Here is a 72,089-nt window from a genome sequence, read left to right on the forward strand (position 1 = left end):
TTGACATGCAAGCTCTCGTGGCTTAGGCAGGAGAGGAGGGTGATTGGGGGAGGGGAAGGGATTTATGAGTGAGTGAGTTCTTATTGTACTTTCCCCTTTTCTTTTCACATCTCCTGTGCTTGCTGATTTTAGTTTATTTTTTATATAATTCTTTTCCATATGAGCAGTTTTGTGCAAAACAGCTGTTTATGTGTGTGTGTTTTAAAAAAAACATGAATGTGCCTTCAGCAAGAACTGGTTGAAACAGCCATGCTACATCCTTTCCTTTGGGCTTCTGGAAACCAAAGGCCTAAGTCATGCTCAGGCAAGGAGCAAATGGAAGTAGGGAGCATGGTGGTAGATGGCACCCAGTGAAACCACCCATGTAAAAAAAACCGACACCCGCACAATGTCCTTCAGTGTATCCACAGCTGAGTAACATTTGATTTTATTGTGGATTTACTTCCCTTATCAGATTATCTGTGGATCAGAAAAATCTGAATTAATTGGTGGGGGGAGAATGGGCTATCCCTTGAATGAGGAGGATGTTGTGCAGCTTCAAATCCATATTAAACTCCCATGTGGACAAGCCCAGAAATCCAAGATGCAATGAACTGAAGGACGCCCTTACTTTTTACTTAGCTGTGTGGAGCTTGACAGCTAAAACTGACAGAGATATATTTTGCAACACCGAATCATCTCCTGGTTGAAATGGTTTTTGCACTTCCAAATTCTCTCTCTACTGCTCTCTTCCCAGAGCATGCTGGGTAAAAAATCCTGTAAACAGCTCTAAGGCTACAATCACAGATGGTATAACAGCTGAAACCACACAATCCCACTGAGCTTGGTGGGACTTTCATTTCTGTGCAAATGCATTCAAGCTTGGTTGCATTGCTGCACATTGCGCAGTTTATGACTCTTCTGAATGGTTGCGTGTTACTGTGTGAGCAGCATCAACACTGTGGGTTTTTTCAGGAAGTAACCAAGATCATTTGCACTCATTTCTGTACCATGACCAAATGGTTTCCTATGTCAGTCTGAACACAGAAAAAAAGAAAGGGAGGAGTCAAAAATGAGTACAGTCCTTTTGGGTTGCTCCCTACATTTTACTTACTAGTGGGGTGAAGTCATTTTAATTCTGAAGAAACAGAAGGGAAAGAGGAATTGACACAGCTTGTACTACCATTAGGAGGACTGTCTTCTTGGCAAGGCTTCAGGATGGATGCATGTCCCACCAGTAAGTCTTCTCATTAAGCAATAGGGACCATGTCTTTATGCTGCCTTCTAGGTATATAAGCTGTGAGGACCCAGAAGGATATTTCTCATAGAAGCATCACCAGCCTGGACAAAGTATTGGAGAGAAACAAGACAGCGGGGTTCTCTTGGGTAGGATGTTAAGGTTTGCCAATCTCATTTGAAGCATTTCTTTCTTTTACATCCTAATCATCCTCACAAAGGAATCTGTGATGTAAAAGGGAACAAGTCTGGCTCCTATGTCACTTGATTATGTTACGGCATTTTATTATTGATTGTTACTGCGACATCACTTACGGGTGAATGGAGGGATACCAGGGCCGGCTCTACCATTAGATAGCATGAGACATCTATCTTAGATAGCAGATGCTGTGAGACAGGGAATGGTAGCAAAGGTGTTGGGAGGACAGACCTACATGTGGCCTGCCTGCTGTGGCTCCTCTCTCTATATAAAATGCATTACTACAATTTGTAATCCCCTCTCTCTTTCTATCAGGTATACATATGCATTTAGATAGGCTTCTCTTTTGGATTCCCACTGCTTGCGGGTAGACCAGGCAGGGAATAAACAGATGCAGGGTAGGAAGCCGTCCTTTAGCCAGCATTGAAGCAAGATTCAAGTGCCAGTCCGTTTGATTTCTTTAGGTGGAATGGGAGGGAGGCATTTTATCCTTCATCTCAGGCAGCAAGATTTTGCTGGGCCAGCCATGGGGGAGAGAGACAGATACATAAATAAATTCAAATATTATCTATAAGAAATATTTCATATTCTTTGAGACACACTCCTGGACTGGCTCAGGCTGCACAGGAGCTTTGCTAGTTTGTTGAGCTGCCAGTGTAACTTTCTGAAAGTGGTGAACAGACACAGCGCCTGGGGGTGAAGGGGAAAGGATTTGTGTCAATGACTTAGAGAAGGAAATTAGAAAAAGGAGAAATATCCAGAAGACACAGACTATGCAAGTTTGGGCGTCTGTAGGATTTGGGGGGGGGAGGCAAAGTAAAACAATGAAAGAGGGCATCAGAGTAGTTTCTCGAGGGGTGGAAAGTGAAGATTAGTGACTGTCCATTTTGCCTCATCATATCTCAGGTTCTACAAATGCCAGAAACATGCTCTTCTTAAAAAAATAAAATAAAACTGGGAATCTAAGGATTGTGGTTCATTGGGGGAAGGGGCTGCTCCTTTTGTCCCCCACATCCCAGTCGAACACAGCAATGGTGTCTGTGTGGGAGTCTTGATGCTCAAAGACACAAATCTGTGCCATCAATTCAGGAGAGATGGAGGCTAAGAAACAGCCTCCTGAAAACTTTTTATTTTTAGGCACGCATACCCAGACATCAATTAATTCTGTTAGGAATGGAAGAATCTGTCGATTTTGGTTCTCACCGTTTCTCATTTTTCCAATCTTACATGCAGTTCTGCAGCAATTTGTGATTTTTAAAAAAATCCTCATGAAAATTCTTTTTTTACCTTATAACTCTCCCCTGTCTTGTTGGGTAAGACGGGGTGCTGCTGTGCCACCCTCCCAGCTACGGCAGCACTGCTGCTTGCCAGGACAGGGAGGAGGTGGGGCGGGGCAGTGCAGAGTGGAGGTGAGGGTGAAGGAACCACTGGGTTGGGTTCATCCCACCTCACTTACGGCAACTGCACTCTCTCCAGAGGGTTCAGAGCCTTTCCATAGCGATTCCAGCTCTCTGGACAGCCCACCTCAGCTCTGCCTTATAACTGTTTCAAAAACATAATTTATTTAATTATTATTACTTATTTATTAAATGTATATCCCGCCCTTCCTCCCAGAAGGAGCCTGGGTGGCAAGAAGGAGCATGGATGGTGTTCTAGGCGTGCTTTTACTTCAGTCCAGAAGAATAAATTATTAGAGTGTGTTGTTATTTAGATCTTTGTGATACTTGTCTATTTTTATTGACTGTTGATTTATTTAAATGGTTTTTCTTACAGACTGGTTTTATGAGTCCTGCTTGAGTTATGCTTGAGTTTGTATAATATAGGGAGGGGAAAAATCCCTTGTGGGGCATAGATAAGGGAAATAAACCCATGTAGGTTTTCACACTGTGGCAACTCTCTCTCACTACCGGGGTGCAGAGGGTGCGGCCCACACCCGGGTGTCACCATAAGGGGGGGTGACACCCAGAGCCGCCCCGCCTCGCGCCGTTGCCCGGCAAGGCAGCTCCAACTCCTCCTCGGAGGTGGGCGGGAAAGACCGGGAGCAGCGTCGGCAGGGCGAGGGAGGCGCGCCGGCGTTTCCAGGCCTTCTCCGGCTGGGTGCCCCTCCGGCATGCGCCCTCCCAGGGGCATGGACAGGGTGGCTGGCTTAGAGCATGTGTGCATGCATGCGCGCACGCAAACCCAGCCACCTCGTCCATGCCCCTGGGAGGGTGCGCACCGGAGGTCCACACCCCCCTGCACTCCTGCTAGTGACGCCGCTGTCTTAGACACAGTGGTGCCTGGTGCCCATTCAGATTAGTAGGGCAGAAAGCAGGGAGTAGTAAGTGGAGGTAGAGCCAATGGCATGCAGAGCCAACTAATTCTAGTTTTGTCCCTCATCTTCCTCCCTGCTGAGTACTACAACAGGCAACAACACTGAGACTAAGGAGGAGGAAGCTGACAGACAGTCTCATTCCCTGGCCTGGGTGGAAGTAAGCAGGCAGACAGGTAGGGGGGCTGGCTGAGGGCCGAGTAAGATGGATGGGGCAGTGCCCCATTCACCTAAATGCACCAGACTGCACTGGTCAGATACCTGTCAGAGGAAAGACACTTGGTAAGAGTTTAGGAAAGGCGCTCTCTCTCTCTAAATATATTACTACAATTTGTAACACTCTGTCTCTTTTTATCAGGTATACATATGCATTTAGATAGGCTTCTCTTTTGAAATCCCACTGCTTGCGGGTAAACCAGGCAGGGAATAGACATATGCTAATTTAATCACCTATCACAAATAAATCGCACCTTAATGTGCTGACAGCTCTTCACGTTGAAAGTGGAGGGAATTCACCAAGACAAGGCAAGGGCCTCTGCCAAGGACTGAGATCCTCTGGGCCTGCCAAAGAATAAATAGGGAAAGTCTACCTACTCTTCCTCTTCCCTACCATCCATAGCTAACCATGGTTGGATGGATAGCGGGAAGATATGGCTGGTCATGGAGGTAGGCCACCCATGACCTTTCCCCTCCCAAGCTTCCAAATTCTCTTCAGCTGTCACAGAATTGTCACGGTGAGTCCCAAGCAGACTGCTGTCTTAGGCCTGGGGAATGGGAAGGCTGCCACTCACATCTCTCCACATCTAAGAAGACCTTTGGCTCCTCCATCTTAAAAGAGGAAAACAGAAACTGGCCATAACTGGTTCCTCACTAAAACCATGGGCTAGCAGCCAAGTCTTGTTTTCCAGGGAAGATGAATTCAAGAAAGATAGATTTTGTTCCACTGATGTAGATGGATCATTCTTGGAGATGCAGGTCTTCCTCCTCCGCCTTCCTCTTTTCTCTCTCTCTCGATTTTGTTCTAAGAAATCGAAGCTAGCAATTTTGCTTTAAAAAAAGTCAGTTTATCTACTCTGTACCCACAATACAGATCCATGTCTTCCAAAGTACCATAATTAAATGAAAAAACAGAGAACTTAATTATACTTGGTTTATGTGCCTGTATCTTTTCATTTCCATGTTTTAAGTACTCCTAGCATTCTGCTTCTTCTGCCCATTTCATCCTCCGTCCCTCAGGATGGAAAGACCTGTCAATTTTGGTTCTCAGTTTCTCATTTTTCCAACCTGAAATTCAATTCTCCACATTTCTGCAGCAATTTGTGTGTGTTTTTTAATTAACATGGCAGTTCTTCAGCATTTTAGTGCAAATTTCTGCTAGTAAACACATTTTATGCAGTTTTGCCTAGTGCACACATTTATGCAAGCAGTTTCTCCTAATAAAATGCATTTTTGTATTTTATTTTCACTAATGTATTCATTTCTATAAGCATTGTTTTGTTGGAGAATTGCTTTGCCAAATTCAGCTAAGTGCGAATTTCAAAGGATGCTGTGGTTTGGCTCTCATATTGTTTCAGGAAGTGTGAATTTGATAGATTTGGATTTAAATGTGAACTGAATCAAATTTCACCCCATCCCTATTCTCTCCCCCTCCCATTAGTTAGCCAGATAAATCATTGCATTTATCTTCTTATCATTTGATCATTAGCAACTAGATAGGTTACAAAAGAGCAACCAAAATGATCAAGGACCAGAGTTGGAGTTAGAGTGGTCAATGTAAAAAAAGCAGGGACTGTAAGCGTGGTGATGGGCCCTTCTGAGTTCCAGGGCTTTTGGCAGGTGCCATTTTCTGTTTGTATAGAAAATGGTACAATTACTTAAAGCAGGGGTGTGGAACCTAAGGCTCAGGGGTCAAATGTGGCCCTCTAGACATCTCTATCTGGCCCTCAGAACTCTCCCTAAAACACACTCCTCACTGTCCCTGCTTTGCACCCCAAGTATTTTTGCTTGATTGGCATGTGCCCTTGAACTCTGATCATGCCTCTTGCTTGCCAGGATGGAGGACAGAGAGGGGTGTGTGAATGTATGTGTATAAACTAGTCTAAATGTAAATGTACTGCCTTCAAGTCAATTCTGACTTATGGTGACCCTATGAATAGGGTTTTCATGAGGCTGAGAGGCATTGACTGGCCCAAGGTCACCCAGTGAGCTTCATGGCTATGTGGGGATTCAAACCCTGGTCTCCCAGGTTGTAATCCAGCACCTTAACCCAGCCTTTCCCAACCTTTGGGTCCCCACATGTTGCTGGACTACAACTCCCATCAGTCCCAGCGAGCATAGCCAATGGTCAGGAATTATGGGAACTGTAGTCCAGCAACATCTGGGGACCCAAAGGTTGGAAAAGGCTGCCTTAACCACTACACCACATTAAATTTGTTGCTCCACCCACTTTTCTTCTGGTCCCGCTTGGTATTTATCCCTCAGACAGTTGCCCAAAAGGGAATGCAGCCCTCAGGTTGAAAAAGCTTCCCCATCTTTGATCTACAGCTTCATCTTAAGGCATGTTTACAGGGCTAATGTCCAAGGATCAGATACGCTTTTCAGGCCGTACATCCTCTGCAATACACATGGAAGCTCCAGTCCAGATCAGTCTCCTCACTCCACTTAGAAGCCAGGAACCAGCACAGACTTGCAATATGGATGGCTAGCTTCCACCTTTGCCTGTGCTGGTGCCCGAGAAAGAAAGGTATGTGCATTTTCCAAGAGCCCTTCCTATGCTCCTAGCTTTGATCTACAGCATCAAAGTGGAAACAAAAGATGTTTTAATGTGGGTGTGCCCATACTGATCAGTCCATCAAAAGAACATATTAATTGCCTTGCTGGATGACACCAAATGTCCATCCAGCTACCTTACACCAGATCAGTCTGCTTGCCCATTTTACTCCAGTATTTCCTACTCCAGAGGCTACCAACGTGGTGTCCTGCTGGACTACGACTCCTATCACCCTTGACTATTGGCCATGCTGGCTGGGTCTGATAAGAGCTGGATTCAGACAACATCTGAAGGGCACTTCATTGATGATCCTGGTCTGTTTTGACTGGCAGAGGTCTTCCACATCGTCACTATTGCCACCATTATTGCCAGCATTGGCCATTGGCCATCCATTATAAAAACATGAACCAGCTATATCTGGACACATTAACACTCACAGGCCTTCAGTTGTTACCATATTACTGCATGTATGGTGCCTGTTTAAATTAATCCTTTTTCATTTAAACACCTTTTGAAATGACTCCTTTTTATTAAACCTTTCTCATTAAAAAGGCAGAGATTTCAAACAAGACAATAAAACAAGGAAGCCCTGATGATTCTTTCAGTCTTATATTCTTAGAGCCACTGAGTACAGGAGCCACTCTAGGTAGCTCTTTTTGTTTCTCAGATTCAGTACTAAAGTGTTACATCTTGGGTCTGCTGGACATCTGTATCTAGCAATACACTTACAGTGCAATCCTATCCATGTGTGCAAAGGTCAAACAGACTTACAATAAGTGTGTATAACACAACAGGCGCGAGGAAGCTGTGGTCCTCCAGATGTTGTTGGACTTCATCTCCCACAAGCCCCAGCCATCATGGCCAAAGGTCAGGGATGATGGGAGATGTAACATGGCTACAACTGGAGAGCTACAGGTTCTCCATCCCTGCTATATAGATTTGCAGCCTCAGCATTACAACCTTGAGCTGCCACATTTGGAATTAATTTCCTTAGGATATTTACTAGTCTAAAGAATTCTGGAACTTCTTCACCAGCTGGAGCAATCCCCAAGCCTGGTTATTTTGGTCCTTTAACTGCTGTTTCTTGGGCTCCAATTTGATAACTATTTAATTTCAGTCCCTTTACTCTGAGTATCTCCAGAGCTTCCTGCATTCTCTTTTGCTCTCCTCAGATCAAAATAAGGAACTGTTAAATTCTTGGTGCTCTGGATGTCTTCAGAAACATGTTGCTTTCACTCACTAAGCTACATACTCTGGAGAATGTTGCTCAGAGGGGAATTTGCAAAAACAGTCTCTCCGAAGTAGGAAGTTGAAAGTACTCATCTGGGCTTGTTCTGTGTCCAAGGGCATTTTTGACAAAACACAATGGAAATGTCAAAATATGGAAAAGTACTCAGCCCCAGCTAGCTTTCTAAATATGGCTTCCCACACTAGCAATAGAAAAATCCACCATCACCACCTTTGCCTTGTTTATTTTAGGTCAAGGTATCAACAAAGTTTTCCATCTTTTATTCATCCAATTTTGACCAAGGCAGTTGTTTACCTTGCTGCCTTTTCTGCTTTTTTCTACTAGCTGGTGCTTTAGTCATCTGTCAAATTCTTCTTGTCTGAAACCTGGAGAGATGCTGCCAACCGGTGTAGACAATGCTAAGCTAGATGGATCATTGGTTTGATTTGGCAGCTTCCTATGCTGCTCTGTTCTTTACATTTCTATTGCATAGTAGAAGCATATTCTAGAGGCAGGTATAATTGGGCTTTGCCAGTGCTGTGGCTAGCTCCCCATATGCCTGAAAACAGAAGTGGGGAATGTGTGGTCCTCTATATGTTCTTGGGCTCCAGCTCCCATCAGCCCCGGCCAAAATTGCCAATGGTCAGGGATGACGGAAGTTGTAGTCTGACAATGACAGGACAGCAGGTCCCCCACCCTCACCCTAGAAAAATGTTTGGGACTACAATTCTATACCCACTCACCACTAGGGATAGGATCCATTGGCTGGTACGAGTTTGAAAGCATTCCGTCGACCTAACAGGCCTGGGCTCATTCGAGCACATTCTTTGTCCACTAGACACTGCTTTTACCGATACGTTTTTCCCCAAGTAAAAAAATATTAATATTGATATTTTGAAAGGAAATATCAATATTTTGAAAGAAAAGGGAATATAAATAAAATTGTCATGGTTGATATTGATATTTTAGAGAAGGATTTTTTAAAAAAAACATTTTTGATAATTTGAGCCACAATGATAGAGATTAGGCAAATTAATGGAAAATTTGAATTGGGCAGAATTCTAGCACATCCCTACTGATCACTGGGATTAAACCCCACTGAACCCTATAGGACTTACTTCTACTTACTTCTGAGTAGACATATATAGGATTGCACTGTGGGGATATGTGCACACAAATCCCAAATAAACTCAAGTGTACTTACAGTAAGTCCTATTGCGATTAATAGGACTTCAGCATCCATTTAAGCACTGAAGTCCTGTTGATTGCATTGGGACTTGTGCACATTTAACCTTTTCTGGATTGTAGCCTGTGAATGAATCATCCTTTCTGTCTAGCAAGTGTAGGGTGTGTGATCCAGCCAAAGTGTGCAATCATATGCCCTCTTTTCAGGAACTGCCATTGAGCATGTGGAATTAATAGCTGAGTAAGCAAGCATAGGATCAGGCTGTTCAAATTATTTAATGTATGCTGGATCATGGCTGTATTTTTAAAGAAGCTCAGAGCTCCAGGGTCTGTCAAGTTTTAACTCTTGCCTCTCATGCTCAGGCTTCATTACAGATGCAGTTCAAAAGCTACTGCTGACTTTTGCAGAAATGGCCTTTTGCAGGTAGAGAAACTTCCATGATTTGCTGCCTTTTTATCCTGTACTTCAAGGAGTTCAGGGTGACATACATGGTCCCCTGCCCTCCAGATATGTTGGACTCCAATTACCATAAGTCCCAGCATGCATGGCCAATGGTCAGAGATGATGGGAGTTGGACTATTTTTGCAGGGCATCAGGTTGGGGAACACTGTTCTAACCACTGCTCTAGCTCTCATTATCTACTTTATTCATCTGAGCATGAGCATCTAACTTTGCAAAACTCCAGGTGATGGGTCAGTCATGCAGGGCTGTTGCATCGATTGTTGTCTCTATGAAGAAATCTTGCTTGCATCTTTCCTACTCATTCCAGTGGAGAAAAGGTTGTGCAATTGCCTCACCCACTGATCACAATCTGAAACTCAGCTTACTGCACTACTACTAGGGATGGGGAGAAATTCAATTCAGTTCTCATTTAAAGATGAATCTCCCCGATTTGCACTTTTTGAAACAATATCAGCCAGCCTTCAAAATTCGCGCTTCTCTGAATTTGGCAATGCAGGTCTCTAATCAAGCAATGTGCACAGAGATGCACATACTGGAGTAAAGTGTGCATGAAAATGCACTATATTCAGGGAAACTGTTCTACAAAAATGTGTATATTAGGCAAAGCTACATACAAACCTGTATGTGGGAAAAGTTGCATTTAAATGCTGACTTTATTTTTTAAAATTTGCAAACTGATATGGAAATGTGGATAACTGAACTTAAGACTGGAAAAATGTGAAACTGAGAGAACCTAAAATTACTGATTTGACCATCCCTAACTGCTACAAAGTGATGGGATATTGGCTGACCAATTACATGGGTTGAAGTGTAAGCTGTGCTTGTAGTTATGTGAATTGCCCCTGAATACAGTTGAATGGTGGTGGTAATGCCAGAAAAAATATGGCACTGTCTTTCTTTAGAGGGTGAAACCCATATACTAAGGGACATGTGTGAATGAACCCCTTGTTCCTCCCCCTAACCCCCCCCATCCCAAATCTAGGACATTGCTTCCCTTTTCAAAAAAAGCATATATTTAGCAATGGTCTTGTATGTGAAATGTAGAATAGAGAAAAAGTTTCCAGGACAAATGGACTGGACTTCCCTTTTCTGTCCAGACACAGGAAGAAAAGATAAAAAAAATAAAATAATGGTTTAGCACTGAAGAATAATATAGCAGTGACTATGCTTGAAAAGAAAACACAATGTGTGAAAAGTATAAAGAGGCCAAGAGTTTATTCCTAAGAAGAAAAAACCCTCCAAAATGCACAATTGGGCAACACCTTTACAGACAAACCAAAAAGTCACAAAACTGAGGCAGGCTTTTGCATTCTCCAGAATTCTTCATCAGGCAGGATGTTACATAAACAGCAGATGGAGGACTGAGGAAGAACAAAAAGGCAAAAGAAAAGTACAAAAATTAGGCTGCATGTTATAGCTATGAGGTTAGCTTGAAGACTCAGTTCCGAGATGGAGTTTGCAGCCTGAATATGTCCCTGCCAGGTACTAAGGATATTAGGATGCACATCTAGGATGCTGGAATAAAGAAGCAAAGGCTGTGTAACCTTGATCTGTCCTAGATCTTAAACAAAACACATCCATTCCTGAGTAGATACAATGTGTGAAGTATGTTTTCAGCTTCATTGAACCTGGCATGGCTGGAAAAATAAAATACACAGTGGACTCCAATGTGGTTGAAAATATATTACAATATAGGGTGCCTCCAGACTGTCAGTATTTTTGCAAGAGGGATTCAAGCGCATCCTGGAAGATTTTGGTTTGTACAATTAAAGTGGATTAAAGAGCTCTGTCGCCCTTGTAAAACAAGTCCACTTTTTTTAAAAAAATGGATTTTTTGCAGTTTGAAAAGTGATGGGCAAATGCCTCAAAAATGAATAAATAGGATGAATAAATAACTAATGGGAAGGAATCTAAACACTCTGCAAGCAGATCGGGATGAATGCTCATTGTCATATAACAACCCTGCACATAAACCAGAAGGAATGCTCAATAAAGAATGGATACCCTCTAACCTCCATGTAAGCTTTGTGCAAGCAAATCAGGATGAATGCTCCATAAATAGGTTGCCTGGAGGGTGGGATAAAAATAGCCCATTGATCTTATTTTTACCATCATCATCATTATCTAAAGATGTTACAGATTGCTATTTAATAGTACCCCAAAATCTGTCAGGTGGGAAGGGGGTTGCCTCACTCTGTCTAATGGTAGAGCTCGTGCTGATTTTCACCGGGGGGGGGGGAACCTTTGCTTTGGGAAATCTGTTGAACTGAAAGTCCAGTCTGAATATCCAATTTAGTTCTAACAAACACTGCAGCCTTCAGAGAGAGATCAGCATCTTGATGCTGCTGACATTTATTTTCAGCTACTGCAACAGCTTCCCATTTATTCTCGGAATCTTGCTGACTACTCTGAACAATCTTTATTTAGCTGTGGAGCCACTGGCCCCCAGACCTCTACTTCTGCTTCGTTTTGGTCTGTAGTGAATCATTTTGTGGTCTTCTCATCTCTGACATCACCCACCCAATTTCCTAAGAATAAAAGAGGAACTGAGCACAACCTAGAGTAACATCTATGGGTAACCACTGATTGACAGAAAAACCTCCATTGCCTCAGTAAAAATCACTAAACACCTTAGCTCCACTTAAAATTGGGGGTTGGGTCAGTAGGGCTACCCAAAGGGTGTTTTCACCCAAGAATGAAAGATCATTTTAGGATGAGTACTGTTTTGGCATTGAGTGTGAAAGTTTGCACTGGGTATGTTTATGAATGATATTTCAACAAAATAGTTATCAGATTTGGATCTTTTCCACTCAAAACATGCTTTAGAATGAAACTGTGGGGTAACTAGAATTCTGGGAGTGATACCTCTGGGACTTTGAAGTTTGGAGCAATTCAGTTCTCCAGGCTATTGCCCAAATAGATATTGCCCCCGTTGCTATCTTGGGTGATGGCAAACATGTGCACACAGCACACTAATGTGCTGATGCAGCTGGGCCTATTTAAGCCCCTACCAGCAGCAGTGTGATACAGGAGGTGGCATGGCCAGCCTGTGCCAATGGCAGGAGGTTTGTTGCCTAGGAGGGTGGCTCCCAGTCCGCAATCTGTGCCAGCATTGGGTCATGGGGCACACACTCCACAACCCAATGCTAGCTCGGATCTTAGAGCAGGAGCTACACCAGCCCAGCTACAGCAGCAGGGGCCCCTCACAGCTGCAGAAGTCCTTAGCCAGTGCCTAACCTGGCCACCTGCTAGTGCTGGGCCTGCATACTCAACAGGGTAGTATAGTCATCGGAATGTGTATCAGACTAAGACTGATGAGACCTCAGTTTAAATGCCTGCTAATCTATGAAGCCCACTCAGTGATGTTAGGCAATTGATGTCTCTCAGCCTACCCTGCAGGGAACTTGTAAGGATAAATGTGTTTGTGTTTTTTTTGGGGGGGGGGAGATGATCTTGCATACTGTTCTGAGATCTTTGGAGGAAGGGCAGGTAAAAATGTAATATGTTCTGTTCTGGATCATATCATTCAAGGCATTCTAGGATGGGAGTAAAAAGACTGCTTTCTTTCAGACACATCAGATTTAAATGAGACTGAGGAGGCTGAGCTGCAGACCATCAAGAAGCACAAGAAAGAGCTGCTGGATGACATTCAGGTACCACCCCATTGGTAGTTAGTTAGTCTAAGTCTTCCCCAACCTAGTGCCCTCTAAATCTTATTAGACTACAACTCCCATCAGCCCCTGACAGCATGGCAAATGGTGTGGAATGATGTAAACTGTAGTCAAACATCATCTGGAGGCCTCCAGGTTGCTGTGGCATTGCCAGAATTATGACTGTCACTGTGAATGACCTAAACATAGGAAGCTGCCTTATACCAAGTCAGACAGTCTAGCTCATTATTGTCAAGACTGACCAGCAGCAACTCTTCAGGGTTTTAGACAGGAGTCTTTTCCAGCCCTACTTGGAGATGCCAGGGATTGAACCTGGGACATTTTGCACATAAAGGATCTGTTCTGCCATTGAGCCACAGTCCTTTCCCAAAAGCTAAAGCCAAACCTCCCACCATCACCACCACCAAATGCATTCATCATGATCTCTTGACGTGGCCTTAGGGAAAGAGTCCTAGACTTGTTGCTAGGAGACCTGTGACCAACAACCTGTATTCAGTCTTTGGCACACTTAGAGAAATGCTTCCCTCTATGCAGATGCTCTGCATCTGTAAAATGGGAATCATGGCAGAAACCTTCCTCATATGGTTGCAACAAGGATAAAGATTGTACAGCACTTAGTAGGGTTGAATCCACACCACCCAATTTCTGGCAATATTGTTAGCTAAATGCTAACACCTGACTTAAAAACAACAACCATATTTGTTCCCTTCAATGGGAGTGAAGTGACTGAAGCAAGTCCTGCATCTATTTTAGTAAAGCATAGCTGGTCTTTCTTTCCTTTCCACATGTGAGATGTCAGCAATGAATCACAGGTAACTATCCAATGTGCTGTTCATAGAACCATAGAATAGTAGAGTTGGAAGGGGCCTACAAGGCCATTGAGTCCAACACCCTGCTCAGCACATGAATCCAAATCAAAGCATTCCCGACAGATGGCTGTCCAGCTGCCTCCTGAATGCCTCCAGTGTCAGAGAGCCCACTACCTCTCTAGGTAATTGGTTCCATTGTCGTATGGCTCTAACAGTTAGGAATTTTTTCTGGATTTCCAGTCGAAATCTGGCTTCCTGCAACTTGAGCCCATTATTCCGTGTCCTGCACTCCAGGACGATCGAGAAGAGATCCGGGCCCTCCTCTGTGTGACAACCTTTCATGTACTTGAAGAGTGCTATCATATCTCCCCTCAGCCTTCTCTTCTCCAGGCTAAACATGCCCAGTTCTTTCATGTTCTCTCTTCTCTTGCTCCTCCTCTAATTCTCTCTCTCATTCTCTCATTTATAGAGGCTAAAAGATGAGATAGCAGAAGTATTTGAAGAGATAGATCGTTTCCAGCAAGGACAAACAAGGTGAGGAGTCAGTCGCCTAAGAAGAGAACTGGCAGAGTAGGGATGTTCCACATGGAGCAGGGTTGGGGAACCTATGGCTCTCTAAATGTTGTTGGACCCCAGTTTCCACTACCTCCAGATAGCATGGCCGATGGCCAGGGATAGGGATGAAATGATCTGACAATTTTGGTTCTCTCAGTTTCTCTTTTTTTCTAATCTTAAATACAGTTCTCCACATTTCTGCAACAATCTGCAATTTTTTTTAAAAAAATCCTCATGAAAATTTGTCAGCATTTTAGTGTGAATTTCTCCTAATAAATACATTTTTGTATGCAGTTTTGACTAATGTACATAATTTTGCAAGCATTTTTTCCTAATATAATGCAATGTTTTATGTTATTTTCACCAGTATATTCTTTTCATGCACACATTCCCCTAATATATGCATTTTTTAGTAAACTTTGCTTGGTTGGAGAACTGCGTCGTAAAATTCAGCCAAGTGCATATTTCAAAGGACATCTGCATTTCGGTTCTAATATTGTTTCGGAAAATGTGAATTTGATCATTCAGCTTTAAATGTGAATAGAATCCAATTTCTCCCCTTCTCAATCAGGGATGATGGAAGTTGTAGTCCTAAGTTATGTGTTTATACCAGGGAAGGGGAACCTGTGGTCTGCCAGATGTTGTTGGACTCCATCATCCCCAGACAGCATGGTCAATGGTCAGGGAGGATGGGAGTTGTGGTCCAGTCACAGGTTTCCCATCCCAATATAAAAGTTCTCTCTTTCTCTGGATACAGACAGGATCAACCTTTTTTTTAGAAGGGCATGAATATCAGAACATCCGTGAATATCAGTGTTTTTAAGACACCTCCCAGAAGAAGCGAGACTCCCTGTGTCTTGCTCCAATTGGTCTGAGAGCCCTCAATATACATCTGAGGGGAAACTGACCCAAAGAAGTGAGCAGCCAGTTGCAGGATGCAGCAGCAAGCAATAGGTCTCTTCGATAACAGAGAGTTATGTGAGGACATAAGAACTAGCCTGCTAGATCAAACTGCTTCCCACTGTGGTCAGCCACGTATCTCTGAGAAGCCCACAAGTAGGACATGAGAGCAATAACTCTCTTTCCCACTATTGTACTCCAGCCACTGGTATTCAGAAGCATCCTTCCTATCATTCTGGAGGTGGTAGATAGCCATCACAACCAGTAGCTACTGATAACTTATTCTCAATTAATTTGTCTACTCTAATCCTTTTTATAAAGTTGTAAATCACTACATCATGTGGTAGCAAATCCCATATTTTAACTATGTGAAGAAGTACCTCCTTTTGTCTGGTTTGAATTTCCCACTGTGTGACCCCAAGTTCTAGTATTATGAGAGGGAGAGGAAAAATTTTTCCGCATCCACTTTCTCCACACCATGCATATACCGTATACATCATCCCCCACACACACACTCTCCCATTACCTGCCTTTTCTCTAAACTGATTAGCCCAGTCACAGGCACCTGGTCAGTTTTGGGTCCTACCTGGGGCAGCTCCATGGGACAGCAGATGTTGATCCAACAAAGGCCAGCTTGGTCCTCCTCCTGTCACCAATGGAGGCCGATGGAATTTTAGTGCCACACCTCTCAGATGAAGCTGCAAGGAATTTAAATCAGCCTTTCCCAGTCTTTGGGTCCTCATATGTTGCTGGACTACAGCTCCCATCAGCCCCAGCCAGTACAGCCAAGGGAATTATGGGAACTGTAGTCCAGCAATATTGGGAATTGGGAAAGGCTGATTTAAAGGAATTGTGCACTGGTTTGGACCCATGCATTGTGGCACCATTGGAGGCCCTCAAACTGTGCCTTTTGTTATCTCCAAAGGTAACATGGAGGATAGTGAATAGCTTTGGGCAGATGGATTGATTCAGACTCCATATCTGAAAGGTGTGTCTTGTCTCTCTCACCTTTGGAGTCTAGTAATTGCCCATCATCCTCAAGAGACAGGTCTACTCTAGGTAGTTTTCCTTCATACTCTGGCACATTCAGGGTCTTAGCGGAAGGTGAGAATGCCATTTTCTTGAAAAAGGGGTAGTATGCTAACCTCCACATTGCTTGTGTCAATGTTAAAGGAGTAGGGCTTGGTATTTCTCGGAAAGAGGAATATCCCAGAAATAGAACAGGCAGCGTCATTTGAGTTAAATGTCTTATGTTTCTCTCTCTCTGTGTTAGAGAGCATCATACCCCCAGTATTTAGGGAACACAGCTGAAGTTATCAGCTAAAATGAAAATATAGGATCTCCCATGAAGTGTGCCTGTCTGAGTTTCAGCATGGATTCTGAAAGGATCTACAGCAACAAAAATATGTAAAGAGTTGAGAAAAACCCTTTCTAGAAACTAATATTCTTTTTTTAAAAAATCAAACAATATTATGAGAGCATAAGAACATATATGCACAAACCCCCCAGAATTTGTAGGAAGCAAAACACATTTCAAAGGCTTAGTTAAGTATCTAGAAACAGCTTTCCTTTTCCATAAAGAGTCTTCATCAAAGTGATCTTCCCGAGTTGTCCCAGTGGTGAAGAAAAGATGCCATTCTTCAGTAATAAGACACACTCCCTGACCCAAAAGCCAGGGAGGTTCTGGTGGAAGAGAACCTAGTCTACTGTACCAGTTTCTCTGTATCTGTGAAGATTTCAGAACGGCTCATGTGCCACAGTTAACAAAGAAAAAAAACTAAGTTTAGGATTCTTTAACAATGGACTATTAATTTTACAGCAACATTACCCCCCCCACCGCCCATGATTTGAGAATAATATTTATTTCCCAGCATCTTTCCCTTAAGTTCCAAAACAAAATACTTGACTTTTAGGTCATGGTTGAGTACCCTTCTTTTACCACCACCCCCAAATTGCATTTGGGCTACTAGCCTGAACTGCTTTGAACTGTTCAACTCTCTGAATAAGTATTCCATCTCATCCATTTACGTCATAAACAGAAAATATGAAGAACACTATCTTTAGCAGCTAATCAGCTAAGTCTCCTCTGAATTTGTGATCAGCACCATATGCTACTGAGTTTAAGAATGTGCAAGAAGTGTGTGTAGGCAAAAGTTGTGACGCTGACAGAAAAACTGCCTAGCTAAAAAGAAAGCAAAAAGGGCACAGAATAATAATAATCATGAGACTGAATCAAGTTTAAAAATGAGAATAAATCTGCTCCATCTTTTAAACATATACTATTACAAGATATAGGTAAACAATAATATATACAATAATATTGTTGCGCGCCCCCCCAGTCTCCGAATGGTGAGAGATCTCCAGGGGTCCATATGCTTACCCAGGGTTTGGTTTTCTTGGAAAGAAGGTCAGTGGAGACTGTGGTGTCTTTATGAAATATGATTTATTATTTACACATATTGCAACCTGAGCTTAAGATGGAGGGGTTCAAAGCATCAGGAGTCCAATAGATCTTGCTTGCCCATCAGGCTTAGAGGAGGCATCCTAAAGCCATGGTGCAGGGAGTCAGCCTCTCTGCTTGTCTCTAGTTCCCAGCCTTTCCTCCAATTCAACTAAATACTCTCTTTTCCCTGGGGGGGGCTCTCCTGAAGCCTTCAGAACCCCAGCACTAACATACTCATTTTAGACACATTTCCCCTTAATTTTATATGAATTTTTAAAAACATGTTTGATTGGAGAACCATATCACAAAATTCTGATAAGTGTGAAGTTTGAAGGATAGCTGTGTTTCAGTTCACATACTGTTTCGGAAAGTGCAGATATGATAGATTTGCCTTTGAATTTGAACTGAATCAAATTTCTCCCCCATCCCTAGTCCTGAATGAGCCAAAACTGGGGAGATTTGGGATATTTTGCTGGAAACCAGCAATCGCTCAGGAGGAAAAGTCAGAAGGCTGCTCTTCTTCATCCTGTTAGTATTCAATCAAATTTCATCTTTGTATTTGCAGCATGATGATCCAGAGGGACAAAGACCTATCCATTGGACGGAAGAAATTTAACATGGACCCTACTAAGGTAAAGTCAGGTCTATGTCTATTTGTACTGAACATGTGGAGATTGCTTATTAGGTGTAAAATTCAGGATCTGGAGTTTTCATATAAAAAGAAGTACATTTCTAGCCCTTAAGATGGCAACACTTTTTTTTCTCTTTTTTTAAGAACACAGGCCTGCAACTCCTAAATCCTACTCAGGTGTTCACTCATGTGATTTAGAATCACCTGGAGGGGAGAATGGGACTGCACCCGCTGGCCCCACCTCTGCCATTTCATCCTCAACCTCTACTGCCCACAATTTTGTTTTGTTTTTTGCTCCTCTTCTGTACAGAGGAATCTGCTATATGCACAGGGGGAGCTCATGTACAGCAGACTCCCTGCAACAGATGTTCTTTCAAAGACATAGAAAATGGGGGGCATGGGCTGTGAGGACACAACAGTGCAGTTGAGACGTAAATGTTCAAATAGTGCTCTGTGGCCTCATACAGAATTTTTTATAAGAGAGATTAGATTAAAGCTAACTGCTCCAAAGAAGCACAGCGGTTAGGCTAAGACAGTGGTACCCAAACTTTTTTTCCTCCAAGGGCCACTTGAACATTGCTGAGGGTCTTGATAGACCACTTAATGATTCTTCTCCCTCTTGTAGCCATTCAAACTGTAAAACAATATAAGAAATAAAAGCAACAATAAAAACACACAGAAAAATATGAATACTCAGCGCATTGGATGTGCCATCTCCCATCTTCAACAACAAATCCACAGGCACACCATGGACCACCTAAACAAAGTTCATGGACCACTGGTGGTCCACAGATCACAGTTTGGGAACTACCAGGCACAGAAGTACAACATTTGAGAAATTGGTAATGAAGACAATACAGTCAGTTTTCAATAGGAAATGGCACTAACAGAGAAGGCATCTCACAATAATGGTTCCTAGGTGTTGTGGCTACTTGGCTTGTGACCCAATCTTGACAGCAAGAAAGATGGAGGCCAAGAACATAGGAAGTTGCCATATACTGAGTCAGGCAATTGGTCCAACTAGCTCAGTGGTGTCAGGCAGCGAGTTTCTTCCAGCCCTACCTGAAGATGTCAGGAATTGAACCTGGAACCTTTTGCATGCAAAGCAGATGGTCAGCCACTGGGCTGCAGCCCTTCCCCAACCACCTAGTCACTAGTGCATTCCTCCTCACCAGCCTTAACTCTCTCTTTTGGCCAAGTTGAAGGACTTCCAGGGGTGGCCCAAGACATTTTGCTGCCTGGGGCAAAGGACAAGATGGTGCCTCCCCATCAAGGGTTGGATGGTTGGGCATCTGCCGAGGGCCCACACCCCAGTACGGAACCCATGGACAAGAGTCTTCTGGACCTGCTGCAATTATTTTTAATTTATTTTAACAAATAATTTATTTATAGATATATACTGCTGGATTGTACAAAAACCTCCAGGAAACATTAAAATTATCAGTAAAAACAGTTAAAAACAAGCAATGACAACATATAAAAGACAATTAAAACAGCAGCAAACTCAAAAGAGGTTAAAAGACATCAACCTTCGTGTGTCAGGACAGGCTTGCCTAAACAGAAATGTTTTAAGCAGGTGCTGAAAAGAACATAGCAAAGGCACCTGCCTGATGTCAATGAAGAGGCAGATTCACTGAGAAAGGGCGGCCGTGGATGTTGTCTTGCCCACAAGCCCTCCAAAAGCTGGAGATGGCAGCTCCCCCTCCCCAATTGCATGTAAAGATAACTGGACTGGCAATTAAATCTTACTTCAACACAGGCAATGGAATAGTGCACCTGAGGGCAGCAAGCCCACCCAGAGGATGCAGGGCAGATTGTGTGGTATACCCAGCCCTGTCTTCAACATCTCACTGCTGTTCCCCACCACCACCAAGCATCTGCTGCCTAAGGCAGCTGCCTCCATCTGCCTGATAAAAAGGCCATCCCTATGTGTGCGTATTTAAAACCTGAACATGTGCGGACGACATTTCAAAACAACACAGCACCACCCAGTCATATCCTTTGTAGGCATGCACAGGGGGATCTTTCAGGTTGTCACTGTTTTCAAGTGGGATTCAATCACATGCCAGCAAACTCAGGTTGCACAATTAAGTTGTTTTGGAGCTTTTGTGCAACAAACCCGCTTCCAAGTAATTAGACATTTTTGATAAGGAAAGTGACAGGAAAATGCACAGGAAAGTGTGGAATAACATTGGTTTGTCACAACATCGTCTAACCTCAATGCTAACAAATCAGAATGAATGCTCAGTAAACTGGATACAACCAGGAGATGTAGAACTGAGTGGAATAATTAAAAACAATCTTAATTTAAGAAAAATTAGGGGGGGGGAAGCAACAAGAGGCATAGCAAGAGGCACTGTAACAATTCTTCCCCAAAAGGCATATAGTACAGTTACATACATACTCTAATTCCTCTCTCTGGGATGGAATGAAAATGCTCTAAAAACACCCAAAGTACCATCACCACCATCCTTATGGCCCAGACCCAACTCTTGTTTCAGTTAGGGATGGAAGGATCTGTCAATTTCAGTTCTCTCACTTTCTCATTTTTCCAGTCTTAAATTCAGTTCTTCACATTTATGCAGGAATTTGTGATTTTTTTAAAAAAAAAATACTCATGAAAATTCTTCAGCATTTTAATGCAAATTTCTCCTAGCAAAACTCATTTTTGTACACAGTTTTGACTAATGTACAGATTGCTGCAAGCATTTTCTCCAAATATAATGCATTTTGTATGTTATTTTCACACACATATTCATTTTTATGCACACACTCTGAATATATTAACTTTTGTAAACACTGTTTGGTCAGAATTGCACTGAAAAATTTGGATAAGTGAGAATTTGAAGGATGGCTGTTTCAGTTCTCAAATTGTTTCAGAAAGTGTGAATTTGATAACTTAGGCTTTAAATGTGAATTGAATCAAATTTCTCCTGCATCCCAAGTTGCAACTATCAAAACTGTATGTCATTTTTTAAAGATGATGATAAAAAGAGGCTTGGAATGTCCGCCCCCACCCCTCCTCTCCCTCCTCTGCACGGTTGACACAGCATCTGCTTTAGAAGGAAAACCACAAGCAACAATACACATATTAGCAACCCTCTGAACCACAGCACCTTTCAACCCAGGGGGGCCTTTACTCTTCCCCAGGTCTTGGTCTTGCACTGCATTTCCACACATCCTTCGTTACCCTGTAGAGAAACACCTGCAAGGACAGTTGATGAGGCTCAAACACCCTGGACTAAAAGAGAAATGAAGTTGTGTTTAACCTTATCTCTCTTTCCTAGGCCTAATTATATCTGTGCGGTATATCAAGTGAACCCAGCCTTCACTGCACTTCCTGCTAAACTGTTTCTTTCTAATACTCCCAATTTAATTACTGTCTCTTGCTGTCAGCACTACCGTCAGGACCAAAAGCTCAACAACTAAGTGGTAGCTAAAACCTCAATAGAGAAGTAGATTCCACTGGGGAAAGGTGTTGTGGAGGAAAGGGATGCAGGGGAGTGTAGTTCTGGTACCTGTTAAAGAACAGGAGCAATGATGTTATTTGCCACCACGCCCAGGTAATTGATAGGCCTTCCTTGCTCTGGTAAATGAATGATGCAATAATGAGGCTTTCGAGTTTTACTATTGTTTCTGGTGTATTAGCATGGAGGAAGTCAGGGAATTGTGCCAGTTTACTAATGTATAGAGTTTCCAGGCTCAGGACCTAAGACTGATCCTGTATCTTTTGGAGAAGAGAAAGTCAGCCAAGTGCAGGTGTTCTTGCAACAGTGTAATGGGAAAAACCACAAGGTGGAATTCTCCTTTCCCCCTGCAACTTTTAAAGATACAGAAGACCTCTTGGAGGCCGGGCCTGCAACTAAGAGGTCTTCTGTATCTTTAAAAGTTGTGCAGGGGGCAGGGAGAATTCCACCTTGTGGTTTTTCCTTTTACAGTGTTGCAAGAACACCTGCACTTGGCTGACTTTCTCTTCTCCGAAAGATACAGGATCAGTCTCAGGCCCTGAACCTGGCAACCCTACGTGATGTATGACTGTGAGCTGATCCTAATAAATTGGGTGTTGTGCTATGCACTGCTGCTCTGTGTGGATTATAATGGATTCACACGGCTCCATGCATTTTAGGACTCTCCTTGGGGGTGTGGCTATGTGGGCTGTTAAAGAAGAACTCTTGCACTTCAAAGTGTCCCACTCCATTACTGGGGCATGCACTACCATGGTAGGGTTAACTTCTTCTAGTAATGATGCTACTTAAGTGGGGGTGAAATTGTGCTGGACAATGAATGTTGGTTAGAGATGGGGTTGGTTTGTTAGAGACCTTGTCCACCATCATGTTACACACTCACTTCATTTGTCCTGTCATCATCAAAAAGATTTTGTAGGTTTTTGAAGCACAAGCCTGCAAAAGCTGTTTAACTAGAGACTTCAAATGATTTCAAAAGTCATTCACAATCCCCCCTTCACCAAAGAAGAGTCATCCTAAAATTGCAAAATATAAAATGCAGCATGTATATTTAATTCCATTAAAAGATCCAGAGTAAAGAATATAAACACAATGGCAAGTAAGAAAAAGTTGAATGAATTAAACAAAATAAAAGGCCTGCTGGAGCTAAAATGACTAGGCACAGTGAAGGAAGGAAGGATGTTGCATTGGGCAGGAGTTAAGTAGGGAGAGAATTCTAGAGTGGCGATATCAGGCAGGTAACATATAAAAGACGCCTCATGATAAATGAATCTGCTTTTCCCAAACAGGGTATCCAATATCTGACTGAGCACAAAGTGCTGTTATCAAATGTGCAAGAAATTGCCAAATTCCTGTACAAGGGAGAAGGCCTCAACAAGACAGCTATTGGAGATTACCTGGGAGAAAGGTGAGTACACTCTCTCTCTCTCTCTTTTTCTGTAACTGCCCAAAATTATTTTCCCCACCCCAATAAATAAATATTGGGGTGGGGAAAATAATTTCAAGCAGATACAGAAATAAGTATTTCATTATTAACATATTTCATTTTCTTAAAAAAGTGATATCTATACTCACCTTTCTTCCATCTCAGGCAGAGTATGTGTGGTTCCCAGGCAGTCACCCCATCTGGATGCTAATCATACCCAGGCCTGCTTAGCTTCCGCAAGGTGGTAGCCTCCCTCGGGTCTCGTATGCTTTCAGTGTTATGCATATGGAGAGTAACTCAGCAGTCTGAGCTGTGTAAGGGCCCATCCATACCTGACCACAAAATCCACGTTTTCCATACTCAGTTGGTGGCCTCAAGACCTATATATGCCCTATTTGTGGTCTGATTATTGTGAAAACCTGATTATCAAGCATCCATGCATGTGGGCTTTTTGTTTGGTCTAAATTGCTTTAGCATTAACCACACCCCTAAGTCAGCAATTGGTCTGTAATGGTAGTTTGCTTTTCACATGCTTTTTTGGAAGAGTGCAGAAACATATCTTTTTTTAATTCTCATGCAGGCGCAGGTTTGTTGATGTGCTATTGGGGGGAAAGAGACAAGGGGTTGGCATACAATGGAGGAACGTCCATGGACCGCTTATTGCAGAAAAGTCCGCAGCATTGTGTCCGAGTGCACGGACATTAATGCAATTGATTATCAATACAAGAAAGCATATTGGTTTTTCAGTGGTATTTCTAATGCGGATTTGTGAACATGAAAATCCATACTAACTTGCAACATCATATGGATGACGGTGAATTAATGAGGACACAAAGCAATAACATTGCAGATTATACAGTCGTATGGATGTGCCCGAAGAAGGCTTTTACCCAGCATTTAAATCACTGAGACTTTAGTAAAATAAGAAAAAGCTAGGTTTTTTTTAATAGAAATACATAGCAGATAGGAAAGGTGCACCTAGTTCTTCTAACTAAGTTGGAGATGCAATGCCCAGACTTGGGTATTGCCCTCATGGTTCAGGAGAGAGAACGAAGACAAAGATGTGTCCTTTTTCCTTGGACAGTCAAAGAAGAAGACAAAGGAAGGAGGAACAGGTCAGCTTCCCTGAGCATATCAGTTTATAATGGAAGGAAGTTACGTACAGGTAAAGGCAGGGAAGCCTAGCCAGCTGGAGGACCCTAACTCTTCTTTCTTCTAGAATGCAAAAACAACCCAAACAGGAGTTGCTCTTGCCAAACTTCCAACATTCAGAACAAACTACTAGGCACAATGACTATGTTCTGCCTCCGCTGTCGGAGGCAGTATGCCTCTGAATACCTGTTGCTGGAAATCACAAGTAGGGAGAGCGTTGTTACACTCAGGTCCTGCTTCTGGACTTCCTGTGGGCATCTGGTTGGCCACTGTGAGAACAGGATGTCAGACAAGGTGGGCCTTTGGCCTGATTCAGCAGGGCTCTTCTTATATTCTTAACTAGTTAAACCAGATGTTTCATTAATTCCCCCCTCAAAAAATGGAAGATACCAAGTGCTATATTTTTTCTGAAACCACTGATTTCAAGTGCATTCTCTGATCTCCATGAATGAAGACATCTTATAGTTTTGTCTTGGTCTGGTTTGCAGGCTATAGCAAAGCATATAGGGGCTTCCAGACTGTCAGTAGTGTGAAGGAGGGATTCAAGGGCACACCAGAAATTTAGGTTTGTGCAGTTAAAGTAGAGTAAAGTGTTCTGATGTCCTACAGCAACAAATCCACTTTTTAAAAAAACAATACAAACCTTTTGCAGTTAGGAGAGTGATGAGTAAATGCACTGAAAAGTGTGGGATGAAGATGTGTAATAGGAAGACATATAAACACCCCACAAGCAAATCGGGGTGAATGCTCATTGTTGTATAGCCACCCCTGCCCCCAAACCAATAAGAATGAATGCTAAAGATGGAACAAAACTTAACCTCCACATAGGCTTTGTGCAAGCAAATCAGGATGAATGCTGAACAAACAGGTCACCTGGAGGAACCCTATGGACTTAGGAGAGAGTAAAGTTCTTCTTTGTTTTCTTCCCGTCTCACCCTGTCCCTTTTCTTTTGTCAGGGATCCAGTGAACCTCCAGATTCTGCAGGCATTTGTAGAATGCCACCACTTTACCAACCTTAACCTTGTACAAGCATTGAGGTAAGCTCTCAAATGTGTAACACCTGCAGTGGCCTATGTTAATTTGAGGCCAGGTGCTGTGGCTGCTTCTTGACACTTCCTGATTCCTATCTTTTTGGTGATAAAAAATCCAGGTACTGCTGAGCTAGACTAGTAGAACCCTGCAAAATCAGGGTTTTAAGTTCATACATTCAGTCTTAAACTCAAGGAAAAAAGGAGATGGTAACACAGAGGGTTGTGGCTTGGCAGAGTATTCCTGATGTTCCTATTGTGATTGTTATTACAAGTTCAAAGGGAATGCCTGAATAGGGCTTAGTTGAAGCAATAGTTATGCATTCTGCTTCCTGTTGCTCTTGCAATTCATTGGCAGTAACACCTTCTCACATCATGTGAGCCAAAACTAGTCCTGGAAAAGCTATTTTTCCAGATCTCTAATACCTGGTTATCTATTCATTGACTGGTCATGGACCAAAATAAATTTTCATTCATTCATTATCTATTCAACTTAGAATGTGTTCTCTCCAATCTCTCTTCTCTCCCAAAGGAAGATGGACTGCCTTGTACACATTGACATTTTCTCCATACAACTGTTTGTCAATGTGAGATGAGTCTTTCTTGTGGAGAAGACACATTGGAGCGCAGAATTGCTTTGAAGTCATTCCTGTGGTTACGGGAAGAGACAGCAGAACAATGGGGAGGAGGAACTGGTACAATCTTGAGTTGGAGCTGCTTAACACATGATGAAATTTCTATCCCGAAATTAGCTAATCAGCTTATTGCATGCCCTGTGCTGTCACAATTTATAAAAACATAAACAAGAACACTGAATAATTACAAGAAAATAGCCTAGCTATTAAAATCTAATTACACTTAGAGTCATTTGTTGTGTGGCCCTTGAATAAGACAGTATAGACACAAATAAAAAGTTGCATGAAGCCTACTCCATCACAAAGGACAATCCTGCATTTGTGTAATTCATGCTGTCTGCACATAGTGGAAAGTCATAGCTAAATGTATGTTCTCAGATGTGTACCACATAAGTAGGTTATGTGTGTACAACATCAAATGAGACCATTTTTGTGTGGGGATCATACAAATTCCATAATTTATTTGTTATTTAATTTTATTTGTCATTATAATGTTATTTGTTATTTAATCTAATTTTTGTAAATTGTATTGTTTTTATTGTATTTTTATATTGTATTTTTATACCTGCGTTTATTTTTCCTTGTAAGCTGCCTTGAGGGTCTTTGGCCGAAAGGCGGGGTATAAATAAAATTTAATAATAATAATAATAAAGTGACTTCATGCAGGATTCTAGTTATGTTCCAGTTTCTTGTAGAAAGGAACCTAATCTAAACTATAAAATCTTGAGGACTTTTGCAATTTAGTAATCACCATGTGATTACTAATCATGTGTCAGGAGAATTAAGATTCCCAGGAATTGCATCTTTTTCAATTGAAGTGGCAGACTCTCCCATTCTTATGCCAATGAGAAGACTCTGATAATTTGTCTTCTCATTCACAGGCAGTTCCTGTGGAGCTTCCGGTTGCCTGGGGAGGCACAGAAGATTGACCGCATGATGGAAGCTTTTGCCAACCGGTATTGTCAGTGCAACCCAGGAGTCTTCCAGTCAACAGGTAGTTGTGGAGGAGGATGTAGTGCAGAGGTAGCCAAGGTGGTGTCCTCCAGATATTGCTGAATCATAACTCTCTTCATCCCTGTCCATTGGCCATGCTAGCTGGAGCTCATGAGAACTCTAGTCCACAACACCTGGAGGGCACCTTGATAGCTATCCCTGAAGGAGGGGAACATTTATTTAGAATTTTGACAAATGCACCAAAGGCTAGTCCTAGTAGCCAGTAGGTTGAACTGGTTGAGACGCAGTTCTTCTCCTCCTTCCCTAGCTTTATATTTTTGCTCTCTACTTCAACTCCTCTGCTAAACCTCACACTGCTCCCACACTACCACAATTAGCACCCACATGCTGACCCATCCTTTTCCTTTCTACTGCTACTGCCATACTCAAGTTATGGTCATTTATGAACACCCCCCACGGGCTTCCTAAAACTATTCTCCACCTGTGACAACAGGGGACAATTGTCTGGTGCTTTCTTGTGGAAGGGGGTGGGAGAAATTTCTGCAACATTTTTGGGAGGGAGTTGCTGCTTACCTTACTAGTTTTTGCCAGGAGCTGCGGCCAGTATGACAATGTGGAGAGAGTCTCACATCACTCCCCACTAGTCACACTCCCCAAGACGCCGTTGGAGTGATGCAGTGTGATGTGGGATTGCTCTGAAGGCATTCCAGGAAGCGGAGTAGGCAGGAGGCTGTAGAAAGAGCCTTATGCCACTTTTTAAAGCATGGCGCTTTTTTAAAAAATCAAGGAAAAATTACAAATCCTAAGGTTAAATATGGTAAGTGGCAATCCCTTCCTGAAAACTTTGAAGCAATTTCTCCCGCTCCTCTGGTTTTGGGGGGAGTTTAGTTTAGCAGTCACCCATCATTGGATTTCTTTCTTGCTATTACATGTAGACTTGGATGATAACCTTTTTCCAGATACACAGAAAACAACTGAAAAAGAAACCTGAAGGCTGGACAGCTATCTGCGGGAGATGCTCTAGCTGTGGATTTCCTGCTGTGAGCAGGGGGTTGGACTCGATGGCCTGCAGGGCCCCTCCCAACTCTATGATTCTATGATTCTATGAACTTACAAAGCAGGTCCACCCTATTCAACTGTATCCATCCAGTCCATCCAAAATGAGTATCTTTTTAAGCTTGCTAAGATGCCCATCCTGCAAGCTTCCTTGCCAGAGATCTGATAATTTATGTATGCAATTCTTTAAAAAAATCCACTCTTCAACACATCATGTTCTTAAGGCATCTAACACAAATAAAATTTAAAACACAAATAAAAATAAAAAGGACACAAAATAGGATTAGAAACAGTAGTAAAAGTGGCACAATAATACAGTCAATGTTCAAATGAAGGTGTTAAAAAGATTAAAAGGCAAGGAGAAGCAAAAATGTCTTTGGCCTGGCTCCTAAAAGACATCTAACTCTTTGGGGAAAGAATTCCCAGAGATGAGGCACCACCACAAAAAGAGTCCTCTACCTGGTCACCAGCCACCTTCCTTTAGACAAAGTGGACACCCAAAGGAGGCCCTCTAAAGATATACTCTGTGCACAAGGAAAATGTGCTCTTTCAGACACCCTAGTCCCAGCCTAGGCACCTCTGTTTCACCAACAGAGTCAACATCAGCACTTGTTATCTGTAGGCTGCTGCCTCCAGCATCTCAGCACCTCAGCAGGACCCACGACTGATGCCTCCCCTGGATCTTCTCTTTGTTTTTACCAGCTCATGATGGCCACCATGATTTTTCAGAAGTTGACTCAACTTCTGTGATATTGTTGGGGGGGGGAAGATGGTTACTAAAAAAATATGGTGCCTGCCATGATTTTATGGCAACAGTCATACATTCTCCTGTGCCCCCCCATGCCTTAGATTTCAACTGTGTTCAGAACATTGTTTGCAGGGAGGGGGTTGCTAAATTGTTGCCACCTGGAACTGTCAAGGTCCATGGCTATGGAGAAGGAGTCTCACTGGATAGCATTTTGCTGAGGACTTTCTGACTACCCCTCCACCTAGAAACCATTGGTGTTTGGCATACCACTCACCCACTCATTTCTTTTATTTGGCAGACACCTGTTATATCCTCTCTTTCTCTGTCATAATGTTGAACACCAGCCTGCACAACCCAAATGTCAAAGACAAGCCTCCCTTTGAGAGGTTTGTGTCCATGAACAGAGGCATCAATGATGGAGGGGACCTTCATGAAGCACTTCTGAGGGTAAGAAAGCTTTGCACTTTTTTATTTTCCCTGTCCTCTGGAAGCTAAGAGAGATATACCTCTTCAAGAATGGTTGAGCTCACATATTCACCTATGCTGCATAGTAATGGCCATCCCAGAAGAGAAAAATGAACCCACTGGGTTGGGTTTTATCGATCAGGGTGCAGTGGGCGAGGATAGGCTGTGGGTATTTGTCATTGGTTATATACAGTGAATGGCACCAGCAGTCAGATTTGCTTCCATTCATTCTGGAAAGGGTCCAAGAGCTGAAAATATTTCTGTGGGATTGAAAGATGCATTGTGCCAGAAAATGAGAGGGGAAGGGTAGACAGAAACTGTGAACTATTGGAAATTCATATAAGAAAGGACAAACAAACCTTAGATAAATCTTAGATGACTCCAGAGTCCAGGCTAAAACTGGTAGCTCAAACTGATATATACTTAGCATTGTCTGGTAGGATTCCTGTGTTTTTAAACATTGTGTGTCATTCAGAAATCCAACAGGTGTGGTTTTCCCCACATGGGCATAAAATAATGGAGACTTAATCTGTTGGATTTCTGTATGCTCTCTAACCTTAAGAAAACTGAAACAGAAAAGGAAGTTGCTATAAGCCAATGCAGATCCAAGGAAGGACCACTAATGTACGGGGGGGGGGAAGCACAAATGAGAGTTGAATTTATATTTTAAAAATACACACAGTTTATAGAACAAGTAAAACTAGAATCCAGTTAAAACGCAGTATGCATCTGCAAAACATACAAAATGCAACAGATATGCATGGAAATAATCACATCCAATCAGTAAAACCAGTATTCTGAAAACCATAGGTTTACTAAGACAAGTTCAAATGATCCCTCCCACATGGAAGGAGAATGGTATGAACGCTGGCTACCCCCCCCATATCACCACATTTGGTGAAAGTGTTATACACGTATACAGATGTACACATGCGGCTCCTTCACATGAATGGGAACCATGACCAATCAGGATTCCTGTTCATATGGAAGAGTCATATACATGTACATATGTGCATCAGGTCCCTTTACTCTTCCACTGAAGGGGGGGCATGACCAGCTGGCATGGCAGTGGAGGATCTTGTTATCCCGAAACTCATTCAGTAAACACATGAGGGTGGCAGGTTGAAAACCACTGTCATCATAAACTTCCATATAATTGTGTGTGTATCACACTCCTCCTATGCCACAATTCACCCCATGGCAGGTGGTTTTGGAATCACACCTTCATAATGAACCCTAGATACGTGAGCTCTCTGGGAGACAGTGAATGGACTTGTACAGGAAAGGAGCCATCATCTTTCGTAGGTGTGGACATTTCTTCCAAAGCTTCAGAGGACATCATGAGTCATTCTTCCCTCTGCACTAGAAATATTAGCTTCCTCCACTTTTTTGTAGCCCTTAATGAGTTCAGGTTTTCTGCAAGACTGACGCTGGCTCCTCAGGGAATGTTGATAGAGTTATTTATTTGATTGCATGTGATTATTTTCATAGGCACATAATATGTGTTAACTTTTACATATATACACTCTGCCTTAGTAGAACGATACGTTTACTGATTTGTTTATAAATTATAATATAGTGCTTTTTTGTGATGGAACTCACTGCTACACAGTACCGGCACCTCTTTTTCTGCTGCCCATGGCAAGATTTGAGTACAGGAACCTCTTTTTTTTTTTTTTACCCAACCCCCCCAATATCTGTCTGTCTGTCTGGGACGGAAAGATCTGTAAATTTTGTTGTCTCAGTTTCTCATTTTTCCAATCTTAAATTCAGTTCTCCACATTTCTGCAGCAATTTGTGATTTTTTTAAAAAAAATCCTCATGAAAATTCTCCAGCATTTTAGTGCATTTTTTTGTAATAAAACAGATTTTTGTAGGCAGTTTTGACTAATATAACACATTTTTGCAACCAGTTTTGTATGTTATTTTCACTCATATATTTATTTTTATGCATACATTCCCCTAACATATGTCCCTTTGTAAACATTGGTTGGTTGGTGAAATGCACTGCAAAATTCAAGCAAGTGCAACTTTCGAAGGATGGCTGAGTTTCACTTCTTATATTGTTTCTGAATGTGCGAATTTGATAGATTTGGCTTTAGATGTGAACTGAATTGAATTTCTCACCCATCCCTTATATATATGCAAATTTGGGTGATTGAGTGCCTACCAGTTTAGAACAGAAATGGGGCTACCCAAAAACAAGGTTGTTGGAGGACTCCCTAGGTTTGCAGATGTATAGAAGTTTAAAAGAAAATCCCCAAAATGATCTGACAATGACTGATGAGCTTACAGGCCGTACAGAATGTTGAAGTGTCAAATGAGGAAAGAGGGAAGGAAATTGGAGCAGGGAAGAAGAGAGGATTGGCCTACTCAAGTCTCTAAGAACACATAATAAGTAAGCTGGAAGGGGGATTAGGGTTTGTGGGAGGGATGTGTGTGCCAAGAGATTAAACTCCCCTCCCTGCAATACCCAGGGATGCTGCAGAAAAGTGGGAAAGACAAAGAAGACCTTTTTCCTTTCCCTATCTCTAAAATATCACCCACTATATCTATAAAATGTTCAGAGTCAAGGCTGACAGATAGCTCCAAATCTGAGCCCTATAGTGCTATACAGCACAACAAGGAAAGGCTTCAGGGGGTAGGACAAGAAAATGTGTCTTTCCCCCCTCCCTCTCCCTGAAACATCTTTGCCTGCTAGGATGCCTGAAAAGCACTATAAGGCTCCTGGTTCCAGACAGGCTGAAGCACCACTACACAGGAGTGGTCCTCTGAGCAGTGGGATATGCTGCACCATTTTGTTGCAGGATCTCTCTCTCTCTCAACCTCACACACACACCTGCACACATCTAGCTCTCTAAAACTTTCATACTTTTTCTATGATCAAAGCAAGCACCTTGCTTTGATCTGTGTTCAATTTTTGAAGATGGGGGGGTTTGCCAGAAAGTTCAATGGGGTGAGTTTACCCCTAAAGGACCAGGTCCGCAGCCTTGGGGTTGTGCTTGATTCCAGGCTGTCCATGGAGGCTCAGATTTCGGCAGTGAGCCGGGCAGCCTGGTACCAACTACACCTCATACGAAGGCTGCAACCCTACCTTCCTGTTCATCAGCTCCCACTGGTGGTACACGCCCTGATCACCTCTCGTTTGGACTACTGTAATGCGCTCTACGTGGGGTTACCCTTGAAAACGGTCCGGAAATTACAACTGATACAAAATGCGGCAGCTCGACTACTTACGAATAGTCACCGCCGAGATCACATCACACCAGTGTTGTTCGACCTACACTGGCTTCCAGTTGTTTTCTGAGCCCAATTCAAGGTGTTGGTATTGACCTTTAAATCCCTATACGGTTTCGGCCCAATTTATCTCATGGAGCGCCTTCAACGCCACCAATTATGCCACCCGACAAGATCGGCCACACAGGGCCTTCTCTCAATCCCGCCAACAAAAACAGCCAGATTGGCGGGTACAAGAGAGAGGGCATTCTCAGTGGTGGCCCCCACTCTGTGGAACTCCCTCCCACAAGATCTCTGGCATGCCTCTTCCCTAAATGTATTTCGGAAAGCCTTAAAGACCTGGCTTTTTCAGCAGGCCTTCGGGGTATCCGGGGAGGGTTAATCGATATAATTGTAATGCCTCCTACCCAGTTTTAATATTGTTGTTGTAGATCTATTGTTTTTATTGTATTACTGTATTTTATTAATTGTATTTTAATAATTTTGTAAGTCGCCTAGAGTGGCCATTGGCCAGATAGGCGATGAAGAAATTAAATTTATTATTTATTATTATTATTATTAAAATGCTGCTCACCTTTAGATACACTAGTGATGTCCTTGCCACTGGAGACATTGAAGGTGTCTGATTACAAGGCACTAAGAAAGACCACATCCTAAACAGGTTTTTGCTTTTGGGTCAGACAGCCAGAGGAAGCTTCACAACATCTTTTATTAGTTAATACTACAGTGCCATTGCTGTAGGGATTTTGCAATTCCTTTTTGTGAAATGCCTGCAGAAATCTACCTATCAAAAATTCTTCTAGAACTTCACTGAGGAGGCAACTGATATTACATAGGAACTACTAAATGGCTTGTGTGTAAAAAGACAGTTTTCTGCTTGTGGCAGTTTGGAGGAAGTTGCAGGGACATTACATAATATGTGACATCAGATTCCAGAAGTCCCAGTGTCACTACATTACTGGACAAGACATGAGAAAATCCCCTTATCAGTGAGTCAGATGTGCATCATCAGGACTTTATGTTCCTCCAGATTTGGGGGGAAAAGCCTATAAAGAAAATTCATTTGCTGAGTATAGAATAGAGATTTGCATATGCTTTTATTTTACATAATTTATTTGGAGAACAAGAATCAAGTTTGATATGAATGAAAGGCAGAGAATTATTTATTTATTTATTTATTTATTACATGTGTATTCCACCCTGTAGCCAAGGCTCTCTGGGCGGTTTACAAAAATTAAAAACATTGAACATTAAAACAAATATACAATTTTAAAAGCAGAGAGATGAGAGGATGAAATGGATTCATGGCAAGGCAAGAAGTGGGGTGGCAAGGACAAATGGCCACAAGGAGGGATACTGTGGAAGGTGCTGATGTCTGGGTTGCTTCTACACTAGTCGTTTTCTCTTGAAGTGTCATCTTCTGTCCACTCACTTTTTACATCATTGACAAAATTTGCATTCTACTCTTTTATATGTTGGCCTACAGTCTATTTTTCAGACCTGATTTTTGGCTATTTTTAAAATTTGAAATGAATTTTGGTGCCAGCCTGTCCAGTGTGCACAGGCAAAGCAATATTAAGGCAATTCAGGGCTCTTGTGATGTTAATTAAAAGCTTCCTGCTGGCATTTACAGCTCTTTTGTTTCATGTTTAGCCCAAGATTGCTGATGAATAGCCTCTTAATTGCTCCTTATCAGTTTGTGTTCCTGGATGGGGTGTGCGTTTGTGTACTTTACTTGGTCTTTTAATTTTTAATTGTAAAAAGAAAAACATTTTGGACAATATATAACTTAATCATGCTGAGATTTAAGGCCATTAGTTTCAGTGAGTCTATTGTGAGTATCACCAGCATTGGATATCACCCTATAAGAGGCAATAAGTAATTAAACACACACACACACACACACACACACACACACACACACACACACACACACACACAAGGATAGTGAAGAGGCTGTTCATAAAAACATCCATGCTCAACAGCAAGCAATAAAATGGCTGAACCTATAAGCAGGAAGCTGTGAATTAATGTTGCAAGGCACGTTTGCTGAATTTGACTTGCTCTATCTTGAGTAAATGTTATAGATGGATCTTGGCCATGAGGAAAGGCATTTATTATACAGCAGTATATTAAATACTAAAGAGCTCCAGTGTGGAGGCAACCCTGTTCTGTTTTCTGACGTTCCCCTAGATCAGCCTTTCCAAACCTTTTGGTCCCCAGATGTTGTTGGACTAGGGTTGCCAGGCTCAGGCCTGAGAATAATTCTGTATCTTTAAGAGAAGAGAAATTCAGCCAAGTGCATGTTTTCTTGCAACACTGTAATGGGAAAAACCACAAGGTGAAATTCCCCCTTCCCCCTGCACAACTTTTAAAGATACAGAAGACCTTTTGGTTGCCAGGCCCGACCTCCAAGAGGTCTTCTGTATCTTTAAAAGTTGTGCAGGGGGAAGGAGGAATTTCACCTTGTGTTTTTTCCCATTGTAGTGTTGCAAGAAAACATGCACTTGGCTGAATTTTCTGTTCTCTTAAAGATACAGAATCATTCTCAGGCCCTGAGCCTGACAACCCTCTGTTGGACCAACTCCCATCCGCTCCAGCCAGCATGGCCAATGGTCAGGAATGATGGGAATTGTAGTTTAGCAACATCTGGGGACCTAAAGGTTGGGAAAGGCTGCCCTAGATTCCTTCCCATATACTGCAAGCACAGTAGATTGCCCCTATAGATTGCCCCTACTCCTGGGGTCTGCTAAATCTGTTCTAGGGGTTCCCCCAACCACCCAGAGGAGATTTGGGGAGGGTGTGGGGCACAGAAGAGAAAAGGGGGATGTTCTGTTGAGCAAGCAGAAATCCTTGCACTGATAGAATATGTTAATTGGATACTATCCTAAGTTGTCCTTGCTCTGGGCACCAGATCCATTTTGATGGGCCAGTCTTACTGTGCTTACCTGTGCATAAGTTCTTTTGGACTATGCAGGGCTGTCATTATGGTATAGGTAGTTTCCAGTCATTCATTTCCATCTCAGGCAAGCTATATTCAAGCAAGCTGGCTGGGTGTGTGTGTGTAAGTGGGTGTGGCTGTGCAAACCACAGGTAATTCCCATTTTGGCCTATGTGTTTAACCTTGGGACAGGAGTTCCAAAACTTTTTTTTCCCCAACAAAGAAACTGAAATTTGTTGAGGGTCTTGGTGGACCACTTTCTGCCTGTGCTAGATGCTGTATGATTTTAACAGTGTTTTCATTGCTTCTTTTTCTTATGTTATATTTTAGTGAATTAATTTACACTCCATAGAATTCAAAGTGTAATATCATAAAGTACAACATAAGAAATAAAAAAGCAATAAAATGCACTTAACAATCAACATGAATATTTAATGTGGACATGCTGTAGACCACCTGAATGATACTTACGGACCAGAGTTTGGGATGATTTCCGGCAGGCAGGAGCAAAGGGAAAGGGGGAGGGGGACAGAGCTCCGTGGCAGAGCACATGCTTTGAATGCAAAAGGTCCCTAATGGAGTCCCCAGCATCTCCAGTTAAAAGGAGCAGGTGATGGGAAAGGCCTCTGCCTGAGACCTTGGACAGCCGCTGCTCTCAGTCACCTTTGACAATACTGGACCAGATGGACAGTGACCTAGTATAAGGCAGCATCCTATGGGGAGAGCCTTCAGGACTTTCCTTTTTCTTTGGCAGAGTTTGTTTGATAGCATCAAGAGCGAACCGTTCTCCATTCCAGAGGACGACGGAAATGATCTCACCCATACTTTCTTCAACCCCAGTCGGGAAGGCTGGCTCCTTAAACTAGGTAACACATTTGCTTTTTGCTGAAAATCTTGCTGCTTCCCCTCCACCTCTAACTCATCCCTCCCTCAAGGAAGTCTCCTAATTAGCCCAGGACTGCAGCAGCCAGCCAGCCAGCCTTGTGTTGTAGTGGGGTGACAGTGACCCCTGGTGTTCAATTCTGCTATGCATTCCCTAGAGATTCACTCCCCCCCCTTTTTTTTTTAAATGCACAGTCTGACTTTAGCTAGCATGACAAGAAATTGCTTGCTCTGGCCTCATCTGGCCTGGTTCTTGCTCTGTGTTCTTGGGGCTGGAGGGAGACACAGAGAGGGTAGTCCTAGGGAAATGACATTTTCAGAAGATGCTCAGGTGTGGGTGTGGGGATCAGCTCGAACGATACAAAGGCCCTATTTATTGGTTCTTAGGGTTCTTTCCTGGCTGCTCCCAGGGTCTACGGCAGGGATATCCAACATGGTGTCCCCCAGAAGTTATAGACTACAACTCCCATCAGCCTCGGTCAGCATGACCAATTGCCATGATTGATGAGAGTTATTATTATTTATTTATTGAATGTATATCCTGCCCTTCCTCCCAAAGGAGCCCAGGGTGGCAAACATAACAAGAAAAAGAAAAAAGTTCTAAAAACAATTTAAAACATTCCAAAACCCAATTACAGTTATAAACATTCTAAAACACAGTTAAGAATATTCTTTCAATGGTGATCTTCAGGTTGCCAGAAACAGCCCCCTTCAGCCATCAAATGCCTTGGTAAACAGGAAGGTTTTCAAACTCCTCCTGAAAGTTATTAGTGATGGAGACAAACACACCTCAAAGTTGTAATCCAGCTGGGGGGAGCCATGTTGGCTTCCCCTGAGCCCTGATCTGGGATATGTAGGGTAGTGTAGTATTTTTAAAAACTTTAGCTGTTGTTTTTGCAAGATAGATTATATTGAGGGATAGTAACTTGCCTGAGGCTACTCAATAAGCATCATTGCCAAGCAGGAGCAGGGATAGGAACCCAAACCCAGTGCTCACAACACCACATCAAACCCACAATAAAATTAGCCACATCAACATTATGAGGATGAGCAATCAATGTTAGATTTCCCCACACCTGGGAAACAATTGTTGCTTTTCTTTCATCTAAACCATCTGCCACTTTGTACTAAAGTGTTCTAACAGGACACTCAGTCTTCAAGGAGAATTCTAACCCTAACCCAAGCCATAACAAATGTAGCTCAGTGATTAATCCAGCATTAAGTATGCTGCGTGTGTGCGTGGAGCAACATATTTTAACATATTCTAAATTCCTTTTGTGCCAGGAGGCAGAGTGAAAACTTGGAAGCGCCGTTGGTTCATTTTGACAGATAACTGCCTGTACTATTTTGGATATACCACGGTAAGAGCTCTGCTTTTTTTTTTTTAACCTTATCTGAGAGAATGTGGGGGGAAATGTGAGAGTCAGTGTGGTGTAGTGGTTAGAGTGTTGGACCAGGACCTGGAAGACTAGGGTTCAAAATCCCTACTCAGCTATAGAGCTTGCTAGATGACCTTGGGCTAGACACTGTCTCTTGGCCTAAATTACCTCACAGGGTTGCTGTGAGGATAAAATCAAGACAGAGAGAACCATATTTGTACACGGCCTCGAGCTCCTTGGAGGAAAGGTGGGACTGGAATGCATAATAAATAAAATAGGACCCTGTTCTACTTTGTGGCCATTATTAGAGCCCAGGCAGATTAGACAGGAGAGGTGCTGCCAGTGAGACCCATTGAACTGAGCTCAAATGAGTCTTAAGCTTTTTAATTAGAAATGCAAACCATCTTGCAAAGAAGGGTTACCATTTAACTTACTAGCATACAGTAGAAATTCCATCAAAGAAAAGGACTTGAAAGCTTGTTATCACTTAAACATAAGAACATGAGCCTGCTGGATCAGGCCAGTGGCCCATCCAGTCGACTATCTTGTTCTTACAGTGGCCAACCAGATGCCTGTGGGAAGCCCACAAGCAGGACCTGAGCACAAGAGCCCTCTCTCCTCCTGTGGTTTGCGGCAACTGGTATTCAGACGCATACTGACTCCAAACATGGAGGCAGAGCATAGCCATCATGGCTAGTAGCTTTTGATACCTTTATCTTCCATGAATTTGTCTAATAATCTTTTAAAGCCCTCCAAGTTGATGGCCGTCATTACCCTCTCCATAGCTGAACTATGTGCTGTGTGAAGTATCACATCTGTCTTGAATCTTCCAACATTCAGTTTGATTCGATGTCCACAAATTCTAGTGTTGTGAGAGAGGGAGAACAACTTCTCTCTATGCACTCTTTTCATGCTATGCATAATTTTATAAAGTTCTATCATGTCACCTCTTACTCGCCTTTCCTTTAAACTAAAAAGCCCCAAATGCTGCAACCTTTCCTCATAGGGGAGTCACTCCATTCCCTTGATCATCTTGGTTGCACTTTTCTGGACCTTTTCCAGCTCCACAATATGCTTTTTTTTTTTTTTTTTACAATAATTTTTATTCAGATTTTCATAAAACATACAAAACAAAACCATAGAACATTCAAAGACAAAAAACAAAATCAAAAAAAATTAGACAAAAAAAAAATAAAAAGTAAAATATTGACTTCCCATTTGTCACAGATCAAATCAGTTATAGGTCTACAATGTATAACAATCCTGTCTCTTAAATCATATTATAAAATCACTTTCCTCCAGTAGTTATCTTACTTAATCATCAAATCTCATAAACATTACTTTATTCTTTCCACAAAAAGTCAAAGAGAGGTTTCAATTCTTTAAGAAATATATCTATCAATTTTTCTCCAGAAAAGCATGTCGATTAATCCATCTCATTAATAATTATAATAATCTTATTGTCATAACCATAGTCAAAATAAACATTTCGATTAATCCATCTCATCAGAATCTGTTAGGTTCAATAATTTCAATAGCCATTATTCTATTATCCCTATTAGTTCCATCTTCCATCTTCCATCTTCAATAGTCTTGTTAAGTCCAGTAATTTCAGTGTCCAATCTTCCATTATCAGTATTCCGTAATAATCTTGCTGTCATAACCATAGAAATATTAACTTCCCATTTGTCACAGATCAAATCAGTTATAGGTCTACAATGTATAACAATCCTGTCTCTTAAATCATATTATAAAATCACTTTCCTCCAGTAGTTATCTTACTTAATCATCAAATCTCATAAACATTACTTTATTCTTTCCACAAAAAGTCAAAGAGAGGTTTCAATTCTTTAAGAAATATATCTATCAATTTTTCTCCAGATAAGCATGTCGATTAATCCATCTCATTAATAATTATAATAATCTTATTGTCATAACCATAGTCAAAATAAACATTTCGATTAATCCATCTCATCAGAATCTGTTAGGTTCAATAATTTCAATAGCCATTATTCTATTATCCCTATTAGTTCCATCTTCCATCTTCCATCTTCAATAGTCTTGTTAACTCCAGTAATTTCAGTGTCCAATCTTCCATTATCAGTATTCCGTAATAATCTTGCTGTCATAACCATAGTCATATAGTAAGAGTCTAATGGGAATTCCCTCTATCCCAAATATTTTCTTGCCATCCATTCTGAATAGGTTGCTGGAATACTGCAGTAAAATCATATCTCTGTTCTTTTTTACAAAATGTACTGGCTCATCTCTTGAAAGTTTTTCCCTTGTCACATGGCTGCAGTTAATTCCATAGGTTTTCTCTATATTAGGCTCCATCACATCATTCCAGTCCAGAAGATTGTCCATGCCATTGATAACTTTATCTCTAATATCTTCATTAATTTCTTCAGAGATAACATTGAATTCCAAACAGTAGATTTTATTTCTAAAATCCATAAATTCCAAATCTTTTTCCTGTTCCACGTTTGTTCCAGGCTCCAGGGTCTCCTCTCTCACAGGGACCCCTATTTCTTTAAACTCCTGGATCATTTTGCACAATTCAATTTTCAGCTCCTTACAACCCTGTCGCAGGGTTCGTTTCGTTATCTCAATCTCATCCATTATTTTCTGAAACCTAGTTACTTCCCGATTCTCAGCCACTTTCTTGATTGCCATTTTAAAAGAAAAATATAAGAGAACCACTTCTTATTTCAGCAACAATTGGGTTAATACTCCAAACTTGATGACATCACAGTATAAACAGAGCAGTCAGCCTTATCTCACTATGCTTAGGAAAACAAAATGTAGTTCCCAGGATCGAAACAATTAATGGCGTCGTCAGGAAACAGATTCGTCAAAATAAAATAAACCAAAAAGAGAGTAGTCTCAGACAATATAATATTCTTCAGAATAGAAATCAGGAATAGAAATCTCTCTTCTGTGTATATCTTTAGAATGCAAATCCAGGACAGCTTTTTGCAACAAAAACAGAGATAAGCTGTTAATTAGTGCATAGCAGAGAAGAGTTATAGCTCACCGAAAAGATGTCCAAAGCCGATCAATCTGGCAAATCTCCTTTTACTGCAACAGTTTAAGTCAAATAAAAAAATATAGAAAGAAGGGTGCTTGCCTGTTAGTCCGTTCTCTCTCTAAAGAAAAGATGAACGTGTCGCTTTATCAGATAGAGCTTGTTGAAAATCCGTCCTTCTTTGTCGGCTGGACTTCGTCTCATAAATCAATGAAATCTAGTCCTCCCAACAAAAATAGGCTTTGAGGTTAATCTCTTCGTTTCTCCCTGCCCGGGAGAAGTTTCATCAGTCAAAAAAAAAAAGTTTTGACTGATTTATATCTGAATAAGCTTCTTTTGCGGCGGGAGCCCGTCCCAAAAGCAGGCACAGGCTAAGTCACCCTTCCCGGAAGTCCTCCACAATATGCTTTTTGAGGTGTACACAGTATTCCAAATGCAGTCACACCTTAGATCTGTAATAACAGCATTATTATATCGGCGGTTTTCATTTCAATACCTTTCCTAATGATCCCTAGCATGGAATTTGCCTTTTTCACAGCTGCCGCACACTGGGTCATTTACTTGCCAGAGCAAGGAAGATCCATTAATTACCCAGGGGCTCCAGCAGATGATAGCTCTGAAAAATGGCCCCCCAACTCCTCTTTCTCTTCCATTACATTACTGCAATCCAGTCTTCCCCATGTTCCTGCCATCTTTCTCTGCCCCCCTTCTCTAGGCTGTATCATAAATTCTGATCCTGGCTGCCATTCTAAACTCATAAGAAACACATTTTGAGGCATTCCATGCTTTCTAGCCATATAGCAAGGATCACAAACCTTATTGGGCCACTGGGCTTATTTGGCATTTTGAAGGTGTGGCATAACACAAAATGGATGCTATGGGGATGAGCAGTCTGTCATGCATTGTGGATGTTTGAGGGAATGTTTACTGAGACCTTTCCTGAGTGCCATAGGAGGTACTGGCAAGCACATTAGTGCCTGCGAGCACCACTTTGGTGATCCCTACTATATGGGGAGTATTTCATGGCTCACCTGTCTCAGGTGCTGCATTTCTGCTGCTGCAGTGTCATGCAGACAGGGAGCTAGGAATTTTCTCTGCCACTGCTCATCCTCAGTGGGTGGGTGTGACCTAGGATGCTCCTACTACTAGCTTCATTGACACTGTGCACATTGGGCTGGTAACTCCTTCTGGGAGGAAGGGCAGGATAGAAATTTAATTAATTGATAAATAAAGTAACTCACTGCATTGTTTTCTAGGACAAAGAGCCGCTGGGGATTATTCCATTGGAAAATCTATCTATTCGGAAAGTAGATGACCCGAAGAAGCGAGTAAGTCACTGCTACTAACTGTGTGATCTGTGGTTATTGCTGCTTTAACAAGAATATCCTTGCCCTCTTTACTTAGACACGGGGAATACTTTTTCTTCTTCCCCAGTTCATTAGATTTGCTGCAGCATGAAACTCCAGGCTGATGAGGCCTCTGCTTTAGTTTTGGAGTTTGCTGATTTCAGTTGTGAACCAGACAGCACGAGTGGAGCCTGCAATAAAATGTTGCAGCATGGATAGCTCTTGTTCTGGGTTCCAGCCAAAACTGATGCTACATTCCTCTCTTCCTCCCCCCTCTGGTTTTCTGTTTGGTTTTACTCCAACAGTCAGTCAGCATGCCTCACTCAGCTGGTTTGGGATCCGCTCCCCCACTTAGAATTCTTTTCCCTACATTAATTGTATACTTCTGCAAACTTTGGAGTTCCCCCAAGCCTGTTAATATGCATAGGTAATGCCATTTGGGGTACATAATGATATTTTACTGGCCTGACCAGTGACACTGAGTTCTGTCAGGTAGCCAATACTGGAGTCTTTAAAGCCAGAAAAACACAGATTCTGCAAAGCTTTGCCCCCTGACCAACCACGCTATGTCCAGCTTTCCTTGTGACCCATTTGATTGCTCCAGGCTCTGCCCCAACTCACCAGGTCCTGCCCTGGTTCTGCCTCTGACTCCACTCAAGTTCTAATATATGTAAACTTCACAAAATTGACAACCCTGTTGGTGATAGTTCTGAAGACTCCCAATTACAAGGAAGTGGGTAGAATGAGATTTGGCAGTCTAGCTTCCCTTCCCTCCATCCCCTCCCTCCTTAAGCTCCTAGCTACCAGTGGCAATGGTGGCGGCAGTGGTGGCAGCTTCAGTTACATCAGTGGATCTACTGTAAGTTGATGTCAAACATCAAAATACAAGTAGTGTAATATGTGTGTTATGCTGCAATGCCTTACCTGGGGGTAGGACCTATTCAGCACAGTGTGATTTGTAAGTATGCATTGGGTTGCATTGTAAATAATTCTTATGCCATAAAACTTTGTGGGTTTTTTTAAAAAAAATCAATTAATTGAGTGCCCAAATGCTTTTCAATCATATACATGCTTTGGCACTCATTGGCCAGTCCAGGACATTGCAAAGCAGGAAGTTTACTTCTTGCTGAGCAACTGGTTTAATTACTAGATTCTCTTTCCTCCCATCCCACCCCCTTACTATTTCTATAAAGAAAAAGACAAGAGCAGTCTTCCCCAAGCTGATGCCTTCCAGATATTTTGCAGTACAACTGCCATCAGCCCTAGCCAGCATGGCCAGTCATGAGGGGCAATGGGAGTTGCAGTCCAAAACATCCAAAGGACATCAAGTTGGAGATTAGAGACTTACCTTTTAAAAATAATAATGAAAATGATGATGAAAGCTGAACATTTCAGAGAAGTGGCTTGGAATTCCCTTAATAATTCACTCCACATAAAAACCCTCCCTGTAGCTTAACCTCTGTCCCTCTTGTTTCTGCACATCATTTGCACCCTTCAAAAATTACTGAGGAAAACAGGTACAAATCTTAACATGTATGAAATTGCACCAAAAGGTAATGTGATCTCAAAAGCTCATTCAGGAACCTCATCAGACATCGAAAGAGGCACCTGAAACCCTCCAATTACTTTTGTATGTCAGCATCTTCAGAGATGGGTATCAGCTGGGGGAATACACCTGTCTTTGAAAAGAACCTTGAGAGAAGCAGCCCATTGTTACTGATGTCTGGTCTAATCAGGATCTTGAGGGAGCCCACCCTTTAGCAGTGTCAGTCAAGATGATCTCATCTGAAGGTTACACTGGGGGGGGGGGCTGGTGCCAGATCAAAACAAATGATTCCTACCAATAGCTGTTCCCTGAGATTGAAGTGCGTGAGTTGAGCGATTGCTTGATAGCTTAACTAGGAGCACATTTGACAGAAGGAGGGGGCAGAATCACATTTTCATGAACGATACATGGTGCCACATCAGGAAAATACTGCAGGAGTATAGATGGTGGAAGTAGTCAGGTTGTCCTACACAGCTGGCATCAAACCATCTACCTTTCTGCATATCATTTGATTATATAGCACTGGCAAGGCAGCAGGGGTCCATGGTCTTTGCCAAAGGGTACAGGAATTGAAATGCCCTTCAGCTGGGCAGCCGAGCATGAGCACAAAGGGATTCCTGGCCAGCATGCTGCCTTTCGTTAGAGAGCTGACACATTTTATGCACACTTCCTTAGGAGTAAGCCTTATTATACTTCCAAGTAAAAATGCATAGGACTGAGCTACACAGAAATAGCTTCTGGATTGGAATGCATAGGAATACCTTCTATAACAGCTAAACTAGTGCCACATGTCCCACTTAGCACTGGAGAAGGGTTGCAGCTCAGTGGTGGAATATCTGCTTTCCGTTTCCTGTACCGCCAAGCTAGGTATGGTCGGATCGGTCAGTTTTGGTTCTCTCAGTTTCTCATTTTTTTCCAATCATAAACTTGGTTCTCCATATTTCTGCAGCCATTTGCATTAAAAACAAAACCCTCATGAAAATTCTTCAGCATTTTAGTGCAAATTTCTCCTAATAAATACATTCTTGTATGCAGTTTTGACTAATGCCCACATTTTTGCAAGCAGTTTCTCCTAACAATGCATTTTTCTATATTATTTTCACAAATATTTTCATTTTTATGCACACTTTCTGCAATGTATACATCTTTGTGAACACTGCTTGGTTCAAGAACTGCATCGCAACACTCGGATATGTATGAATTTCAAATGATGGCTGTGTTTCATTTCTCATACTGTTTTGGAAAGTGCAAATTTGATAAATTTGGCTACAAAAACAAAATTGATCAATTTTCTTCCCAATCCTTACTCCAAGTAGAGCTGGGAATGCCCCTTTCCTGAAACCTTGGAGACCCACACAGTGTGGACAATACTGAGTAGATGGACTAATGATTTGTCTTAGTATAAGCTTCCTATGTTCTGGTGCAGTGGTTCCCAAACTCCTCCCTGCCCCCCGAGCCACTTGAAAATGGCTGAGGAGCTTGGTGGACTACTCAGTGGTTTTCTGCCTGCTGTTTAATAATTGTAATGCACTGTGCTAGATGCTAAAGTATTTTTTTTAAAAAAATATGACATGGAATACAAATTTTAACACAACAAAATAAAATAACAAATAAAAGAAACAATTAAAATACAATCAAAGTTCAATATGAATATTTTAATGCAATGGATGTGCCTGTTGGACTATTATCCTTTTTTATTATGTGTAAACCAACTCTGAGTCAACCTCTTTCTCTTGCATGTGCTCTCTCTTAGCTTCTTTCCATCTTTCTCACTGCTTCCTTCCATGCATTGACTCTCCATTCCTTTCAAGTGCCTTGTCAGCCTCTTTTCCCTGCTTGGGACTTTCCCCTATGTTGCCACCATCAACAGCTTTATTCTTCTGAGCAGGGATGTAGTTGTCCAGGGTCTCAGCAGGGTCCCCATGTCTCCAGCATCCTACAAGCCACTCAGCATGAAAGAGGAATGTGGTAGCCATCAAGAAGAGTCTGCTAACATGTTTCCTTGTCCTTTCCTGTTGACTGGAGCCAATCAGAGTGAAAGGAGATGTGTCAACCACTGAGAAGACTCTTTCCAGTAGCTAACATTTTTCCCTTTTGTGCTTATTGGCTCCTAGGGACATCTGTTGTTGTGTGTGAAGGCATTAACAAGGATCTCATTCTCAACCCAGCAGCAAAAAAAGAGGGTGTGTGACTGTGACTATCATGAAGGGACCTTGCACTTCTAAATTTGCCACTACATTACTACTTCTGTGGAAGGCAGACCCTTCCCCATCCCCACACCCATTAATTCTCGCCTATCCTGCTCACCTTCTGGGGGGACCTCCTGGTTCTAAGAATGACAGAGCAGCCACTGCCTCCATTATTCTTCACCCACACTTGTAGCTCCATCCCTCTGCAAAGTAACCACCACAGACCACTTGAATGAAGCTCACAGACCACTGGTGGTCTGCAGACCACACTCTGGGAAACTCTGCCTAACATCATGCAGCTATGTCTCCAGTTTAGGGTTGTTGTTTTTTAAAAAGAAGAAAAAGTCAGAGCTGGGATTCATTGAATTCAAGTTTTTGTCTTATTACAAAAGGTATAATAAATAACAGCTGCAGCATTAGGGGACTGAAGAAGACCTGCCCTGGGAGTGAGTATCTGAGCATCTGGGTGCTTGCTGCTTGCTCCTTTGGGGCGCTGTCTCTCAAGACAGCTGAAGTCCCTGGTAAGTGCTGCAAGGACTGGGACCCCCTGCCTGACCCTGGCTCCAGAGAGAGGCTGCAGTTAATCTTGCAGCCTCTTGCATCAGCTGCTGGCTGGGTCAGGAGGCATAAAAGCCCAGCAGCCCTTGGGGAGTCCCGAGGGTGAGGGCACTACCTCCCTTCTATTACCTTCCTTTTTTGTTTGTTTTAAGTTTCTGTTAAACTGTTGGGTTCAAATCTAAGCACCCCCCCTTCCTTTACTGAAGGGGCGAGCTAACGCACCCCTCTGCCCTGGATAGGGGTGCAAGCTTGGTCGTTTACCTGTCTCAGTGGCTCAGCCAGATACCAAACATAAAGTAGACACACAATACTGCTTGATCAAGAGGGGTCTCTAAACTGTACAGACAGCAGTCTTACAGGGAAGAGAGCATGGTTTATTAATTGAAGCATCATTATATAGATTTCATAAGCAAAACAAGATACAATATTATTAAAATCATAAGATGGGAATACAATATTACATAGATAAAGCAAGCGCATCTTCTTATCCTTGTTACATTTCTTATAATTCTCAAAAAGCGAGGAATTGATAAAGAATTCATACACTTGTCAATCTAAGAAAATGTGAGATAAGAACTGAGGAAAAGCGAGGAAGAGAGTTAGATTGACACCAGTGAAAGATAAATATGGGGCTAGTATGCCTGTGAAAGTTATCCACTCAGCAGTATGACGTAAAGCTATGGATACAATTGTAGTTAAAGTATTTGGGGAACACTTCTTCCTTTGTGCTGAGTTTTGCTACAATACGCAGGATGTGTATAGTTAAACAAGACAAGGGAAATAACAACAATCCAGATGGGATACATTTTATCTCTTTTCCAGGAGGTTACAGCCTGAGAGGCGCCTCTGGGTGTAATCTCTCATGAGAGAGAAGAAACGAAACTTAGAGTGTTATGTTCCCCACCCTCTCTTAGTTCCATGATCCATTGCGGTACTAGCTCTGGCTACAATTTAGTTTCTCTGAACAACTCTTGGGGCCTAGAAATAAAATATTTCCTAACAAAACCAATCTAGAGGAGATTGGTGGTGGGGAGGGTGTGTGGCGCATCTGTAGTTCCTCCTCAGTGTGATAGCCTGTGCAGTGAACTGAATGGTAGGAGAAAGTCGCCAGATGCCTTCAGAGTGAGAGTCTGTAACTGGCAGAAGGCTGGCCCTCCCTGGGTGTGAGACAGGAGGGGGAGTAGATGGGCCCTGTGTGAAAAAGTTTGAATGGGTATGACTGTTCCCAATTCTCGCAGAGGCCTTCTGGGATAATTGGCTCCAGCAGACTTTGTTGGTGGGCTTGTGTTGGGTCCATATCAGCTGTTTAGGAGAAGTCTTAGTACAGAGGAACATGGGTGATGCCACCCCAATTTCAGTGATCATGGGTAGAGGGAAATATAGCCATGGGGATGTGGTGAATTACCGTAGAAGACGAGGGCAAGGCTATCTGCGCCTTATTCCTTGCTGCCGCTGTTCTCATGGATGGGTTCCACGTTGCTCATCTGCTGTGCCCATTGGCCTGTGTGTATTGTTGTTTACTGCCAGATTGGTACACAATAAGACCACTCTCATCCATGATTTGATTGTGGATGAAGGTGCCGATTTGGTGTGCATTACTGAGACCTGGGTGGGTGGGCTGGGAGGAGTTGATCTGACCCAGCTTTGCCCACCTGGATACTCAGTGCAGCACCAGCACAGGCTACAGGCACGGGGGGGGGAGTAGTTGCTGTGGTCTACAGAACTTCCATCTCTGTCACCAGGAAACTACTCTGTCTTGGAGCTGGCTGTGACGGCCTGGTGTCGGGCCAACGAGACAGTAAACTAGGGATGCTGCAGATGTACCATCCACCCTGCTGCCCAGCAGCTTCTCTGACTGAGCTGGCAGAGGCTGTCTCAGCTGTGGTGTTGGAGGAGCCCAGAACGATAGTGCTGGGTGACTTCAATGTCCATGCTGAGTCTGCCTCTAGTGTTCTGGCTCGGGACTTCATGGCCTCCATGATGACCATGGGAATGTCTCAAGTTGTCACTGGCCTGACGCATAGGGCAGGGCACACCCTCAACTTGGTTTTTGCTCCAGATGGAGGAAGGGGCTGTCTGGAGATGGGGGGGTGGATGTCACCCCATTGTCATGGTCAGATCACTTCCTGGTGAAGTTCAGACTTATGGCTCTGATCCTTCCCTGCAGGGGGGTGGACAGATTAAGATGGTCTGCCCCCGGAGCCTAATGGAATCCACTGGATTCCTGAATACCCTGGGGGAGTTCCCAATAGATAGAGCAGGTGACCCTGTTGAAGCCCTTGTCATGCTGTGGAACAGTGAGGTGCGTCAGGCTCTTGACACAGTTGCCCCCAAGCGCCCTCTCTGGCATTGTGGAGCCCTGCCGGCACCTTGGTACACCAGTGAGCTAAGGGCAATGAAACAGGCTGGACGACGGCTAGAGCGCAAGTGGCGAAAGACGTGCTGTGAGGCTGATCGGGCACGAGTAAAACATCATAACTGTGCCTACTGTGTGGCGGTGAGGGTGGCGAAGAAGGCCCACTTCTGTGCCTCCATTGCATCCTCAAGTAGCCATCCAGTGGAGGTTTTCTGTATTGTCAGGAGTCTGTTGACATCAACTCCAGGAAATGGCGTTTTAGACCCTTCGGAGGCCCACTGTGAATTGTTTGCAAGGCACTTTGAGGGTAAAGTTGCTCACCTCCGTAGCAGTCTTGATGCCCCCTCCACATCTACTGTAGTCCCCAATGAGGTGTCCAGTGCAAAGTCTGCTGTAACTTCTTGGGAATGGTTTCAGTTGATGTGGCCTGATGACGTGGACAAGGTGCTTGCCATGATGCGGACAGCAACGTGTCCTCTCAACCTTTACCCTTCTCGGCTTATTAAAGCTTGCCGAGCGGGTTTGACCGAGTGGATCCAGAGTGTGGTCAACACATCATTGCGGGAGGGAGTGGTTCCAGGCGCCTTGAAGGAGGAGGTGATCCGACCACTCCTGAAAAAGCCCACCCTGGATCCATTGGTTTATGAAAACTACCGACCGGTTGCAAATTCCCCTTTTTAGGGAAGGGGATTGAGAGGGTTGTGGCGCAGCAATTGCAAGTACTCTTGGATGAAACAGATTATCTTGACCCATCCCAGTCTGGGTTCAGGCCTGGTTATGGGACTGAATTGGCCTTGGTTGCCCTGATGGATGACCTTTATGGGGAGAAGGACAGGCGGAGTGTGACCCTGTTTGTTGAGCCTCGGCTCTCCCTGAAGGAGCAGGGAGGGGAGAGGCATCAGTTTCAGGTGCCTCAGCTGCCAGAAGACGTGGAAGACCAAGGAGTTATTGAGTCTGCTCGGGGCCTTGGGGAGAGCAGTGAACTTGAACTCCAGCCAATTCCCATGGGTAGCGCAAGCTCCGTAGAGGAGAGTGTGCCACCCCCAGTCGTTCCCGAGGGCCCGTCAGGGGACACCCCAGAGGTTGTACCAGCTCCTCCCTTACCATGAAGTTCCCAGGACGCTTCCAGCATGATGCCACCTCCTGACATCGAGCCTGCAGCCCAAGAGCAGGTGTCTTCCTTCACGCACCACAGAGCATGTCTAGAGTGTAGTTAGGGGTTTCTAGTGAGTAAGGCAGGTTTCTGTATGAAGCGCAATGTCCTAGATGTATCCATTACTCTAATAAAGCAAGATTTAATTGCACCTGCGTCTCCGTCTCGTGGTTCCAGCTCTGGACGGGACACTGTTATTGTTACTTGATCTCTCAGCGGCTTTTGATACCATTGACCATGGTATCCTTCTGAGCCAACTTAGTGAGATGGGTATGGAGGAACTGTTTTACAGTGGTTCTGATCCTATCTCCAGGGTCGCTCTCAGATAATAGCATTGGGTGACTGTCTTTTGCCCCCCTGGCAGTTGTGCTGTGGGGTGCCTCAGGGTACCATCTTGTCCCCCATGCTGTTTAACATCTATATGAAGCCCTTGGGAGCAGTCATCAGGAGAATTGGGGTGAGGTGTCAGCAATATGCTTATGATACCCAGCTCTATTTCTCCATAACATCTGAATCGGGAAAGGCCATGCAAGCCCTGGACTGGTGCCTGGACTCAGTGGTGGGCTGGATGAGGGCCAATAAACTGAGTCTGAATCCTAGCAAGACGGAGGCACTGTGGGTTGGTGGTTCCCAAGTTCGGATGATTGGTCAGTTGCCTGCTTTGGATGGGGTCGTACTCCCTCTGAAAGAGGAGATTCGTTGTCAGGGGGTGCTCTTGGATCCATGTTTGTTGCTAGAGGCCCAGGTGACCTCTGTGGCTAGGAGTGCCTTTTACCAGCTTCAGCTGATAAGATAGCTATGGCCATTTCTGGACTGGAATAGCCTGACCACTGTTGTCCACACATTGGTAATCTCTAGGCTGGATTACTGTAATGTGCTCTATGCGGGGCTGCCCTTGAGGTTGGTCCGGAAGCTGCAGCTGGTGCAAAATGCAGCAGCGAGACTGCTCATTGGGGTAGTGTATCGCCAACATGTCACCCCACTGCTGAAAGAACTGCACTGGCTGCCCATTTGCTACCGGGCCAAGTTCAAGGTTGTAGTCAGAGCTTGGAAGATTACTTTTAAAAAGTAATAAATTACAGTTACAGTAACATGGCCCCAAAAGTAGTAATTACCATTACAATTACAATTGCTCTGAAAGTAACTGATTACTTTACTTTTCCTCCAAAGTAATGACTACAATTACATTTCAGTTACTTAAAAAAAAGCCTACAAGGTGCTGGCCTTGGCTGCTGCATATCTACGTAGCCTAAAACAACATTAAAAATGAACACACACATACAGAGGTAGTAGAATAATTTTTTTTATTCATAAGATAGCAACGGTGGTCTCTCCGCTGGTAAGGGTGGTGGAGAGGGAGGCTGAGACCAACACTCAGATCTTTGCACGTCAAACCAAGTGCAACCCCCCCCCCTCAGCCAGCCAGCATAATCTCTCTCACTTAACCACCTCCCAGCCCCTGCCCTGCCACCAACTAAGGGACACTCACCCAAGCAAACATTTCCCCCGGAGATGCAAAAAAGTTAAAATACTGCAAATGCAGCACAGTAGCCAGAGAGGGTGGTGGAGGCCACTTTGTGTACCAAGTGCAAACACAGTATTCTCTCTCTCTCTCTCTCTCTCTCTCTCTCTCTCTCTCTCACTCACACACACACACACACACACACACACACAGAGTCATCTTTCACTTCCACAGTTCTTTATCTCCATTCTGCTGCTGCCTCCTTCTCCTCCTTTATCCATGTTCTTGACCTCTGGATCCTTTTTCCCTCCCCTCCATTCTTCACCACCACCACCCATTTTTAAAAATAATTGTTTTCTCCACTCCATCCCGTCTCACTCTCTGCCTCCTCCCTCGTCGCCTTCTACCCATCCACAGAGCATGAGGAAAGAACGACGCTGCACAGTAGCCCAGTTTGAGGCACATGATTTTCATCCACAAATCAGAGGAGCAGAAGACGTCCACTGCTCCCCCCCAAGTAATGCCAAAAGTAATTCTGGAAACGTTACAATTACTCCACAAAAATAGTAAAATTACTCCTAGTTCTATTACAATCAAAATGTAAAGGAATTACCCACTCGTTACTCAAAAAAGTGATGAATTACAAGTAATTCGTTACTTGTAACTAGTTACTTCCAAGCTCTGGTTGTAGTTTTGGTGTACAAAGCCCTGTACAGCTGGGGACCAGGATACCTGAAAGACCGTCTTACTCCTTATATACCCAGCCGATCACTGCTCTCTGCAGATGAGGGCCTCCTACAGATGCCATCTTATCAGGAGGTTCATTCTGTACAATATAGGAAGCGGACCTTTAGTGTGGCAGCACCTACCCTGTGGAATTCCCTCCCCTTAAATATTAGGCAGGCGCCATCTCTGCTGTCTTTTCAGTGCCTTTTGAAGACTTTCCTCTTCCAACAAGCCTTTTAAGTTGAGACCTATCCCAGTCTGCATCTGTGTTAGAATTGCTTTTAATATGGCTTTTAATATCTTTAACCCTTTTTTTAAAAGATGTTTTTAAAGTTTTTTAAAAAATATTTTTAACGCGGTTTTGTTTTAAGGTATTTTAAAGTCTTGTTATGATGTTTTAAACTGTTTTTAGCGTTTCTGCTTGCCGCCCTGGGCTCCTGCTGGAAGGAAGGGTGGGATATAAATAAAATAATAAATAAATAAATAAATATTTTAAAGAAAAAATTACAGGTGCAGAGGGGTCTTGTTATCAAGGTTGCAGCATATGGAGAGAGGAAATTTATCTTTTCCTTTCCCCAGATACATTGCAGGTAACAATCAGGCCCCTCATAGCTGTAATTAATTTAAAAAACAACAACACAGACAAAGCTACATATTATACATGAAGCCAGATGTTGCCTTACAATCCCCGTCATCTCTGACCATTGGCCATCCCAGCAGGGGCTGGTGGGGGTTGGAGTCCAACAATACCTGGAGTGCAGCTTGCACCCTCCCTTAATTTGAGCTATATATTAAAGGGCATTCTGAGGTCACACAGGCTCTTGGCTGAGATAAGGGATTATACAAATAGAGCTACTGTTACTAGATGATAGTACTAGATGACCACCAAGACATGGTTCAGCATTGCATGAATGAGCCTTCCTTTCTTCATCTCCCTCTCCCTTCTGTGGGACATACACTGACTGGAAACAAAGCAGTATGTCTGCCCTGAATCTTTTGCAGGCACAAACAGTATTGGAAGCAGGATTGCGTAGAACTGCATCATGATGAGCACAAATCATCATGAATGCACAATGATTGGAGGGGCTCTCGTATGTCTCATACGTCTGTCTTTCCTCATTCATCTGTAATTCTGTTGACAACTGCACGGAAATTTCCATTTAGATATGTATTTGATACAAGAAAATACGCTTTTAGAATGCACTTTACTATGGAGAAATGTGAGATCTGATGGACAGCTACATTCCAATCCACACACCTGTCCAGAAGATGTGGATCAAGTCAGTTCATATCAGCATTTGCAAGGATCAATTCCCTCAAGTAAATAAAACAAGTAAATAAAATGGCATCCTCTACTGCAAAGGCTTCACACTCTAGATAAATTTCAGCCTATATGCACAGTCAAGAAAGGAGCTGTGAAGTGTTTTTCCTGTGGTCAAACAGCCAGTCCAGGAAATAAATCCTATGTTTTTCAGTCCAACATCCTTTGCACTGGATCATATAGAATTTCAGCATAAGTGTATATGTGAAAATCTGAAAGGGGGTGTCTTTTCTGCTTTAACCTAAAACACAGCAGAAATAGAAACGCACTGCATGTTAGAACTTGTAGCTTTGCTTACCTTCAGCCTCTGAGTCCCTTCAATTTCTCCCCTTAGAATTGTTTTGAGCTCTTTAATGCAAACTGCAAGGGGCAGAAGATCAAAGCCTGCAAGACTGATGGAGATGGGAAGGTGGTTGAAGGCAAACACCAATCTTACAAGATCTCTGCAGCCTCGCCAGAGGAGCGTGACCTATGGATTGACGCAATACGGTGAGGGGTTGGGCTATCAGGATGACATGGGGGCATAATGATGTTATGAGAGAGATGACCACAGGAGGGGAAATCAGAGGGGGAAATGCTCAGAAATAAGGAACATGACAGTATTCCATCAGTACAACAATCTAGAGTCCAAGTTGGCCTAATGGGTGGTTCACACACATATATGCTCATACTTGCACTTATGCACTTCCACTATGTACTTATGAATCATTTGATTTCTAATCATCTGCTAACTCTTAGTAATTCACAGCAGAATGTGTGAACTGTCTCCACTGAAATATTGTGAGGTTTAGAAGGATTATCCTGTTCAGCTGCTGCTTGTGCTATTTTTAAATAGATGGATTTTTATAATGTTTGCTATTTTCTTATTTTTATTTGTAATATGATACTTATACTCAGTGGATTGTTTCTTTTTAAAAATGTTAAGAGGTATATACATTTTCTAAATAAATAAATGATACCCACCTGGCTCCCATGAAGGTGATCCACACTTTCCTAGTGGCCAAACCTTCAACATCTCCCCATTTTTTCTTTATTCCAGAACCAGCATCACACAAGACCCCTTTTATGACCTGGTCGCCGCTCGTAAGAAAAAGATTGCCAACAAAAAATGAGCCTCTTGGCTTACCATCTTGCTTTGCTAATGTTTTAAATCTCAAGAAAGTGGCTTCCTTGGAATCCTGCCTGTAAAGGAATGCAAAAACACCGAAAGCTTCCTGTTCAAGACAGGAAAATGACTGACAGGGTGATGAAGGGCCTCCTCTTCCCACTCTCAGAGTCAAAATCTGATGAGACTGATTGTAGCTCATGTGGACTCATTTGCATGAACAGAGAACGGGTGTCAACACTTGCATCATTTGGAGCAGGTTTTGGCTGCCTGTATCTGTTGAGCAATGATCTGGGTCAGAAGGAATTTTGGGATGGACCTACCTTTTCTTTAAATGGCTAGCACAGCTGATATCAGGCAAGACTTGTGTACATGATCTCCTGCCTGACTTGTCATTCCACGACCTCTTGAATAATGATGTGGTTTGGGTTTTGAGTATATAATGAAAACACTCATTTGGAATAATAACATGAAGGATAAAGGCCATCTGGTGGGTTAAAGGGAAACAATGCAATGTGGTAGTGGCAGCACTTCTATATGATAGGCTATGAATGTGCAAACTGCTGCCAAGTCTACTGTAATGCTAAACTTTGGCTTTTCAGGAAGAAACCATCTAGGAAGAATCTGGTTCTAAAAAGTCATGCAGGAAGTGGGCAGTTCCTGTGTTCTAGCTCCCTGCCCCACCATAGGCATGGGTTGTATGCATCTGTCATATTTTGTGAGAGTTGCTAGTCCAGTGGATTGAGAGCTGGGCTTTGGGTTAGGAGGCATGCATTCATGTTCCACTTCCACAATAACTGTGGTTTCAGGCAAATTGTTCCCTCTTGCCCTTGGATTCTCATCTGTCAAATGGGTCTAAGAGTACCTGTTGCACTGGATTTATGGTGAAAGCTAGGTTATTGCAATAGGTACTGTGAAGTAAATTATAAGCTGGAATAAAAAAGTAAAAGCTGTCCCAGAGTGGTGAAATTTAATAAGAAAGCAAAATGTTCTTATACAAATTAGAAAGCAAGCAAATGTAAAAATTATTATGCCAAATGTACCAACACATGAACACATGCATACATACACAGGATGAGGGTAGGATTTCCCCACACACCCACAGAGGGTTAAACAGATGGAGAAAAGCAATTTTTCTTTATAAATAAAAATGTGAAAAGACATATTGCAGCCTTTTATGCTTCAAGTTTGTTTTGTTTTGTGTTATCAACACCAAACAGAATCAGTAGGAGTGTTATATTTCTGTATTTCTCTTTCCTTGTTCATTTTCATGCTAGCAGCGCTGTACCCAGTGTTGCTTGGAAATTCTAAGAAACCAAAAAATTAGTGCCGTTTTGAAATCAGTGGTTAAAATCAGAACAGTTTTGAACAGATTCAGTCCACCATCTTGATTCAAAATGGTGTCCAATTGCATCCAATCAGACAAAACCTGCTCCTTGTCCTCAGGAACCACCATGCAAAATGTGGTTACAATATCTTAAGAGGTGTCCAAATGCATACCAAACAGAAAACTTTCCAAAACTTATAGTAAGCAATGAATCCCAGCTACAAAATTTGGTAAGTTACGTCTTCTGTGAGAAGAGCTGTAGCTTAGTATTGGGTCGCATGCATTGCATACAAAAGATTCCAGGTTCAATCACTGTCATCTGGCAAAGACCCTTGTCTAAAACCCTAGAAAGCTATTGCTGGTCACCGAAGACAAGTGATCTGACTCCATATATAAGCAGCTTCCTATGTTTCCACCTGCTGCCATCCAAGGATGCAGACAATGTACTCCAGTGTATAAGAAGCATTGAATTTATATCTCCATTTCAAAGCCCACCTCTGCTATCAATGTACTTGACGACGGTGAGGAAATTACAAACAACAGGTGTGCAGTGAGGCTGATTCTGATTGGGACCACCTCAACAGGGGCAAAAGGCTAATTTTTATGCACACTTTCCCCTCGGTGCATTTTTGTAAACATTGGTTCTTGGAAATCTTCTCAAGATTCAGAGAAATACAAATTTTGAAGGATGGCTGTATTTTGGTTCTCATGATGTTTCGGATAGTGCAAATTTCGTAGATTTGCCTTTAAATGTGAACTGAATTGAATTTCTCCCCCATCCCTAGTTCTGATCATAACGTCTATTAGGCCGTAATGGGGGGGGGGAGAGTACTTGCAAGAACTGGAGAGCACAAGCCATACACAGGCTACCTTGCAAATACCTATCTTCCTACTTTTCTCTCCTTGGCTCTTCTTGGCTTTCTTGCCCCTTGGCACAGTGCTCTTTTCTATTCCCCGGCCTTTTTTATGTATCGTTCTGACATTTTATCTGCAATCCCAGCTCTCATTTCTCATCTCTCCTCCTGAAGGGGGCTCTGTCCACAAGGAAATCTGCAGAATCAGGGCTGCATAGCCTGTTCATCTATTTTTTCCCTTTCTCTTTTTTTGCCAATGCAACAGGGCAGTTGAATTAATTCCAACAGGCAGAAGAATGTATCTTAGAGTCAAGGCACATGCAGACCTGGGAGAAAGAACACGGAGGTTTTCCTCTAATGATGGCATTGCTCAGGTCTTTCTTTCTTCTAATGACGACAATGCACCGAAAAGCTAATTTATTGGTTTTGTTGGTGAGTGCGTGTCATGGGCCTTCCCGCAGCATAGGAATGAAGCCCCCCCCCATTCCAGTAGAAATCCCTGTGGGTTTCAGTTGCGCTATTAGCAAGAGGAAGGAGCAGAGCCTTTTATTCAGCTGGAAATGAGCCTCACTGCCTGCATTCACCTTCTTCCCATCTGCACATACTGTACATGGACACAATGCACTGTCAGATACTAAATTTGATAGATTGCTGGCCAGCAAACATGTTTCTGTCTGTGCTTGGGAACGCAAGCATGCTCGGAGACAGAAAATGAAGGCTGACACTCGGGTCCCCCCCCTTCCTATCAAGGACTTCTGAGTGCAGCTGGTAATTTATTTTCATAATAAATGTCTATATATCTTCATAAAAGGCCAGGAGGCAATAGGCATAAAGCAGAGGCATATGTCAGGCTCCTGCTTGGTCCCTCCTGCACCCTCCCCTCCCACCTCTGTTTATCAGCTCCTCTTTTGAAAGATAATACATTTTAAAAGGCTTCTAGAAATCATTTGCCAGTGAAGGAGATTGAAGCTGGGAGCCAGCCAAGGATTTTGTTTAGTCGAGTTTAGAGAGAGAGAGACGTGGAGGACAGGATTTAGAAAACATACTATGAAGAAATGGGAGATTTGGGGGTCGGGTGGGGAGGTAGAATGCAAGTGAGCCGCAGCTTTGGGCTCTAAACATAATTTTGCATCCTGTATCAGATCCTGATCCAAAATGTAATTTCAAGCTGGGTTTTGTAGTGTACCAAGCCGGGCGTCCTCAGCTAACTGTGTGTTGATCCCTAGGAGGGCTTATACAGTGTGATCTGGTTCAGATCTGCAGTAAATACCTGTGTTTAGGGATGGGGGAGGAATTCAGTTTGGTATGCAGTTAAAGATGAACTTGTCAATGTCGCACTTTCCAAAATGATATGAGAACCAAAACACAGCCATCCTCCAAAATTCACACTTTTAGTGATGCAGTTCTCCAGTCAGAGGAGGTTCACAAAAATGTATATATTAGGGAGGAAATGTGCATATCAAGAATATAGTAGTGAAAATAACATACAAAACGAATTATATTAGGAAAAATTGCTTGCAAAAATGCGTACGTTAGGTAGAACTGCATACAAAAATGTGTTTGGTAGGAGAAATTGGTACTAAAATTCTGAATAATTTTCATGAGGGTCTTTTTTAAAAAAATCACAAATTGCTGCAGAACTGCATTTAAGATTAGAAAAATGAAGAATGGAGAGAACTAAAACGGACAGATCCTTCCATCCCTACCTGTGATTAGGGATGGGGGGGATTTGATTCATTTACAGCCAAATCTATAAAATTTGCACTTTCCAAAACAACATGAGAACCAAAACACAGCTTCAAATTTGCAAAAAATGTTAGCAAAACTGTATATATTGATCAAAACTGCATACAAAAATGTGTTTATTGGGAGAAATTTGCCCTAATTTTGCTATATTTCATGGGAAGAAATGGATTTTCAAATTGGAAAAATGAGAAACTGAGAAAACAGAAACTGACAGATCCTTCCATCCCTACCTGTGACCCAGTCCAATTATCTTCCATACTGATGTCTTCGTTATGGAATCAGTTGCACCAGGTTGTGTTAAGCAGACATTTGATCATTTCTGCTCTCCTTTAGTTGAAGCTGGGGTACTTTGTGACAAAACACAAGTTTTGAAATTTAAACACCAAAGGAAGCCCCTAGTTAATAAATTATACAGTTTGTGTACCAGAATAAATTATACAGTCTGTGCACCATTGTGTAAACTTGCAATTTTTAGTTTAGTAGTCTCCACAACCCACCTGTTGCTCAAACATGCATGCATCTGAGGAACGTATATATATATTATACACACACACACATTTGTAAAGTAGTAGTTCTGTTGTTGCAATCCACCAGTTCTTGCAATCACAAAGAAGGCTGTGATCCACCATTATTCACAACAAAACCCATAAGGATTAGAAACTCCTGGGAAGCTGCTGCCAGTCAGTGTGGATAATGCTGAGCTAGATGAACCAATGGTCTAACTTAGTATAGGACAGCTTCATATGTTCCTATGAGACAACAGTGCACAGCCCTGATTTTAGCACAACTGCCAATCTCTGTAAATTCAAGAGAAGAAAATATAAAACCATTGTTCTTGTTCATTTTATCACCTGCCCTTGCTACTTGAACTATAATGAAAAAAATCCTGGCAAACCAAGGCAGATCATTTTAATATTTGCATTCATCAGATTATTTATTAGATTTCTATTGCGCCCTTCCTTCCAGTAGGAGCCCAGGGCAGCAAAGGTTATATACCTAAATGCATGCTAAAGGTAAAAATATTAATATGTTTTCTGTTGCAACACTTTACATTAAGGTTGCACAATAGATTTAGATTATATTCTTTGTATATTCTAATTTTGACATCTCATGTGGTTCAAGACCTAATTAGGAATTAATTAACAAATCTTGTGATACTTGAGCTCTTTAATAAATAGTTCACGTTCCGCCTGTAAAACGTCAACGCAGACTAAGGCACCTTAGCCCTTCAGGTTTAGCAGAGCAATTTTATTTCCCTTGCAGTGAAGTTAAGCTGCCTTCAAAAGTATTTTGATTAGATCTAGCCTGCTGTTCTGTTAGAAAGTTTACCATAACTGCAGATGGCCTTGTGCAGATATTCAGAAATGTACAAATGAACATGAATAGCTGATAAGAATCGGGGTGGCATGGCACCCTCTGCTCCATCTCTATGAACTCTAAGGGCCCCTCCAAATGTCCTTTTTATTGCACTTTCATGATAATGATTTGAAAGGATCATGAAAGTATTGATCCTGTTTTCAATACTGTTTGTGCCTGCAAATGTTTTGGGGTGGTCACACTACTTCATTTCCAATCAGTGTATATTCCATAACTTCCTACTGACATCCCGTTACCTTCTATACCACAAATATTCTAGTTTAATTTTCCTCCCCTTTTCTTGTGCTATAGCCCCCTCTGGACAGCAATAACGTGGTAGCATTGGGGAAGCATCATAGAAGAAACTGAGGCAGAACATATCCACCATTGATATGCTATTACTGTGTAGAAAACAAGTCCCAGAATAAAACACCAGTCAGGAGGGAGCCGAAATCCCATTTACACAGGGGCTTGTGGGTGTGTACACCCAAGTACACCTATGCAACTATGCTTCCTATGCACATTCTGTAACTTCAGGTGTTTGGATAAAGGCCCCATGGAAGCCGGACCCTGAATTTACGAACGTCAGAGGCAAGCCAACGGCACAATCCTCCCTACCATGTCAATAAGTATCCTTCATGAATACCTGCACAAGGGTTTTCTAAAACTCGATGGAAGTCAAGCTGTGACCAGGGCAAAGCGATGTGGGGAAATCAGATTCCAGGAATGTAATAAGCTGACTTACACTGAGTCAGACCATTGGTCCATCTAGCTCAATATTGTCTACACTGACTGGCAGCAGCTCTCCAGGCTTTCTGACAAAGGACATTCCCAGCCCTACCTGGAGATGCCAGGGATTGACCCTAGGACCTTTTGCAAACAGAGCAGATGCTCTGCCATTGAGTTACACCCCTTCCCCTTCTCGGAAGGAAGGAAGGAGCTATCAGCCTTCAGTACAGGGATACCTGGCATCAAAAGCTGAGTTCTGTCCCGTCTGGAGCCATGCAAAACTAGGGATGTGCTCGAAATTTGCAAAATTCAAATTTGCCACTGGATTTCATATTTATTTGCTTTGTTTTTGTCATTGAAGATTGCGGTTTATTCTAGTGGTTTTCCACAGCTGAAGCAGATTTTTTTTTTAAAAAAGCCTCAAAAATATTGATAATATTAATATTTTGAGGAAAATATTTTTAACAAATCTATGAAAAATGATATTTTTGAAAATATCAATATTAATATAGAAAATTTTGCAGGAAAAACCCAAATTGGTATTTATTGCAAATAGCAAACAGCAAACATTGATCCCTTACAAAGTGGTACTGGAAGGAAGTTCAACAGAGTGAAAATCGAACCGACACTGAAATGCAGATCCCATCCCTATGCAACACTGAGCAATTGAGCAATACTGTGAAGTCCAGCATTTGTTACCATATTGCCTTCAACCTTGCTCTGCAGTGGTGCCAATAGGTATCAGATGGGATTATGTCCTTAGAGTGAAAGAGGCATGTTAGCGCTACTTTCTTTGTAGAGAGTTTCAGGGTTAGGTTTTGCATCTTGCACGTAAATGCTGCCTAAATGTTGGGTGGACCAGTGGAGACTGGTGGCTCCGATGTCAGTGGGGCAGTAGTTCAGATTAGAACCCAGAGTGGATTCACTCCCCCACCGACATCGGATCCACCACTCAACACTGGGATGGAGTTAAATGTAACTGCAGAGCAGGAGGCTGATGCGTACAGATGCGAAAGGAGAGTCCGGAGTTGTATGACGCACACAATAGGAACATGGAATGTGAGAAGCATAAACCAGGGAAAGTTAGAAATTGTCAAGCAAGAAATGGAACATATCAACATTACAATACTTGGTGGGAGTGAGTTAAAATGGACGGGAATGGGACATTTTCTATCAGGTAACTACAAAATATTTTATGCAGGAAATGAGAAATTAAGAAGAAATGGGGTTGCTTTAATAGTGAGAAGTGATGTAGCAAAAGCAATTAGGAGCTACAATGCAAGGTCTGAGCAAGTGATATCAATGAGATTAAATGGGAAACCGATTAACATAACCATCATCCAAGTCTAGGCTCCAAATGCAGAAGAAGAGGAACTGGAGATATTTTAATGCAGAAGTACAGGAAGAAATTGATCACAAACCTAAACAAGATGTGCTGATAACCATGGGGGACTGGAATGCAAAAGCACAGAGAAGAACTAGGAATTGTGGGGAAATGGGGCTTAGGAGACAGAAATGAAGCAGGAGACTTATTGAATTCTGTGAAGCCAATTATTTGTTTCTTGCCAACACATTCTTTGAGCAACCAAAAAGACGACTGTACATGTGGACATCACCAAATGGTCAATATAGGAATCAAATTGATTATATAATTGGTAGCAGAAGATGGAGAAGTTCCATACTTTCTGTGAAAACAAGACCAGGAGCAGACTGCAGTACAGATCATGAACTGGTCGTATCGAAAATCAGAGTAAAGCTAAAGAAGAACAACAAAGCAATCAAAATGCCAAAATACAATTTAAATAACATCCCAGAAGAACATAAAGATCAAATATGGAACAGGTTTGAGGCTTTAAACTTAGTTGACAGAGAACCAGAAGAACTATGGAGTAAAGTCAGAGACACGATCAGGGAAGAATGCAAAAAGACAATACCTCTTGTTAAAAAGAGAGAAATACCTCAATGGATTACTGATGAAACTCTTAAAACGGTTAAAGAGAGAAGGAAAGCAAAAGTAAAAGGAGATAGAAACCCAGTCAGAACCCTAAATGCAGCAACCCAGTGACTAGTACTCAGGGACAAAGAGAACTATTACAATAGTTATTGTATAGAAATAGAAGAGGACAACAAAAAGGGAAGAACAAGAGCCCTATTCCAAAAGATTAGAGAAATGAAAGGGAAATTTAAACCAAGAGTAGGGATGTTGAATAATCAACAGGAGAACACACTGACTGACCAAGATGAAATAAAAGGAAGATGGAAGCAATACACTGAAGAACTCTATAAAAGAGATGCCAGGATGACAGACTCATTCATGGAGGAACTGTATGATGAAGAACCAGAAATTCTAGAATGTGAGGTGAAAGCTGCTCTTAAAATACTTGGAAGAAACAAATCACCAGGAACAGATGGCATACCAATGGCGTTGCTACAAGCTACTGAAACTGAATCTGTCCAAATTCTGTCTAAAATCTGTCAGGAAATATGGAAAACTAAACAATTGCCCACAGACTGGAAGTGTTCAATATACATCCCAATTCCAAAGAAAGAGGATCCCAGGGAATGCAGTAAGTATAACTATTGCCTTAATATCCCATGCAAGTAAGTAATGCTCAAGATTCTACAACAAAGGCTCTTACCATATATCGAGTGAGAAATGCCAGACATTCAAGCTGGATTTAGAAAGGGAAGAGGCACCAGAGATCATATCGCAAACATACGTTGGATAATGGAACGGACCAAGGAATTTCAGAAGAAAATCACCCTGTGCTTTATAGATTACAGCAAAGCCTTTGACTGTGTAGATCAGGAAAAACTATGTAGTGCTTTAAAACAAATGGGGGCACCACAGCATCTGATTGTCCTGATGCATACCCTATACTCTTGACACGAGGGTACTGTAAGGACAGAATATGGAGAAACTGCTTATTTCCCCATCGGAAAGTGTGTGAGACAGGGGTGTATTTTGTCACCCTATTTATTTAATGTATACACAGAACATATCATACGGAAAGTGGGATTGGACCAAGATGAAGGAGGTGTGAAAATTGGAGGGAGAAATAGCAATAATTTAAGACATGCAGACAATACCATACTACTAGCAGAAACCAGTAATGATTTGAAACAAATGCTGAAGAAAGTTAAAGAGGAAAGCACAAAAGCAGGACTACAGCTGAATGTCAAAAAGACTAAAGTAATGACAACAGAAGATTTATGTAACTTTACAGTTGACCATGAGGACATTGAACTTGTCCAGGATTATCAATACCTTGGCACAGTCATTAACCAAAATGGAGACAATAGTCAAGAAATTAGAAGAAGGATAGGATTGGGGAGGGCAGCTGTGAGAGAACTAGAAAAGGTCCTCAAATGCAAAGATGTATCACTGAACACTAAAGTCAGGATCATTCAGACCATGGTATTCCCAAACTCTATGTATGGATGTGAAAATTGGACAGTGAAAAAAATGGATAAGAGAAAAATCAACTCATTTGAAATGTGGTGTTGAAGGAGAGCTTTGAGCATACCATGGACTGCAAAAAAGACATATAATTGGGTGTTAGAACAAATTAAACCAGAACTATCATTAGAAGCTAAAATGATGAAACTCAGGTGATCATACTTTGGACACATAATGAGAAGACATGATTCAGTAGAAAAGACCATAATGCTTGGAAAAACAGCAGGGAGTAGAAAAAGAGGAAGGCCAAACAAGAGATGGATTGATTCCATAAAGGAAGCCACAGACCTGAATTTACAAGATCTGAACAGGGTGGTTCATGACAGAAGCTCTTGGAGGTCGCTGATTCCTTGGGTCGCCATAAGTCGTAATCGACTTGAAGGCACATAACAACAGCAGCAGCAGCAGACCAGGAAGGGATGGCGGAGAAAGACTTGATGGCAAAAAGGGAAAAGTGTTCAGAAGATGAAAGGAGAATAAAGAGGAAAGATTAAATACTGGGTCCAGTGCACAATTTGGGCAGTAGATGTACCAGCTAAGAAATAGCTGAACACATAGTTCGTATGTACCAGCTAAGAAATTTCTATTTGTATAGGGCAGGAATGGGGGAACACAGAACTGGGGCTCAAATGTGGTTGTACTGGCCTCTTTATCTGGCCCTCGGAACTGTCTCCAAGCCACACATTGTCCCAAGCCATACCTCCCCTTCCCAGCCCACCCTCCTTCCTGACACTACCTCACATCCTCTGTGTTTTTGTCTTGCTGGAATGTGCCCGTGAACTCTGAGAATGATTTTTGCTTGCCTGGATGCAGGATGTGTGTGAGTGTGTGTGGAAATCAGCTTACTGTTCAATAGGGATGGGATCTGTTGGCCGGTGCCAGTTCAAAAGCATTCCGTTGACCTAACACACTGACATTGATTCAAGTTCATTCTGTATCCACTTGCCACTGCTTTTTACCAATCTGTGTTTTTTTTCCATTCGGAAAAATATTGGTATTAATATTTATATTTTAAAAGGAAATAACAATATTTTGTAGGAAATATCTATATTTCCTTTGGAATATCAATATTTTGAAGAAAACATCAACTGAAAAAGGTTCCCCGTCTCTGATAGAGGGTTTTAACCTTAATGAATCCCCAATTAACCAAGCAGCACATTAAAAGAAACAAAACAGTTTTCATAAAAGCAACTGATGGCAGCCACCATCTTGGGAAAGGCATTCTCCCTTTTGTCTCAGGAAGAGATGCTTCTTCTAAGATGGCTTGTGCTGCTACCTAATCAAGGAATGCCTAATCATCAAGGCAATACCAAATCACCTTGAATGAGTTTAAATCTCCAGGGCCCAATTAACAGCATCCTAGAGTACTGAAGGAACTGTCTGAAGAACTCTTGGAACTGCTCTCTATTATATTTGCAAAATCATGGAGGATGGGTAAAGTGCCGGATGACTGGAGGAGGACTAATGTTGTCCCCATTTTCAAAAGGGGCAAAAAGGAGGAAGCTGGGAACTGTAGACCAGTCAGCCTAACATCGATCCCTGGGAAAATTCTGGAGCAGATTATAAAGTGGTCAATCTGTAAGCACCTTGAAAACAATGCAGTGATTACTAGAAGCCAACATGGATTTATCAAGAACAAATCCTACCAGACTAATCTTATCTCATTTTTTGATCAGGTAACCTCCCTGGTAGACTGTGGGAATGCTGTGGACATAATATATCTCAGCTTCAGCAAAGCTTTTGACAAAGTGCCCCATGATATTTTGATTAGTATGCTAGCTAAACGTGGGCTGGATGGAACAACTATATGGTGGATCCACAGTTGGCTACAGAATCATACTCAAAGAGTGCTTATCAATTGTTCCTTCTTAAACTGGGGGAGTTAATGAGTGGGGTACATTCACTGCAGCCGTGTGAAAGACAGTTGAACGAAATGCCAGTATATTGGCTGAAAAAGCTACTGTTCCTTAAGCAACAGGTACTGCAGTGTGAAAGGAATTTTAGAAATCGGGATAGAAGTTGTACCATTTTAATCCATTAATCTAACACAATCAGCCCCATGTGTGAAAGCAGCCCTAGTCTTTCATTCCCTTCTTACATGTGAGCAACAACAGAGCTTCTTTTATAGTTCTCCCCTTACACAGCTCAGCTGCCCATTCTTGGGAGCTGAGAGCCGAACAACACATTATATTAAGCACCCCTCTTCAATATGCATGCTTAACTTGGACCCCATTTGCACTATACATTTAAAGCAGTATCATACCATTTTCACAGTCACGGCTTTCCCCAAAGAATCCTGGGGACTAGCTTGTGAAGGGTGCTGAGAGCCACCCTGGGCCCCTTCCGGGGGGAAGGGTTGGGTATAAATTTAATTAATAAATAAATAAATAGTAGGAGAACCCTATTCCCCTCCCAGAACTATTATTCCTAGAGTGGCTGAACAATCAATCCCTCTTCCTAGGGAACTCTGAGAATTGTAGCTCAGGGAGAAGAATGAGGAGAATGAGGGTTCTCCTAGCAAGACACACACAGCAGCCATTTTGTGACTGGCACTCTTGGCACTTTTTCAAAATTCCAAATGCGCCCGCGGCCCAGTAAGGTTGGTGACCTTTTGTTGAGTGCTGCTGATACTGACTAGAAGTGAATTAGAAACCCTTTCTCTGTATTGTAGCATGTGAGGGAATAAGTCTGCGGATGCAGCTAATGATTCTGCCCTTTGAACCCTTCATCAGTTCAAAAAGGTGTCCCTGTTAGAAATGAATTGCTGACCTGGCTGTAAAGGAGTTCAAACTAGAGCTGAGAGCAAATGTGGCCTTTTGAACTTTTCCTCCCTGTTTGTGAGCAGAGAAATTGGGAGATCGTTTCAGTGAAAATCTTCAGGCGAGGAAAGATTCTCCAACAGTTTATTGCAGGTGGGGCTTTCCAATAGCAATGTCAGCAGCACAGCTTCTTTTTCCCCCCTAAGGTCTTTTTTTCTGCGTGTGTGCTAGCAAGCGGCATTCCAGTCCTAGCATTGTTCCAGGCCTTTGTGTGTGTGCCGGAGGGTAAGTGATGACAGCCACCCCAAATGGAAAAAAAAAAGATTTTGGGGGGATCTACGGAAGTGGCCTTCTTTTTCTAGGAAGGTGGGGAGGATGAGAAAATGAAAAATCTTGGAAATATCCTAAAAAAATGTATTGTGAGACATTTCAGCCCAGCTTTAGTTCAGGCCATTGATGTAAAATGAGTGTGCACAGCGGCATAGAATCTTTATAGAGGAGACAGTCCTTAGGTGCCTGCCAAAACATGAGAGTTGTTCAAACATTACGCTGAATGCAGGTGCAAGCAGTCTCTACACAGGTGCAAGTGTTTGTGTGAAAGACGGTACACTTGATCACTAGTGCAGCTCCACTGTTGTGTGCACAAGAACACAGACTGTACATTCACTGAATGTAACATGAGAACATCCCTGTGGTCACACCTCCTAGCCAGATAGCTGCCTTTAGAGGAGATGCCCATGGTGTGCTTTGACGTGTTAATTAGGAGGTCCTAAGTCCTGTCTCCTCTTCCCTTTTCTCCTCTTCCCTTTTCTCTTCTCCACCACTCACAGCTGAGGATAGGTGCTGGCCTTCCTGAGCTCTGCTTCCATCTAGCAAATCCTCCTGGACAGACAGAAAAAACACATGTCAGTTGTAGGCATTGTCATTATTGCTGTGGCCCCAGATTTGTGCTCCCACATGGCTCACGTCTAATAAGTATGACTGCGGCTCTGCTCTAAGCAGCTATGACAGGGATGTGCTGCAGTCTAATCTTGATGTGCCATTTCCAATATGCCCTCCTCTTTTTGATGATGATGAATGGTGCCTATCCCATGGGGGTGGAAAGGAAGGCGATTGTGCATGGACACACACACACACAAGCACGTACACCCCCCCCTGCATCTCTACTACTGAAACTCTTCTCCAAGCTTGTGCTGGAATTTCAGGGCAGCAAATTGAGGAGGTTGAAATAAGATCTCAAGGTGAGGGGACAGAACCAAGAGGGCAGAGTAGGGTGGCCATGTGTCCTACTTTATAGTAGATAGTTCTCTCTTTGAAGGAATCCTCTATTTGGGTTATCTGGTCCACGTCAGGAACCCTAAGAAGAGAGAGAGGCAGAGTCTTGGAGTTTGCCCATCAATAGTTAGCACCTGGACAGCAGATTGAACAGACACCTGGTCACAGTCCTCCTCATTATTTATTGTTTATTTATTTATTTATTTATTATATTTGCTACTTTTCTACATACATATACACACTCAAAACAACTTACAGTTAGTAAAAATAAAAATAAAAATATTATATATATACAGTTAGTAAAAATAAAAATATTATATATATATATATATATATGTGTTAAAAACAAAACAGAACCTAAGGAGCAACCCTCCTTAGGAAGGCTATACAACAGAAGCCCTCCACTATGGTGAGATGTATTTCTATTTAAATTATAGTGATTTCTAAATTTGCATCTATATATATAAATTAGCATATGCAGGGTTTTTAATGCAAAACTGTATCATCTTTTTTCATGATATGTTTCCTCTTGTTACATTTTTGGCCATGTGTAACTAGCCAGCCTAGAGCAGACTTTGGGAGTCAGTGGCCATGGCTGAGAAGGGCCCTTCTCTTGTGTCCATCCACCTATCTCAGCTTTTAGGAGCACTCAGAGAAGGGCTTCCAATGATGATATCAGGGTATGGGTTGTGCACCGAACTGGGACAAATTCTGGATCCCAAACCAAATTGGGTCAACCCAAGATTTAGCCAGACTCTGTTGAGGCAGCCCTGAATCACCCTGGGTCAAAAGAATTTGTGGTCTGCTGGTGGGGACAGGGAGATGCTGGCCATTAAATGAGCATTCACTGATTTGCTTGCAGGAAGGTTGGATGACGTTGTGGCAAAGCAAGTGTTATCCCAAACTTTCCAGTGTATTGTCCTATCACTTTCCCTATTGCAAAAAATCCAGCCTGGATTATTTTGACAACCTGGTTTTGTTGAGCAAAATCTCTTAATCAGCTGTAAATATATAATGTGATTTGCTTATACGGGATTGAATCTCACATAAAAATAGACAGTCTGGAAGCACCCTAAGGGAACACTGCAAATTATCTGAAACGTGTAAGCCATTTTTACCATAGCACAATCTGCCATATCTGCCATGCAAGAAAGTTGTCCTGTCAAACAAACATACCTGGGAGCAAACATTTTTTGGGGGGAGGATCTTTAGATGAAAATGTGTATATTTGCACTTACATTTCACTGAGTTCTTGCAGGGGGGGGAGTCTCTATTAGTGGATCCCCATGGTTCAGATGCACAGCTTGTAACTACCAGAAATCATGCAGTTCAGCATTGTGGACCCAATTCTATGGAACTGCCTCCCAAGTGAAATTAGACAAGCCACCTCCCTGCTGAACATCAGGTGCTTGACAAAGACTTTCCTATTTCAGCAGAGATTTTAAGGTAGTTTTCTGTTTCTAGAATGACTTTTAAAGGTTCTTATTATTTGCATGGTTTTTGATGTTTTTATGGGGGGTTGTATGTTTCATTTAAAAAAACCTGATGTACATCGTGTAGAAATTCTCAATACTAAGTTGTATATAAATAACCTGAAATAAATAATAATGAAATACTTTGGACTATGATATGCCAGCATTTGGAAGCCTTCCTACTCATTCTGCAGAGTGAGGCCTTGGACTTTTGCCCCAAAGCCTGCTTTGACAGCACCACTGCCGGTGACCAGGCACTGCTTGAACTCCCTCCTCTGTAAAGAAAACCTTTTGACTGACACTTCCCCGCTGCTCATGCCTGTCACATAGGATGCTTGAGCTGGGCAGAGGAGGACTGATTTGGGTGCCAATTATGTCTAATCAGCGATATGAATATTTACTGTTATTACAAAGATTTGTCAGATGCAGCCCTGTTCTTGATGGCCTAGAGCCAGCATACAAACATCCCTTTGTGTCTCGCTGGCCTTTCTTTGTCAGCGACTGGCTCCTTGTCAACTCCCCACCATCTCACCCTCACCTAATCATTGGTGAAAGATTTGGCCTGAGAGGATCAGCATTCTTGAAAGACCAGTGATTTAAATTGTGAGGATGAATGAGGAGAGGTTTTTGTGTCTTTCCCCAAGGTCATTTGGAGAATGAGAAAGTGAATCAGGCTTGAAAGTAGCATAAGAGATGTGGACTTTGGGGGCAGACATTTAAAGCACATCCAATGCACATTTGAAGCACATCACTTCCCCAAAGAACTGCAGTTCCCAAGATTCTTTGGGGGATGTCATGCAATTTAAATGTGTGTTGGATGTGCTTTAAATGTGTGGTGTGAATCTGCCCTTAATCTAAAAAATTGAAAGAGGCCCCAGATATGGGAACAGTGACAGCCGAAGACATTTTGATGCCTGAAGTGAAGCCCAACTGCCCTTGCCCCTTGCTAGGGCCAATATGTTAAAAAGTCTTGCTACACCACTGACACATCAGTTCCTGCCTTCATCTCTCCACTCCCCCCCATGGTGCCACTTGAAGCAGGCACTTCACCAGGCTCATCTGTGGCTGTAAAGGACACTGCAAAACTGAAGTGTCCTCAAGTTCCAAAATGGAAATGGACTGCCTTCAAGTCGATTCTGACTTATGGTGACCCTATGAATAGGGTTTTCATGGTAAGCGGTATTCAGAGGTGGTTTACCATTGCTGAGTGGCCTCAGACTAGCCCAAGGTCACCCAGTGAGCTTCATGGCTGTGTGGGGATTCGAACCCTGGTCTCCTAGATCATAGTCCAACACTGTAACCACTACACCACAGTGTTCTGAAATATGTGGCACAGTAAAGTTTGGAAAAAAGACAATTGGAACCTGCAATAAAATGTGGCTGTGTGGAGTGCCCCTGGTCAGAATGCCAGCCAGCCAGCCATGCCCTTTGACAGGATGCTCCATTCCAATCCCTATCCCTACAGGTTTTCCACTCCCCAGGTTTTCCACTCCTCCACCCTTCAAACTCAGCGTCTTGTGGCCACTGAGAACACTCCATCCATGTTGAGCTAATTTGAGGTCACCTCCACTCAAAAATTATGATGATGATGATGATTTGCAAACTTTAAGGTTCCCTCAGGCCGGCTGATACTTCCTTCTTGTGCATGGATGGTGAAGGTTCTGGTTACATAAGGCTCAGTGGAGATCGAATGAGTCCATCATTAATACAGTATATAGGATCCTTTAATATAAAAGATCTCTGGCAACCTTGGGCCTTCCCAGGAGTGAGTTTCCTCTCACATTTATCTGCTTTTGCCAAGGGGTTCACACCTTCAAGCTCCCACATCTGCAAGAGAAAAGACAACTCTCTCACTTCTATCTCATGGGCAAGCTCTGTGAATCAACTGGAAGAAATCATTTCACTTTTGCAATAGTGGCCTGAACAAGTGATTGGGCCTGCATAATGTTTTCAGGGGGCATAATAACCCTGGGCCTAGATCAGGGTGAGGAACATATTGCCCTCCAGTTTTGCTAGACTTCAACTCTCATAGCCCCCCCAGAGCTTGGAAAAGTTACTTTTTTGAACTACAACTTCCATCAGCCCAATCCAATGGCCATGCTGGCTGGGGCTGATGGGAGTTGTAGTTCAAAAAAGTAACTTTTCCAAGCTCTGCCCCCCACAGCATTGCCAATGGTCAGGGAGGAAGGGAGTTGGAGTCCATCTACAACTGGAGGGCCGCAGGCTCCCCATCCCTGGCCCATATGGACCAGTAACCCCTAACTAGGGACAATTCACAGGGCACTTCCATATTGTTGGTTTTTGCAGGTGGGATACAGTGAGAAAGCAGCAAATTCAGGTTGCACAACTGAAGTTGTTTTGATGTTCTTCTACAACAAACCCATTAGCCTCCAAAAATCCAGACTTTTTGCAATAAGGAAAGTTATGGGGAAATGTCTTGGTAAGTGGGGGATAACATTTGCATGATGCAACATTGGATAAACACCCTGAAAACAAATCAGAATGATTGCTCTATTTAAACAAGTCATCTGGAAGCAGCTTCAGTTAAGTTGTGTTGTGGTGGGTTTTTTTTA

General features: G+C 42.5%; 1 protein-coding gene across 4 annotated transcripts; it reads left to right on the forward strand.

Annotated features, from left to right (window-relative positions):
* Nucleotides 1–1,105: 1,105 nt before the first annotated feature.
* Nucleotides 1,106–55,716, forward strand: CYTH4 (cytohesin 4). Of its 4 annotated transcripts, XM_061582794.1 has the most exons (13): nt 1,106–1,216; nt 12,942–13,024; nt 14,321–14,385; nt 18,315–18,381; nt 23,134–23,252; nt 25,380–25,460; nt 26,968–27,080; nt 29,143–29,291; nt 36,242–36,353; nt 37,654–37,730; nt 42,033–42,104; nt 53,768–53,922; nt 54,473–55,716. In XM_061582794.1, exons 1-13 carry the CDS (start codon nt 1,198–1,200, stop codon nt 54,543–54,545), a joined length of 1,185 nt encoding a protein of 394 aa, XP_061438778.1. In that variant the 5' UTR covers nt 1,106–1,197; the 3' UTR covers nt 54,546–55,716. The 4 variants fall into 4 exon arrangements, with proteins under 4 accessions (XP_061438778.1, XP_061438779.1, XP_061438781.1 ...); XM_061582795.1 differs by lacking the exons at nt 1,106–1,216; nt 12,942–13,024; nt 14,321–14,385; nt 18,315–18,381 and adding an exon at nt 22,463–22,600; XM_061582797.1 differs by lacking the exons at nt 1,106–1,216; nt 12,942–13,024; nt 14,321–14,385; ... (1 more) ...; nt 23,134–23,252; nt 25,380–25,460 and adding an exon at nt 25,529–25,573.
* Nucleotides 55,717–72,089: the final 16,373 nt, after the last annotated feature.

This window comes from Rhineura floridana, chromosome 8, assembly GCF_030035675.1.
Source record: "Rhineura floridana isolate rRhiFlo1 chromosome 8, rRhiFlo1.hap2, whole genome shotgun sequence".
In the NCBI taxonomy this organism is placed as follows: Eukaryota; Metazoa; Chordata; class Lepidosauria; order Squamata; family Rhineuridae; genus Rhineura; species Rhineura floridana.

Excerpts from the sequence above, each read along its gene's own strand:
- CYTH4 (XM_061582794.1), top strand. Across the intron at positions 18,382-23,133 it reads TTAACATGGACCCTACTAAG|GGTATCCAATATCTGACTGA; the intron begins GTAAAGTCAGGT and ends TTTCCCAAACAG. Across the intron at positions 36,354-37,653 it reads AGGCTGGCTCCTTAAACTAG|GAGGCAGAGTGAAAACTTGG; the intron begins GTAACACATTTG and ends CTTTTGTGCCAG.